General features: G+C 52.0%; 2 protein-coding genes across 2 annotated transcripts; both read right to left on the bottom strand.

Annotated features, from left to right (window-relative positions):
• Positions 1-24,517: 24,517 nt before the first annotated feature.
• POLE (DNA polymerase epsilon, catalytic subunit) lies at positions 24,518-55,363 on the bottom strand (the record flags this gene model as incomplete). The annotated part of the gene is given in 51 exon segments (XM_082007767.1): positions 24,518-24,631; positions 24,845-24,934; positions 25,060-25,185; positions 25,477-25,677; positions 25,895-26,088; positions 26,196-26,327; positions 26,445-26,625; positions 26,738-26,870; positions 27,414-27,539; positions 27,829-28,002; positions 28,474-28,678; positions 29,296-29,516; positions 29,666-29,889; positions 30,276-30,452; positions 31,293-31,399; positions 31,487-31,640; positions 33,925-34,065; positions 34,427-34,570; positions 35,789-35,998; positions 36,321-36,539; positions 36,624-36,746; positions 36,825-36,905; positions 37,103-37,205; positions 37,493-37,707; positions 38,433-38,628; positions 40,257-40,414; positions 40,934-41,078; positions 41,345-41,437; positions 41,834-41,982; positions 42,880-43,025; positions 44,181-44,327; positions 44,422-44,524; positions 44,914-45,042; positions 45,804-45,911; positions 46,798-47,010; positions 47,914-48,027; positions 48,672-48,804; positions 49,583-49,702; positions 50,243-50,328; positions 50,607-50,717; positions 51,115-51,222; positions 51,492-51,572; positions 51,913-52,054; positions 52,937-53,091; positions 53,636-53,728; positions 53,878-53,922; positions 54,003-54,083; positions 54,246-54,381; positions 54,882-54,912; positions 54,915-54,986; positions 55,234-55,363. Coding segments are annotated over 51 exon segments (7,020 nt in total).
• Positions 55,364-57,047: 1,684 nt separating this feature from the next.
• On the bottom strand, positions 57,048-69,525 carry CARD8 (caspase recruitment domain family member 8; the record flags this gene model as incomplete). Its single annotated transcript, XM_082007766.1, has 9 exons — positions 57,048-57,310; positions 60,154-60,298; positions 64,368-64,493; positions 65,099-65,355; positions 66,685-66,976; positions 67,937-68,005; positions 68,372-68,448; positions 68,700-68,738; positions 69,267-69,525. 9 exons carry the CDS (start codon positions 69,523-69,525, stop codon positions 57,048-57,050), a joined length of 1,527 nt encoding a protein of 508 aa, XP_081863892.1.
• Between the last annotated feature and the right edge of the window lie 596 nt (positions 69,526-70,121).

The following is a 70,121-nucleotide window of genomic DNA, read 5'->3' as shown; positions in this document are numbered from 1 at the left end:
ATGGACAGGTGAGTTGACTACAAAATACTCTTCCAGGGCACATATCAATATTTTTAATGTCTCTTGGACCTTCCTCATATTTAATTCCTGTGTAACCCTTTGCCCCATTTGTTTTCCTCTTTCTCTTCCATAGGTGACAGAATCTAAGCAGCATTGCCCATATTTGGAGAAATCATATGCGTTCAGGTTCCCACGGCATTAAGTAGAGGTCTTCCTGTTTAACTGCTTCGTGTTAACATTATCTGTAGAATCACAGTGGGATGAGAACTTGGCAACTAGAAAAAGCAGTGCAGTGGTTTGCCCACTTGAGCCAGGGATGACAAGGAAAGAACTGGGAACAGTTTTCTAGCTGCATCCCAGCCTGTTCCTCTGAGTTGGCTGATGAATGCTGCCTCTCGGCTTGAGGCGAGATCTGTGTCTGTGGATTGCACAGAATCATTAAGGTTTTGGGGACCTTTGATATTATTGAGTCCAACCCCTCCTGCTCAAGCAGGGTCACCCAGCGCAGGTTGGTTGCCCAGGACGTGTCCACTCAGGTTTTGAGTGGATTCTAAGGGTGGAGATACCACAACTTCTGTGGGCAGCCAGTTGCGGTGCTTGACCGCAGTTGCAGTCAAAAAGCTTTTTCTTGTGTTCACATTCAATTTCATGTTTTGTGATTTGTGCCCTTTGCCTCTTGTCCTGCCAAGAAGGCGCTGCTGAGGAAGAGCCCGGCTCCCTCTTCTTCATTCCCTCCCATCAGGTGTACATTGATAAGATCCCCCCTGAGCCTTCTCCAGGCTGAACAGTCCCAGCTCTCCCAGCCTCTCTGCATACAAAAAGTGCTCCAGTCCCTTCATCATTTTTGTGGCCCTTTGCTGGGCTCACCCCAGTGAGTCCCAGTCTTGTCCTGAGGAGCCCAGTCTGGACAGAACGCACAAACTGCCCTCAGCAGCCCTGAGCAGAGGGGAAGGATCACGTCCTTTGAGCTGCTGGCAAAACTCTTCCTAATGCAGGTCAGGATGTTGCTGGCTGCCTTCAGCTCGTGGGTGCAATGCTGGCTAATGCTGGCTAACTTCAAGCTTAGCTCTTGATTACCTTTCAGAGGCAGGCACGTTATTAGTTATAGTCTAGAAGGCTTCTTTCTTTCACAGAGTATAGCTTAAAAAAAAAAAGAAAATTGTGTCTGTACTAAATATTCACAAGTATGTGGTAGACAGTCCCAGATGCAGTGCTGTGGTTGGAAGTGTTTATGCTCACCTTTCCCCTTCCATGGCAATGTAGAGACCATGGCAAATCATTGCCTCATCTCATCTCCCTCATTGCCTTATATTCTACCCAATTCCCAAATGTATTTCCTGCAGAGATAATAATGAGAGAAGCCAGTTCTTTTCCTGCTCATAGAAATGTAGTCCTTTCATTTCCCTCCCACCCAGGGTCTCTAGTCACAGTAAAACTGCTGGAAATGAGTGAAGAATGAGACCAGGATCCAGAATGCTTTCTAATCTCAATCTCTTTTAGCCAACACATGAGTTGTAGATTCATAAAATACAAGGCCAGAAATGGCTCTTCACGATCCAGTCTGGCAGTTCTCTCTTAGTCCTGTATCTTGCCCCAGCAATTATGCTCTTCCAGAAAAGATTAAAACAGTTAATAATTCCAAAGTGTATTCTTGACTTCAAAGTTAAGTTGGTGAGGCATCAGCTTCAAGCCTTTTGTCATTTTTTCCCCCGATTACTCTGTTAGACTGAAGAGCTCATTCAGCCTGACCATTGCCCCCAGGAAGGAGTTTGTCTACTGTAATCAGACCACCTCTTGATCTTTTCTTCTGTTTGGACGAACTCATAATTCCTCACGGGGCATTTGCATTTGGGTTTTCTTGGGGTGCTGTTGAGTGTTGAGCTATCAGAATTTCCAGAAGTCACTCTGCAGTGATACTGATCAGCTCAAAGAGCACTACTTTGTGTGTGAAGCTAGGATTGTTTCTCCCCACATGCATCACTTTGTACCTCTCTGTACAGAGTTTCCTCTGCCATTTTATTGCTCCATGACTGAGTCTTGTAAGGTCTTTCTATGGTTCTTTGCTACCTGCCCTTCTCTTTGTGCCAGTAACCTTGTAGGATTTACAAGCTTTGTCAACTTGCTGCTCATCCCCCTTTCCATGTCATGTAACACTTTTTTTCTCTTTAACTGCTTGTTGGTTTTACTAGAAAAGCAGAAAACCTAATACTGGAATGATTGCATATTTTCATTTTTTAAATGAGACTTTGAAGCATGAGTACAAATATAGATTAAGGGTATCTATTTAGTCGGCTAGAGGTACTAAAACCCTGATTTCTAACGAAAAACTTGGAGTAGCCATTTACAAGGTTCCTTCCTTTTTGTGACTCTGTGTAAACTCAGTTCTTACTTGTTTGACTTATTTTTAGAACTGGAGACGACTGTGTTCACCATATGAGTAAAGCAAAGCATGGATTTGAAACGGTAAGCTATACAGAATATTCAGAAAGAGACAACAGCATCTGTTTAGTCCTAGATTCTTAAAGTGGCAAGCATAAAAATGCCTTCAGGTAATTTTTTTCCCCTTTTCACCTGCATCAGGACATTTTTGATTCCTGCTCATCCAACTTAGCCAAGGGATGAGTTTTACCGGGAGATGACACAAGCTTTTCTGACTGTCAAGCTATTAACTCTAGGGGTGAGCTTAGCCTCTCAGAGATGAGCCTGAAGGATGCCCTGCCTTGTCATCAAGGCTCCATCCTCCTCTACCTCAGATGCCCCTTCGTGCAGAACTCCATGAAGGGCCAACAGTGGATGCTGACACCTTGACACTGGCTTCAGTGTGAGTACTTGCCACTCCCCACCAGTGTCCTTTCTCTGTGCAGATGGCCTTGCAGGGATCCCCCTCTTCTTGAAACAGTGTCATGCTTTTCCTCACTATGGCATCGGAAGGTGGATTTACGACAGGATTGTTCCAGAGGGATTGGCAGTTGCTTTCTAAACCCACTGTTCTCCAAAGACCTTGTCAGGAGGGGAAGATTCCTTCTCTTTTTAGCCCACAGTCTAAAAGGCTGCTCTGACAGAGCTGGTTAGGCACACCCTTTAGGCAACAGGGTCTTCCCCAACACCCCTGTTCTCCTCTTCCTGGCCATTGCCCATCCTTGCAAATGTCCCAGTGCATTTCATCCCTTTTCTGGATACTGATAGCAGTTCTAAATTTGGTTCAAATCTCTGCCACACTATCACCTTCCTGGCCTTTTTCCCTCTCCAACACTTAGGATAGAGTCTTTTCTGAGGAGGCAAACTCATTCCTCTTGGGATTGTCCACGAAGGAAGTTGCCTGGTGGTATTAAAGGAACAGCTGCTTCTCCTGCTGTTCCTTGGGAGGTAAACAGTTGCATCAAATATGCAGGTTTCTGTGTGTTTCTGCATGATGGCATGCTGCCCCCATTTCAGGAGGCTTTTGGACCTCTCCACAACTGGCTGAACCTTTACACAAATGTTGTCTGTGGGCTTGCTTGAAATCTCAGATGGCCAGGGCATACTGCCTGCTTGCTCCTGTAGAACCGGTTTCAAAGGGCAAATCCCTTGCTCTGCCGGGGTTCACTGCATATACAATAGCCTGCAATTTCAGGTGCTACTAGTTGCCTGGTTACCTTCAGCCTGCACAGATAAACTCCCGTATTGAAACAGCCCTCACCTTCTTGAAAGCCCAAAACCTTCTTTCAGAAGAGGGGGTTTTTGACAGATTTGTTGGATTTTCAAGATAGGAAGGAGACTTCCTGATAACTCCTCAGGAGTTCAGCATTCAGTACAGAAGAACTGCTCTGAAAGAAGCAGACTTATTTGTCTCTAAAACCTGTATCACTTTTTTTTCCCCTCAGCTTACCTTTGTAGGATTCTCTACACATGCTCTTTCTGGCTTCTTTCCTCAGGTGCTCCAAACACTCTGTCGGTGGGATAAGGGTCATCCTCTGAAAGATGCTTTTTTTTCCCCCAGTTTGCGCTAATCACTGTCCCCAGAATGTCTCCACTCCTTGTACAGTGCTGAATTTCCCAAACGTTAGAGTCCTTGAAAGCTGGAGCTCCAGGTTAGCATGTTGGACCCTGAGAAATAACATGGTAGCTGGCAGACATGACTGTAACCTCATTTTGTGTTAACTAATGCGGGAGGACATGTCCTGAGCTCTTTCCAGGTGAACTGGAGCTATGATGAATGAATCAGCAACTCAGCAAATACCAACTCAGGTGAGAAGGACCTTCGCCAAAACAGGTGCTTGTACCTGAAATTTGCACTAGTCAGGGTGCTGTTACACTGAGAGGGATGTCCAGACACAAACTGTTGTGTTTATGAATACCAGACTAGATGTCATGAGCTCTGCATGAAATCATAGGCAGATGACCTGTCCCTTATGTGCATTTCTTTAGGAGATCAGAGCCAGGTGCTTCTGCGACATGCTTCCCACTTGGTTTGCTTTCCATTTGGTTTCTTTTGGTATTCAGGATGAGAAGAAAGATTGGGTTTAGGAAAAAACAAGTATCAGTAGCTCCTGTACTTTCTCAGGATTCTTCTGATCATTCCTCCAGAGCTGTTGTTCAGTTTATCAGCAGTGTATGACTTTGGATCCAAATCCACCTGGTGTTTTAGAATGCATCTCAAAAAGGGAAGGTTCTCATTAAACATAAAGGAAATCTGTCTACTTAGTACATGTGGGATTGACTTTACAACATTGGCACTGGGTTCAGAAGGAGGAGCGTGGAAGTGCTGCAGTCACATGGCTGTTAAATAGACTGCATTTTCAGCTCTCATCCAAATGCCTTCTAGGCCTACGATTTTGACAGTACGCTGTCCGGTCAGAATGATTGGAGTTGAACCTGTGCATCTTTCCACTTACCAAGTGCACCAGTAGGAGTCAAAGGCAGACAGGAAGAAAGAGAACTAAGAGATGCTCAGCCTGCCACTGCAGATAATTTTCCTAACTTAGTTAATCCTCTGAGACTAAACTGCAAAGATCTCAGGCCATCTGAAGTTTGGAATTTTGTGTGAAACTTAGCTTAGTGCAAGAGAAACACCTTCAGGGAGTAGATCTATTCTTCTATTATCTTCTCTCTATGACAAAGTTGTTGTACTCTCTTTTAAAGAAGCTTATGATTTTGTTGTTTGTGGCTCTTTGTATTGCTGATAACCTTCCTAGTGGGTTTTCCTGGCTCACCTCTTGCTTCTGGCACTTTCACTTTTGTCCCGTCCCTGTTACTCTGTTTCCTATGACTATGTCTTAAGCAGGGCTAATGTCTAGGGGCCTGTATTGTCCAATGGCCATTATTTTCCATAGCACCTCTGTTCATGTTTTTTAAAATCTCTGTCTATGCCATAGCTGCTGCTGTTCTTTCACTATCTGATATGTTAAAATCTACTCAATGAATTACAGCGTTATGTTAGGCTTATGAATGTCCTGAGGAGGGAGGAGTAGAAATATATTGGTGAATAAAGTCCTCATGGTAGCAGGAAAAAAAAATAATCACAGTACAAGAAAGTAGACCTTGCCTTTTAGTTCTTAAAGCAAGGAAGCAAACAAAAATCTCCTGTACAATAGAATTTTACGTTGTGTAACAGTTCTTGGTTTCCTTTTCCTTTCAGAATCCCTCCAAAGAAAATGAGTGGGAGTTTAGTCCAGCATCCCTTACCGTGGGCTGTAACCAAGTGAGTTTCTGTAAGTAAGGAATTCCTGGATTGTTTCGTTCCAATTGGTCATGTTAAATCAAAAGCTGCAAGGATTACACTCGTGTTAGCTTTCCTTTAAAAATCATGTTTCGTATTTTCCAGCATGTGAGATTAGGAATTAGAACCACCGCAAAGTGGTAGGTCACCAATGATTTTGGCTGAGACTCTCTTCCCACATAACGAATTCCCACCCATAGAACTAGGCTACATAAGAGTCTTTCAGAGCTGGACTGTGAGATGGGAGCTTCTCTCCAAATTAGTCTGCATTGTGGTTGCTTTGAAACCTCCCAGGAGTCATGTCAGTTAGAGTCTGGACACACCTCTCAGTTCCAGTGTCTGCTGGTGGATATGCAGTAGAGAGAGCGAGCTTGTGTTTTTGTTCTTGCTGCTGTTTCTTACAGGGCGACCTGTGGAATCTAACCTTGAACAAAGAACAGCAACAGCTCAGGCTGAGGGTGCAATGCAGCTGCTGCAGCAAATGGCAAACAAAGGAAATGTGGAATCAGAAGGAAGAGGTCTCTCAAAGTTCTGGAGAAGGTACTAATACTGCAGCTATGAGCAGACGCAGTCCTGGCTATGTCCGAGCCTGTGTCAGAGACTGTGCCAGATTCTCGCAGTTCAGGTGATTCTGCATTATCTTGAAGAATGGATACCACTTTTCTGTGGTTAAACCAAAGTCTCCCAAGGCAAAGGAACATTCAGGGATGTCCTTTGGTCTTGTGGTAAAGTGCAGCATTCCCAATAAATGTTCCTCTTCTGAGCTGCCTTTGAAAAAAAAAAAACCCTCACAGGAGGGTTAGTGACCTCAGTGACCTCAGTCACAGTCCTCATACAATACGGCTTTTATCAGCTGAGGAGTGCCATCTCCAGCCCCATTTTTAAAGGACTGAAACACTTCCCCTTCTAACAGAGCCTTCCTGGGACATTCAGTCCTGTCAAGGTAAGTATCATGTTTATTTGGCTGCTTGGCAACTTGGGTCTTTGTAACTTTGACTCCCAAAGACACAATTTTAAACTGAAATTAAAGTAAACATGCAAACAGTTGCTGGGCATTGCTGACTAAACGCGTGCTCTAAAGCTGTGGAAGCTGTATCCCACAAGAGTGGTCTGTTCACTGCACAGCACAAGTTGAGCATCAGCAGTAACTGTTTGTTTGATAGATGAGTTAGTTTTGGAAGAAATAAAACTCCTTATTAATCATAATGTATGCCAGTCCCTTTAACTATTGAGACTAGACCATTACGGCACAAGTTATTCATTATGTTTCCTCTATTTTTTCCAGTCTTCTTCTGTATTATTTTGTGCTGGGGTTGTATCTTTCTGGTGGACAGAAATTATCTTGTTATTACAATTCTCAGAGAAGTATTTTAAGTATAATGTGCTCTTTTTGTTGTTGTTGTTGTTTCCCCAGCATAATCTTTTCGCCACTACAGCATCTCTTTGGTGGAAAGAACTGACCTGGAAGTACTAATAGTTGTGGGAAGGTAAACTTGTAGCATGAATGTCAGGTTGTATTGTTTCTTTTGTAATTCGGCTTTTCACATTGGTTGTCTCAGCTATTAAATACTTTACATGAAATTATACTTTGTTTACATACTGAAGATGTTGGGTTAGAATGTCTTTTTCTTTGCAACCTAGAGCTTTTAGAAAAAGAGCAACAAGCTTTAAGATTTTGATCTTTGAATGTCATAAATTGGGAATTTTACATTTAAAAATCATTATATGAGATTCTAATAAAATAAGCATCAACTTGGAACTGCGTGTTATTTTAATCAGTCTTACCCTTACAAAAAACACTTTTTCCCTCCAATAAGAAATATTAGATGGACTCCTGTCCTATGCTTCACAGCATTAAAAATGTCAAAATTGATGAAAATATTTTGGATTAGATTTTACCACACATCAACTTGTGTAATTTTTTATGCCTTTGACATGTAGTGGGATGAGGCTGGGAGCTAAGATTTCAGATGTGCCTAGGACATGCTCAGGCAGCTTTTTGCCATCACACTAGGGCATTTACAATAAACCATAATTCTTCATCTGTCTCCTGAGCTGAGACACTGTGTAGCCATGTGCATACACAATGCTAGTCTAACACATAACACCGAGTTGTTGTTACTTTACCAGTAGCAACACGCGGCCGTTTAACTGCGTCGCAGGGGTAACCTGTCTGGCAGAATGAGACGATACTCTAAATGAGTCAGACAATGCAACACATGGTCTGTTTGGCTTCTTTCCACCCTGATCCACTGGTTGTCCACCCTACATACCGATGTATTCATTCCTGGACTCCCATCAGCAGTGAAACAATGCTTTCCCTCCAAGAAGAAATGGAGTTGAGAAACTAGTTCCATTTATCCTGTTCTCCTTAGTCCTGTCCCACAAACACTGGTAAAGGCTGAGTGCACCAGGATTCAACCCCTTCTACTGGGGGACTGTACAATGACATGGACAGTGGTAAGGACCAGGAAATGGGTAAAGAGTTGACCAGCTGGATAACAAGCCATAAATAAGGGAAAATATCCATGAATTGACTCTCTCTTTAGCACTGGTTATGCCAATAAAGATGATGATCCACTTTCATGATCTCACATGCAGCTGCATAAAAAAGGGCCTTTATCTTGCAAGAGCTGGGACTGTTCAGCCAGAAGAGAATGCTCAGGGGGCATTTTATCAATGTGTGAAAATACCTGAAGGGAGAATGCGGAGAGGACAGATCCTGGCTCATTTCACTCCAGTGGCAGGACCAGCAGCCTTGGACACAAACTGGAACACAGGAGCTTCCCTCTGCATGTCAGGAAACACTTCTTCCCTGTGAGGGTGACTGAGCCCTGGCCCAGGTTGCCAAGGAGGATTTGGAGTCTCCCACCTTGGAGATACTCAAGTGCCATCTGGATGTTGTCCTGGGCAGCTGGCTGTAGGTGGCCCTGCATGAGCAGAGGCTTCGATCCCTTGACCTCCAGAGGTCTCTTCCAATCTTAACCACAGCGTGATTCTATGAATATTTCCAGAGGGAGTTTCCTTCCCTTTTTAAACTGTCTGTATCTCAACCCACAAGTTTTTTCTTGCTTTTGCCCTTCTGATTCTCTCCCCCATCTCGCTGAGGGCAGGGTGAGCAGCTGGGTGGGGGCTCACCTGCCAGCCAGTGGCAACCCACCTACTCCTCCACGGGGCTGCAACCTGCAGAGGACCCAGGCAGGAGCACAGGCAGTGTGAGACACCGCTGAGCATGGACCCTGACACCTGCACCCCTTGTTGCCTGGCTGGTGGGACTGAGTGTGACCTGCAGCAGTAACGAGTGAGAGGAGAGGAGTCTGGGTCAAGCTGAGCGTGGGTAAGGGGAGGAAAGAAGTTAAATTGATCTACTTCAAATGAGTGTGGTTCATATCTACCTCTGCTGGGGAACCTGAAGCTGACACACATGAAGGAGCACTGTCATCCCTCAGGCCAAGCATGTTCTGGGCAGCCTGGCACTGGTTATGTTTCTGCTCAGGCACCAAGGCCTAAGCTGTACCTTGTGAGATCTCTCCTACCGACCCCCACCAGAGCAGAACACAACATAGCCTGGTAACATCCCGTGAGGGCTTCAAGTCTGTCCAGTGCCTTTCCTATAAACTCAACGTGCAGCCAGAGTCAGGAGGAATTACCACCTAGGGTTACCAAAAGCCATGCCATGCATAAAAAAAATCAAAATTCAACATTTTCATCTGACTGTAAACTGTACCTGTAAACCAGACTGACACAGCTGGACATGCAATCAAGAAACACAGACAGATAAGTACACATGAACACAGGACGATGGACAGAGAGATGATTATAGACCTGAATTACTGACAAGAATCAGTAAAGGAAATCTGGCCAAGAAATAGACAAACATAAGGTAGGACAGATATCAGAAAGAGAAAAAATGCTTGATGAATTGTTAGTAGAAAGACACCCAGGCAGCTGGCATATGATGGTGTCAGTGATGAGGTCGGTGGAGGAGGAATACTTTGCTTGGCTGAATACTTGGCTGAAGCTACAGCATGAACACGAAGACATTTTGTTTTCTCAATCTGGAAAATGCCATTGCAGAATTATGGGCAATATTTGCAAGATGTGCATCCATTTTGGAAAATTGTTGCAGGTGACAAAATGGTTTAATTAAATCTAAACAAAAATAATTTTTATTTTAACTGGGATAGGCATTCTTTTAACTTCAAGAAAGTATCTTGTTCTTTAAACAAGTGGCCACCTTCTAAAAGGAAAGGGAAAGGTACTTCAAAAAGAAGCAGAAACAAGCAAGCTGGGCTATTGTTCAGGGCAACTCTTCCCTCTCTTCCCCTTGGCATTCTATAAATGCTGGAAAAAGCCAGACACTTCCAGAGGTACCTGGACTCATGGCACTGATGCCATATTGTTGGCACTGGTGACCATGGGCCTTGATGCTCCTAGCTGTTGGAGTCAGCTGTTGATCAGGCACGAGAGCTCATTGGTGAGAGAAGTTGGAACTGGAAAAGCCTTCTCTGTTTTTCCTCTTCAACACAAGACATTTTTGTGCTACTTACCCACCCCCCAAAAGGGGGAGGGAGGAATCTCATTTGCCCTGGTGCTGTTCGTCCTGCTTCTGGCTTTGGTGGTCATTCGTGTATATTCAGTGGAGCATCCTGCCTCTCTGCAGTTCCTTGTGCTTATTTTGTTCTTTATTTTGCAACTTCTGGCACTCGTATACCTCCTGTGTGCAGCTCTACATTGCCCTGTCTGCCCCTGTAGAGGCCTCATTGCTCAAACACTTGTGTAAAAAAGCTGATAGAGAGTCTTGAGTATATATATATTGTATAGTCTGTGTAGTACTTGACAAGAACTTCAGTGAGAGCATGTCCAGGCAGACAGCCTTTCTCCTTGCAGAAGGCCAGGCACTGCACAGGGTAGGTGCTCTCAGATTCCTCTTACCAGCAAGAGGAGTGGGAGAGCACCAGCCCTGAGCAGGCACCGCTTGCCACAGGCAGAGGCTGACTGTGAGTTACCTGCTCAGACACAGGACGGTGCAGTGGGTTTGTCTGAGATGATGCTTGTTTAAGCACTTGAACCTGAGGAGGGAAATGTGATTTGGAACTGTGGCAGGGTGGAGGAACAGAAAGCCCTAAAAATGAGAAAAGGAATTAATGCCTGAGAAAACTGAGGAGTAAGAAATACATTGGGGGTCGTTCACTTTGTCCCCCCACCTCTGGGACAGTTGGGTCCCCTTCTGGGATCTGTCTCATGACTATGTGCCAAATGTATACATATAAGTAACCCATCCCAAGTACATCTGCTGCTCTATCATTGATACGTTTACTTTATTAGAGATAAGTTTGTATTAACCTGTAACACTACATCTATACACGGTGCTCCTGTTGTTAACTGTTGGTAATTATTTGTAACAGCTTGACAGAGGTACAGATTTGCTTTTTTAATCCCGGGCATACTTGTGAGTGGGGATTTTGTGGCATTGGCGGCAATCTGTAATACAGCAGAGAGGCTCCCAGGACGACGCCCCCATGCCCGCATGTCTCAGGGGATGCGAGGGATCCCCCGTCGTGGCCTGGCCCCGCCCCCGCCGGCCGGGGAGCCTTTGGGGTCTGGCCCCCGGCCGAAGAGGACAGCAGGAAGGCGCTGGGTTTCTTCTGCCTGGGGAAGGGGCGGCCGAGGAGGGTGCGACGCCATGCCCCAGCGCCTGGAGGGGATGCGACCCCCCCCTCGGGGCAGCCCCAGGGCTTTGTGCGTGACGCCGCTGTCACCTACTGTGAGGGCAGCGCAGGCACAGAGCCCCGGGGCAGACAAAGGGGGGTCCTGCCCTGCCCCTCGCCAGGCTGCCCCGCCAAAGTCGGGGGATCGCCGCCAGGACAGAGCCGGCCCCAGCCCAGCCCTGGGGCTCTGCCGATGCCCTTGCAGGGCACCAGTGCACCCTGCCAGGACAACGGCGATCCGAAGGACACCGGGCGGCTGCCGCAGGGCGGCCGGGGCATCAGGGCAGGAGGGCAGCGCTCCGCAGCTGCGTCCCCTCTGCCCTCCCCGGCCTGCTTGGGGCGAACGGAGCCGAGCGTAGCCGAGCCGTGCTGACCGCGCCCAGGCCGGCCAAGCCGAGCCCCACCCCACTGCAGCCCTCCTGCCAGCCCAGGCCCCACATCTCGCCGCCCCTCCTCGCACTTTCCCCGTCCCCTCCCCGGGGGCTGCTACCCGGGCTCTCAGGTCCCTGAGGCAGAGGCCAAAAGACCGCGGGCGATGCCCGGGAGGAGTCTCGGGTGGATTCCCGGAGGAGAGAGCTTCCTGCGAAGGAGGAAAAACCATCTCGGGTAGCTTCCTTGGCGACGCCTAGGGCTGCTCCCAGGCTGTGACTGAAGCGAGCAGTCGATCGCCGCGGCCAGCGGCCCCGAAGCCGGAGCGCAGGCCCGGGCGCACGGGGGTCCTGCGGCAGGGCCCGCCCAGGCCGCCGGGAGACAGCCGGCAGCCGGCAGCTCTCGCGAGAGGCGCTGACGGGCGCCCGGGCGTTGCCGGGGCAACGGCGGGAGCTTTAAACGCGGTGTAACGGAAAGGAGCCGTCGGTTGCCGACGGGCGTCGCCCCGGCCCGGCCCGCGGCGGAGCCGCAGGTCTGGGCGCACCAGGCCGCGGCCACCCCCCCAGCTGTAAAAGGCCGCCGGGGGAGCGCTAGCGACCAGGAGTGCCGCGGCCGGAGCGCCAAACAAGCGCGGCCGTCTGGGTGGCGTCTTGCGCGCAAGGGCGCCGGCACCCCAGCAGCTCAGGAGGTGAGTTCAGCCGCTGGTCATCACCCTCGCAGGAGCAGCTTAGCTATGGTAGCCACGCGGCAGAAAGCCGTGTCTTCTGCGCTCACCAGAACGAATATGGCAACCCAGACGGAAACGTGCAGCCATCCAGGTCTCAGGCTGCAGAGAGTGCCAGAGCCTCTCACTGGTAATGGATGACAGCAGTGAGAACAGCTGTGTGAGGTGTGACCAGGGGACGATCTGCTCAGAGATCACTGAGATCACTTGTCCTGGTGGCAGAGCTACGAGAGGAGGTAGAAAGGTTAAGGAGCATCAAGGAGTCTGAGAAAGAGATGGACTATGCCCTGCGCTCCCTGATAAAACCCCCTTTCCGGGGTTTTATCTGTCAGTAGGCAGATTTGTGCTTTCTGTGCCATTTCAGGTGGGATGTGAAGCTGTACAGTTCTCAGAAAAAGTTACTTGTGCTTTCAATGTACGTAAAAAGTCCTGTCCTAGCAGTGGAAGCATTCTGGAATATATAGAAACTCATGAGTTAGTTTGGTATTTCCAACTGTACATTCCATAGGTGGTAAAAATTACCTTAATGTTCTTGTTCCCATTGTCCCAACAATCTGTATAGTAGTTTTGCTGAGGGGCCTTTTACAACTAGTGACTACTGAATGAGTGGCCCCACTGTCAATTAAAAAATTTTTGGTCTCGTTCCCCAGCTTAACTGGAACCAGGGCATCGGCTGGGGAGACTTTAATGTTTTCCCCCAGTCCTCTTCATTCATTGTCTGAATTTTCTAACATAATATGACTAGCATTTCCTGTGTGACCTTGTTCCTCTGCTCCCTTTCGGTTTGGGCATTCGTTCTTCCAGTGCCCTTCCTGTCTAAAGGCTGCACACTGATTCGGTCCTAGAGAGGTTTGGTTTTGTGGGCCTCTCCCTCTCCCTTTCTCTTGACATCATTTCTATTTATTGCCGCTGCCAGCAAAGATGCTTGCAACCTCATTCTGCTCTCTTTTTCCTTCTCTCTCATCCTGATTGTTATACACTTTATATGCTATTTCTATCAATTGTGGAATCGACATTTCCCCAGTCCCCTCAACTTTCTCCTTATGTCCTGAGTTGCTGCCCAATGCACAGCATATTGAGCATCCTCTGATTTGGCTCATTGTCCGGATCCAAGCCCATCCATTTTTCTAGCTACTTCACATAACCTCTTGTAAAAGGCCAATGGGTTTTCATTGGAGTCCTGTCTCACCTTGGCCCTGGTTTCAGCCAGGATGGGGTTAATTTTATTCCTAGTAGCAGGAACAGTGCTGTGTTTTAGATTTGGGATGAAAAGAATGTTGGTAAGTAATGATGTTTTTAGTTGTTGCTAAGTAGTCAAGGACTGTCCAGCTTCTTGTGCTGCCTTGCCACCGAGAAGGTGAGGGGGGAGTGTGCACAGGAAGCTGGGAGGGGACACATTTTTTGATTTCGGTACTCTGTGTCAGACCCCATATAATATTACTTGTTTGTATTGCTTCAGCTGGGCTGGCCTGCCCCCTATTAGGATTTCACTCTGGATCTTTTCTAGTAGGCAAATAATCTCCGGGGTCCTCCTGTCTATTTCTTTTCTCACAGTCTTTCCTGTTTTATTGTCATTCTTTTCCCTTTGCTGTAAAGAAAGTATTCAGTAACGCTTGTACAACTCCCCAACTAGGACTGTGAGTCAGCATTATAGTCTCTAAAAGTTGGTGCATTCCTTCATGATTTTCTCTATATAAACCAGCAGATTGTTTCCAGTTTAACAGGTCAGAGGTAGTGAACAAGACATATACAAAACTGGCAATCCTTCCAGTCCCACCACTTATCTATATAAAGGTGGAAGATGGGGCTGTTGGGACTAACAATTGTACATTCTCCTGTTCTTCTCCCTCTGCAATTTTTGTATTATCACAGCCTATGCTACAATTGCTCTTTCTTTTTTTTTTATCAGAAGTTGTAAAATAACAACTGACCTAATCATGTATACATTTTTCTGAATATCAGGATTTCTGTACAGAGTCGTAAAAGCATCAACATACAAAATTTCATACCATTTTCCCAAGTCGATGACAAAACAACATTAACAGCAGTATAATATTAAATTGTAAAAAACCATTTTCCATCCATCATTCACCATCATCCAATTTGTAATTTAGCCACCATTGATTACAATATCTTTTCATTTTATCTTTAGTCATTGGATTGACCCCAAATTTATTGAAATTCTTCAAAATACACCCCAAAGGGCTACAGGGAGGAATCACGGATTGGTTCAAGCCCATTTTGCTAGTTGTTACCTCTACCTGGCTCTCGCACTTGGCAAGGCACCCCCTGGTACCAAGCTTCAACATGTCAAGAATGTACCCCTGTGTGCCCTCAGCTCTGACCCCACTGGTCAATTAAGGCACCCCTTGCTGGCATCTACGGGGGACTTACTTATGTATATGTGACTTTTTACCTTTTTATACCTTTTCTGTGAAAATAATTAAATTTTAATACTCACCAATCCAAGGATTCACCCTCCTTTCATCCTTATGCAAATACCTCTTTGCACCTCGTTGTACCTTTGAGTCGCTTGTTGCCCTGACCTCAGAGGAGATCCGGAGGAGTCCCCGATCAACAGGTCGGTGTGCGCTGGAGTCCTGTGTGATCCAATCCTCTGCTGTCGGGGTCAGCAAGACGATCTGGGCAAGGCCTTATGACTGTCCCATCTGGGGTGCCAGAACTGTTGTGCCAAATACGGGTTCTTCCACCCGGTGTGCAGAGAGCTGAAAAAACTCATAGCTGAGATATTTGCATTTATTGCAAATCTGTGCAGAGCTGGTTGCTAGGTGGTAGGTCCACAAAGCTCGCACCTCTCTGTTAACCCCTGGAGAATATTTATACACTTCGAGCAACAGTTAATCAGTATTTTTAAAAGTTGGGCAGTCACCCTTGTTCCTACTGATTCTCACCAGCCTCATCTCCACTTACAATCACAGCATCCTTATTTTTTACTGCACATGCCCAGTGAGGAAGGGGCTTTTGTGAGGAGGGGGCTTTCCCAGCCCAGGGATAGGTTTCTATTATGCCAATTATATGTTAATTTTATGTTAATTAGAAAAGTGTACTCAAGGTTCAGTAATTGTGTTCCTTTTGTGATTATCTTGTTCCTTCCCTTAAGGTTGCATCTTGTTAACTGCTCACAGAGACTAAACAATACCCCTGGCTTCATTCCTCACATACCTCCAACAGAAGCAGGAACAGCCACCAGAAAAAAACCCAAGATCAAGGGGGTTCTGTATCCTTCCCCTGCCAGGCTGAAGGCAGTAGCTTAGGCAGGGAGTGAACGGAGGCAAGTCCATGCACGGGGCGGCAGGCGAACCCCCTTCTTGCCCACCTTGCCTCCCCCGGTGCCTCTGCACAACAGGTATGAGGCTCTGGATGTGGAAGAACAGTCCATGGATGAAGTGGATGATGGTCCGGATACGCTGGCGGTGCTGCCAAGGTCAGAAAGGCCAACTGCTCGCATCACGACCACCCCCACCAGGAAGAAAAGAGGGGTTATAGTTGCAGGTGACTCCCTTCTGAGGGGAACAGAGGGTCCAATATGCTGGACCGACCCTTCTCTTAGGGAAGGCTGCTGCCTCCCTGGGGCACAGGTTAAGGACATCACTAGGAAACTTCCTAGCCTGGTGCGGCCCGCAGACTATTACCCACTACTGCTCTTCCATGTGGGCGGAGATGAAGCTGCAAGTCACAGTCCAAGGGCGATCAAGAGAGACTTCAGGGCCTTGGGACGGTTGGTAAGGGAGTCTGGAGCACAGGTTATTTTTTTCCTCCCTCCTTCCAGTTGTGGGCAGCGACATAGGGAGGAACAGACAGGCCCAGTCTATTAATGCATGGCTCCGAGACTGCTGCTACCGCCACAATTTCATCTTTTTGACAATGGGATGGCCTACACGGCACCTGGCTTGCTGCCATCAGCTAGGGGATTAACCATTCTCAAAGGGGAAAGAGGGTCTTTGCTCACAAGCTGGTGGGGCTTATCGGCAGAGCTTTAAACTAGACTCAAAGCGGGAGGGGGATAATATCAGGCTTACCCATGACAAGCTGTGGGATAAGACAGTGAGGTTAGAGGGACGGGGTGCTAGTGAGGCCCCTCAGCCTGTTGCACCAGAGAAAGACCTCAAAGGAACTAAAGGGGGTTCCTCTAAGAGGGTGACACGGCAGACAGCCCAGCTGAAGTGGCTCTACACCAGTGCATGCAGCATGGGCAACAAACAGGAGTTGGAAACCACCGTGCTGCTTGAAACCTATGATCTGGTTGCCATTACTGAAACTTGGTGGGACGGATCCCATGACTGGAGTGCGGCGATCGATGGCTACAGGCTGTTCAGAAGAGACAGGCAAGGAAGGAAGGGCAGAGAAAGGGATAGATTGTGAAGGGCTGTCTCTGAACAATAGCCACCAGCAGGTTGAAAGCTTATGGGTAAGAATCAGAGACCGAGGAAACAAAGGGAACCTTGTGGTTGGTGTCTGCTACAGGCCACCTGATCAAGGAGAGTCTACTGGTGAAGCCTTCACACTCCAGCTACAGGAGGCATCGTGCTCACAGGCTCTCATCCTGCCGGGGGACTTCAACCACCCCAACATCTGCTGGGAAAGCAGCATGGCGAGCTGTAGGCAATCCAGGAGACTCCTGGAGTGTGTGAAGGATAACTTCCTCTGCCACGTAGTAAACACCCTACCAGAGCGGATGCCATACTGGACCTGATGGTCACCAACGCATGTGATGCTAATTGGTGACGTAAAGGTTGGAGGCAGCCTGGGCAGCAGTGATCATGGACGGGTGGAGTTCGCAGTCCTGAGAGATGTGGGGCGGGCGAAGAGTAAAGTCAGGACCCTGAATGTTAGGAAAGCAAATTTCCAGCTCTTCAGGGAGTTGGTCAATAGGACCCCCTGGGAAACTGCCCTCAGGGACAAGGGAGCAGAGCTCTGGCAGATCTTTAAGGATGCTTTCCACAGGGTGTGAGAGCTCTCGATCCCCAGGTATAGAAATCAGGAGAGGAAGGCAAGAGACCAGCATGGCTGAGTCAAGACCTGCTGTCCAAACTAAAGGGCAAGAAGGAAATGCAGAGGTGGTGGAAGCAGGGACAGGTATCCTGGGATGAGTACAGGGATGCTGCCCAGTTGTGCAGGGATGAGGTGAGGAGGGCCAAGGCACAGCTGGAGCTGAACTTGGCAAGGGACACAAAGAATAATAAGAAGGGCTTCTACAGGTATATCAGACAGAAAAGGAAGGTCAAAGAAAGCGTACCCCCCTTGATGAGCAAGGCTGACAGACTGGTAACAACAGATGAGGAGAAGGCTGAGGTACTCAACAACTTCTTTGCCTCAGTCTTCACCTCTCTTTCCACACCTCTTGAGGGGATGGACTGCAAGGCAGGGACTGGAGGAGCAAAGTCCCTCCCACGATAAGAGAAGATCACGTTTGAGACCACCTGAGGAACCTGAACATGCTCAAGTCTATGGAACCTGACGAGATGCATCCCAGAGTCTTGAGGGAATTGGCTGATGTAGCTGTCAAGCCACTCTCCATGACGTTTGAAAAGTCACGGCAGTCAAGTGAAGTCCCTGGAGACTGGAAAAAGGGAAACATTGCACCCATTTTAAAAAAAAAGCTAGAAAGGAGGACCCTGGGAACTACCAACCCATCAGCCTCACCTCTGTGCCTGGGAAGATCATGGAACAGGTCCTCCTAGAAGCTATGCTACAGCACATGGGAGACAGGGAGGGGATTCAAGGCAGACAGCATGGCTTCGCCAAGGGCAAGTCCTGCCTGACCAACCTAGTGGCCTTCTACGATGGAGTGACCACATCAGTGGACAAGGGAAGAACAAACAATGTCATCTATCTGGACTTCTGTAAGGCCTTTGACACAGTCCCCCCTGACATCTTTCTCTCTAAATTGGAGAGAGATGGATTTGATGGGTGGACTGCTGGGTGGATGAGGAATTGGTTGGGTGGTCGCATCCAGAGGTTAGCAGTCAATGGCTCAATGTCCAGATGGAGACCAGTGACGAGCGGTGTCCTTCAGGGGTCTGTATTGGGACCGGTACTCTTTAGTATCTTCATCGGTGACATAGAGGGATCGAGTGCACCCTCAGCAAGTTGGCAGATGACACCAAGCTGAGTGGTGCGGTTGACATGCCTGAGGGATGGGATGCCATCCAGAGGGACCTGGACAAGCTCAAGGAATGGGCCTGTGTGAACCTCATGAGGTTCAACAAGGCCAAGTGCAGGGTCCTGCCCCTGGATTGAGGCAACCCCCGGTACCAGCACAGGCTGGGGGGTGAAGGGATGGAGAGCAGCCCTGCCGAGAAGGTCTTGGGGGTCCTGGTGGGTGAAAAGCTGGACATGAGCCGGCAACGTGCGCTCACAGCCCAGAAGCCAACAGTGTCCTGGGCTGCCCCCAAAGCTGCATGGCCAGCAGGGCGAGGGAGGGGATTCTGCCCCTCTGCCCTGCTCTGGGGAGACCCCCCTGCAGTGCTGCGTCCAGCTCTGGAGCCCTCGGCACAAGGAGAGACATGGACCTGCTGGAGCAGAGCCAGAGGAGGCGCCAGCAATGCTCCGAGGGCTGGAACAGCTCTGCTGGGAGGACAGGCTGGGAGAGCTGGGAGGGTTCAGCCTGGAGCAGAGAAGGGTCCGGGGAGACCTTACTGCAGCCGGTCAGGACTTAAAGGGAGCTTCTAAGAAAGATAGGACAGACTTTTCAGCAGGGCCTGTTGCAGTAGGACAAGGAGTAATGGTTTTAAACTAAAAGAGGGTAGATTTACACTAGATCTAAGGAAGTAATTTTTTACAATGAGGGTGGTGTGACACTGGCCCAGGTGGCCCAGAGAGGTGGTCAACGCCCCATCCCTGGAAACATCCCAGGTCAGGTTGGATGTTGCTCTGAGTGACCTGATGTCATTCAAGATGTCCCTGCTCATGGCAGAGAGGCTAGACTAGATGACCTTGAAAGGTCCATTTCAGCCAAAAGATTGTCTGATTCTAAAGAATATACCAAATAACTGATGCACAATGCAATTGCTCACCTCCCGCTGACAGATGCCCAGCCAGTTCTGGAGCAGCAGCCCTCACCCAGCTTTCCCCATAGTTTATATACTGAGCATAATATCATATCGTATGGAATATCCCTTTGGCAAGTTTGGGTCAGCTGTCCTGGCTGTAACACCTGGCGGTGCCTAAAGGTGTGGACAAAAGATTCTGGGATATGCCTGGAAGGAGTCTTGGGTGTGTTGTGGAGGATAAATCTTTCTCCAATGGAGAAAAATATATTTCATAGCATACATGGAGGAGTCGGGAGTTGCTACCGGGTATATAAAGGCCCAAAAGCCATGGTCAAAAGACTCCGGGAGATGCCTGAGAGGAGTCCTGGAGGAAAAATATTTCTAGAAAGGAGAAAAAACAATTCAGGTACCTTTCCTGGAGGTGTGTGTGGTTGATACCCAGGATCTCAGCTTCCTAAAGCTGTGGCCAAAAGACTCAGGGGTGTGCCTGGAAGGAGCCTTGGGTGGATCCTGGAGGATAAATCATTCCCTAAGGGAGAAAAATCATCTTGGGCAGATTCCTTGGAGGAGTCTGGGGCTGGAACCTGGGATCTCAGGTCACTGAAGCAGAGGTGAAAAGACTCCGTCATGTGCTGAGGAGAATTGTCAGGTGGATCCTGGATGAAAAATTTTTCTCCAAAGTACTAAAAATCTTTACGGGTAGATTCCTTGGAGTCTGGGGCTGTTACCAGGGATCTCAGGTCCCTAGTGCAGAGCTGAAAAGACTCTGGGAGATGCCTGGGAGGAGTCTCGGGTGGATCCCAGAGGATAAATCTATCATCTCCAACGGAGAAAAATCATCTTGGGTAGCTTCCTTGGAGGAGTCTTGGGATGTGACCAGGGATCAGTGGCCTCTAACGTAGAGGTCAAAAGACTCCTGGAGATGCCAGAGAGGAGTCTCGGGTGGATCGGGGAGGATAAACCTTTCTCCAATGGAGAAGAATCAACTCGGGTAGCTTCCTTGAGGAGTCTGGTGCTGCTACCAGGGATCTCTGGGTGAGGTCAAAAGGCTCCTGGAGATGCCTGAGAGGAGTCTCAGGTGGGTCCCGGAGGATTAATCTTTCTCCAAAGGAGAAAAATCATCTCGGGCAACTTCCTTGGAGGAGTGTGGGGCTGCTACCAGGGATCTCTGGGTGAGGTCAAAAGGCTCCTGGAGATGCCTGAGAGGAGTCTCAGGTGGGTCCCGGAGGATTAATCTTTCTCCAAAGGAGAAAAATCATCTCGGGCAACTTCCTTGGAGGAGTGTGGGGCTGCCACCCGGGATCTCAGGTCCCTGAAGCAGCGGTGAAAAGACTCTGGAAGGTGCCTGGGAGGAGTCTTGGGTGTATCGAGGAGGATAAATCTTTCTCCAAATGAGAAAACTCATCTTGAGTAGCTTCCTTGTAGGAGTCTGGTGCTGCTACATGGGACCTCAGGTCCCTGAAGCAGAGGTGAAAAGACTCTGGGAGTTGCCTGGGAGGAGTCTCAGTTCAATCCCGGAGGATTTTCTCCATCTCCAATGGAGAAAAATCATCTTGGGTAGGTTCCTTGGAGGAGTCTGGGGCTGCCCCCTGGGATCTCAGGTCCTTGAAGCAGAGGTGAAAAGATTCTGGGAGATGCCTGAGAGGAGTGTCTGGTGGATCCTGGAGGAAATATCTTTCTATGAAGGTGAAAAAATATCTTGTGGAGCTTCCTTTGAGTTGTATGGGGCTGCCACCCGACAGATCAGGTTTCTAGACCTGAGACCAAAAGACTACGGGCTATGCCTGGGAGGAATCTCTGGTGGGTCCTGGAGAAAAATTGTTTCTCCGATGGAGAAAAACCATCTTGCATATCTTCCTTGGAGGAGTCTGATTTTGGTTCATGGGTTCTCAGATCCCTAAAGCAGAGGTCAAAAGATTTAGCGAGATTCCTGGGAGGAGTCTTGGATGGATCCTGGAGGAGACACCTTTCTTCAAAGGAAGCCTATTTGCTCAGTCTTGGAGGAGGACTTCGTGGCTACCTGGGATGACAGAGCCCTGCCAGAGGTTTATAACCATCATCACAGGTGTTGATGCTGGGAAGCCGCTGAGATGCCTCCAAGGAGGGGAGGGATGGGGTTGGACAGTGCTGGTGTGCCCTGGAAACGTGGCAGCCCTGGGGGGCTGGGTGGCAAGTCTTGGTCATGTGCTCACGGAACAGCTTATCACCAGTTCCGGGGTCAGGAAGGAGATTTTTTCCCCCAGATAGACGGTCCCGGGTTTTTTTTTTCCACCTTCCTCTGCAGCACTGAGCACAGCCCCTTGCCAGGGCTCCTTGGGGCCATTTCTGGCCATTGTTTCCCTGCTGTTGCAGTTCCCAGCTGTGCCCTCCATCCCTTTGGCTCTCTTCCCTGTGCCTGGCTGGCAAGGGCACCTCAAGGAGTTCCACGCATTGAGTCACCTGGGGATCTTCTGCCCTGTGCAAAACGTGGCCTGCTTGGAAAAGCTGCAGGCGTGATGCTCCATCAGGAAGGAGCTGCCACTTGCTGCCCAGCCGTGCAGGCAATAAAAGCGGTGTTGGTCTCCTCTGCCAGAGCTGCTCTTTGTGTCTTGTCTGTGCTGGTCATAGTGTAAGAGCTTCATCCTGCAGCTGCGCTGCCAGGAGCTGCCTGTACCCTCCTGCCTGTGGGGCCGTCGCCCCTTGGAGAGCCTGCAGCTGTGTTTCCCAGCCAGATTTGGGGGGTCTCCCTCAGCAGTGTCAGCCCACAGCCTGTTCAGCTGCTGTCTCCTGGGCATTGGGTCAGGCTGTTGTACCAGGCAAAGGGGTGCCTTGGGTGCCTGGTGCTCCACACCTGTCCATCTCCAGTGGCCCACTCCGGGGAGTCTGGCAGCCTCTGCCATGCCAGCAACCTGGGTTTCCCTGGGCCTGTCCCCACGGGCAGGGGTGGGACAGGAGCCTATTGCCAGAGCCCAGCACCTCTCCGGATCCCCACTTGCCAGTGGGCAGCCCAGTGCCCTGCCAGATCCTGGTCCCAGCAGCAGCATGCAGAGGCAGGGCTGTGCCCAGGTGTTCTGGAGGGGCTGCAAGGAGGGAGGGGAGCACCTCTGTCCCCCGCAGCATGTCCAGCAACCAGCCCTGTCCCCCAGGGAGCGGCAGGGTCTGCCATGGCCGTGCTGACATCCAGCCCGGAGGGGTGGTCAGTGCTGACAGCAGTAGGAGGAGGTACTCTCCGCCAGCTCACCCTGGGGATGCCCAAGGGCTGTGCCTCTGCCTGCTCCCATGGGACCCGCTCACAGACCTGTTGGCCAAGTGTTTCTGCCCTCGGGCCCTGCTGGTGGCTCCACAGCCTCTCACAGAGCCAGTCCCACACACTCCCTTGCCCTCAGGCAGCCAGGAGCTCTCCACTTCTTCTGGGACCTGCTCTCCTCCTGCTGCCCTGTGGGAGCCAGGTTCTGGCTGCCGAACTTGGCCAACATGAGCTCTGCGCTCATCTCACCCACCACCCACATGGTCCTGCACCCCGGTTCTCCCCTTCCTCCTCCCCCCCGCCAGACATGGAGGGGTTCCAGCCATCCTACCTCTGCTCTCAGGGCAGCAGCTCCATCCCCAGGAGCAGATCAGCCCCATCCATCCCTGCTCCATCTCCAAGGGCAGAGGACCTGATGGCCGTGCCCAGCCAGGCCCCGCACACAGCCCGGCTGCGGTGGTGGGAACCCCAGCAGGGATGCGCGGCCACATCCGTCCTCCTGCCCGGGCTCTGTCCCCCTGCCTGCAGCCCCTCAGCCCCTTCCCACAGCCCCAGCCTCTGCCTGCAGTCCCTTTGTTGTAAGCTGCTGCAAAACAGCCATTAGTAAAAACGAATATATACATATATATTTTTATTCATAAATAATATATATGCAATAGGAGTCACTACAAATTTCCCCCAGGAAAGCAAATACTCCAATGCTACAAGAGCAAAGGGACGTACATGACAAGATGTCATTCAGGGAAACCCCACGGGGCAGCAAGTCCAGATGTAGGACCGGCTGCATGTGCGCGCTGCCCACCCGTGCTGTGGGGTGGCACTGGAAGGACACTCATGAGCAGCGGGGCTCATCGGTGATGGAAAAGTCTCCTGTGGGAGATGCTCCATGCCCCAAATCTGGAGCCAGGCGGGTGTCCCCAGCCAGGGCCCACTCGGTCCGGGGAGCTCCTGCGGGGGAGCGTATTTAGGGTCGGCAGCCAGGTGCCTTTTCCACCCTTTTTGGTGCAGATGCGCGGGTGGGCGTGGGACATCAGTCCCGGGACAGCCGTTGCTGACTCCTCTTTCCCGGGAAGGGCAGGTCGTTATGGCCGTGTCTCTGTCCTGCGCCCATCAGGGTTTCTTTGTCCTGCCAGCTGCTGCCCAGCGAGGAGGGTTCGGCTGAGCTTAGCAGGGATGTCCCGGGACCTGCCTAAGGAGACCTCATGCGTGGTCCCGCGGCTCGCCTTGGTGGGGGTCCGGCTTAGCCTGGCCAAGCCAAGCCAAGCCAGTCAAGCCAAGCCCAGCCCAGCCCATCAGGGCACAGTGGCGTGGGTGGGCAGCGCTGCCTGCGGGCACAGCCCCTCCAGCCACAGATTTCTGCCCTCAGTGCCCCGCACCGGGCGCTGCAGCTCCTTGTCCTGCTCTGCTTGGAGGCTATTGTCACTCCAAGGGCAGACACAGGCCCTGCTTCTCCCCTCCCCAAAAACTACACCTTCTTTCTACAAGCCATTTATTTATAGAAATTCAACATTAAAACCACTCCCAGTCGCCAGCACAAACCTCTGGAGCACAGCTCCAGCCCCTGGTGCCCCCAGATCCGTACACCAGGCAGCTGGGGGTAGGAGAGCCCAGGCCCTTGCACAGCTCCTGCCTGCCCCCCTTGCCGCAGGAGGGGTGCGCAGCTTCTCCCGGGTCTGGCCCAGGGCAAGAGGGTCCCACGACTGCTCTCCCATAGACATGAGACCACAGCCCCGGTGCCCCCACCAGTACAGTGCAGGCAGGAGGAGCATCCCCACCTCACTGCCGGAGCTGGGGGTTAGTGCGCAGCAGCCACTCAATGGTTTCCAGCAGGTAGGCCATGTTGTAGTGGCGGGCGATGTTCTGGAAGACGTTGATGTGCTCCATGAAGGTCTGGGGAGAAGGAAGGGAGGGAAGGACACTGCCCAGCACCCCTGGGCAGTGGGGGGTTCCAGGGAGGTGGCCAGACAGGGCAGAGGACAGCACAGCAGGTCCCAGGGGACAAGCAGTTACAGAAGAGGCAGAGAAGGAACAGGGCACTGCAGGGCTCCTTGCTGTTCCTCTGGGAGCTGCTGGCATGGGCTGGGCAAGAGGGTGTGGGTATACCTGGGAGGAGATGGTGAGGGCAAAGTCTCCAGCACAGCTGCAGTGCACGGGCATGTGCGTCTCCTTCACACCATGACACTTCTTGCATACCTGGAGGCCAAGAAGTTTTAGGTGGGCCAGGAGATGAGGCCAACCCCCTCTGCCAGGGGCAGACTGAATGTGTCTGGCCTCAGCCAGCCAGGGGGACAGATAGAGCAGGGGAGCCCCACACTCACCAAGTCCTGCAGCATGAAGGCCATCAGCTTCTTCTGCAGGGCTTCCACCAGTGCTGTTTCAATGGCATCGGAGTCATACTGTGCCTGGCAGTTAGAGCAGACCCAGCTGGGCAGGACCGACCCATCCTAGGGGCAAAGAGGAGGGAGGTGAGCACCACCAGGCCCCAAGCACTGTGATGGGTATAACCAGTTTCTGGAGAGGACTGAGCATCAGCCAAAGCCAAGGGATGCTCAGACCTGTCACAAGCAGCTAGAAAAGGTGGTGAACAGAAAAAGGCCTTTAGGGGAGGTTGATCACCAGCAGCAAAGCAGAGCTGCAAAGCAAAGGGGAGAAGGGAAAAGATGGGTAATGTGATTGACTGCCCTCCAGCATTGCCATGCTGGGGGCCTCTAGTGTCCCCAGGAACAAAGCTGCACCTGGGAAAGCGCAGGGTCCTTGCACAGGTCCAGGTCCCTGCAGAAGTTGCAGTTCCTGCAGATGACTTCAGGGAGGACATAGGAGCGGCAAGGGTCCCGAAACTGGGCTTCTTCCGAGAACTCGCCCACATCAATGAGGCGCAGCAGGTCCCGGCGCAGTTTGTTCACCTGGTTGGTTATGTTGGCATCTAGGGAGAGGACCTACAATAAGAGCCAGGTGAGCCTACCAGCAGAGAATAAAAGTGTCCTCACCAGGTCAGTTCATATCCTTGTGACCTTTTAGGGATACAGAGCAAGACAAACTGGTTGCAGATCATTCCTGGAGGAAAGCGGTGGCAAATCTGAGTCATGAACAAGGACCAGAATTGGAGCCATGACTGCAAACCTTCAGAAAAGGGGCCTGGCCCACCCCACTGACCTTGCAAACGTATTTGATGAACTCCAGAGCCGGGTTGTTGAGCAGCAAGTAGGAGCCAGGCAGCACTGGGAACATATCTGAAGGCTCAGCGGTATTACGAGAACCGGCCATCTTCTTCTGGATCTTCTGGGTGATGGTGAAGAAGCTCTGGGTGAGCTCGTTAGCCACATAATCCTGCGAGAAGGTGATCATGCCTAGAGAGACAGAGCAGAGAGCACTTGAGCTGTACAGTGGTATATGGGGACCGCAAGGTGGGTGGCTCTCCTCCTGCACCAGTGCTACCCCATGGTTCAGCACTCACCAGGCATGGGCCCCATCTCCCCCAGAGCCTCCTGGGACACCTGGCTAGTGCTCTTCCTCTTGACAGGGGTGCTCCCGGGAGCATTGCACCGCAGCTCCTCCTTCATGCTATGGTACACGGCCACAATGTAGGCTGGAGAGACATGGGCAAGGCTCTAGCTCCAGCCTGTGCCAGCAGCCACCCCACTGCAGGCTCTCCCTGGCACCGAGGAGGCACAAGCAACCTCATCCCCTCCCTGAGACAGCTCACCCGACACGATCATCAGGAAGTAGCTCTGGCAGGAGGCAGCCTGGGGCAGGAACTGTGCGATATTCCAGCTGTTCTCAAGCAGCTCCTCCACATTTGACTCCCCTTCCTCCTCTTCTTCCCCCACCGCCTCCTCTTCCTCACTATCCTCCTCCTCCAACACTTGCTTCTTGCTGGTGTCCTCCTGGAGGAGCCAGTGATATTGCAGCAGTTCCTCATGCCCAGTCAACACCTCCCTGCTCAGCTCAACCCCCAGCACCCTACACCTGGGGGACTGAGCGCTTCACGTCTCTTACCTCCCCGTAGTGGACACGAGAATCCACTTTTCCCTTGATACCTCCATAATTTGCTGGATCCATCCAAAGCAGGAACTCCCAGCAGCGGGAGAAAGAGATGGTCAGAGAGTGGAAGATCTCCTTGGAGTGGATGCTGGAGGGAAGAGACTGCAGTCACCCACAGCATCAGCATCATCCCTAGTTCAGAGCCTTCTCCATGGGACATTGCAGAGAGGTGGTGATGCTGGCAAGGAGAGAGAGGACTTCCCCTCTCCCATCCAACCACTGGCAGGGACCCCAGGGGAAGCCATGCCCAAAGAGTCTTGACTCCCTGTGTGTGTTTCGAGGTGCCTGTACCATGGCTGGAATGCTGAGAGGATCCAGAGAGGATGAGGTGCTGGGCACCTCAAGTTCTCTTGAAGGTCTTTGCTGGATTAAAGCCTATAAGCATTCTTGGAATATTACCTAAAGAGGGCAGCCAAGGGACAGATCCCTATTCCACACATGACAGCAAAACTGGGCAGTCTTGTCCCTTCAGTAGCTTTGCCAAAAAAATTAAAAAAAAAAAAAAAATTCAGTGCTGAGGCCCATCAACAGGCAAAAAAAATCAGCATCCTCCTTCCTGACCCTGAGCCCTCCCTCAGCTCCATCATCTGGCAACCTCATCTCCAGGCCCAGCTTGGCAAGTGCGCCTCACCTGTTGATGATGTACTCCATGTAGCTGATGGCATCCTCAATGCGCCGTTTCTTGGTGCACAGAATGATCCGGTTGAAGTTGGCATAAACCACCGAGGAGCCCAGACGCTTGAACTCAGCCACCAGCCTGCAGGCAGGGCACAGGAGCAGGAGTCAGCAGGCAGGGAGGCAAAGCCTGAGTTGCAGATGGAACCCGTGGAGGATGTGCTGATCCAGCACAGTCAGGAGTCAAGCATGTTGGTGATACCATGCAAGGGAGCTCACCCAAACAGTGTGGGAGGTCCCAACCTACCGCCCACCTCTGTGGAGGCTGCGGCAGAGAGGAGTGACTGTGGGTGCCAACAGCAACCTGGTCACTAACACTACTCCTGTCCCTTCCCCATTCACCAGTCTGGCACACTCCAGGTCTCACTTACTGCAGGAAAAGCTTCTTCATCATGTTGTGGAGCGTGCGGTGCAGTGCTGGGTCATAGAGCAGGGAGGAAGGAGAGCGGAGCCAACGGTAGAAGTGAATGACCTGGTTGTCTGCATAGACGTTGTGATACTGTGTGATCTCCTTCACCCAGCTCACCACCATGCTCTTCAGGATCCTGCCAGGGAGCAGAGACCATCATGACCCCACCAGCCACAAGCGACCCCTTACAGATAGGTACATGTTTTTGGATATGCTTGAGAATTCAGAGTGGAAACTCTGCCAGAGCAGCAATGTGTGAGCCCTTGGCACATGAGCCACAGGGTAGATATATGCCTCTATAACCTGGTGGAGCATGAAGAAAGGAGAAACAGGAAAGGCCAAAATCTTCGCTAACGTCCTCATGCATCCCCTAGTTGGCTGCGACACTAGGCAGGTCTGAGCCCAGGGACTTCAAAAGTCTGTTGGAGAAGATGCCTGCCCTACCCTTGAGACCTGAATTTGTATTTAGTGCATCCCACAAGCCCCATTGCTGGCACAAGTCTGGGAAAGGCTAAAGCCAAGAGGGAATGAGAGGCAGGACCCCTGAGAGGACCTGCCCAGGATGAAGACCAGATGCTCCACCTCCTGCTGGCTCCTAGAACCATACCTGAAAGTGTTGGAGCAGAGTGCAGTTTCGTCATAGCTGGCCGGGATGTTGGCAGCTTGGTTCCCTGTCACCATATCTTCTAGGGACGCCTGCTGAATCACGTCAAAGCTGATGCTCATGCTGGAGCCTCCTTCCATGTCGTTTATGTGGTGGGACTGCAACACCGTGTTTACAGCCAGGCTCTGGATGTCCAGCTCCAGACACACTAAGAGCAAACAACCTCTCAGCAGGCAGGCAGGGCAAAGGACCAACAAGGACACGCTCCCTGCCCCTCTGCCAGAAGTGCTTTTCACAGTTATAAGTGATCTATAGGTGTGGCCGCACCAAGTGGGGAGATGCTTTCACAGGCGTGACTGTCTTGACCAGCACTTGTCTTCCAAAAAGACTGGGACCTAATAATCCTTTGGGGACCACCAATTTTTTCTGGAAGCTGCAGCAGAGGAGCTCAGAAGAACTGACTGCCACTCAAGCTGCTTTTGCCTCTGAGAAAGACCTGTCATAGGGTCACCAGAGATGACCAGCTGAGCTAGTCTGTCCTTGGAATGACACATTGCAGATGGTCTTCGGAGTGCTGCTGTCAGTGGCCATGAATGGGGAAAGAACCTGCATTCAGGTGCTTGCACACATTGCAGGCGAGACCTCCCTGCCCCAGATGCCCCTTGCATGCACCTTGCCCAGACAACTATTGAAACGCAAAAGCTGCTGGTGACTACTGTCAACACAGAGACTCTTTGGAGACCGCATCCAACCCTCTACAGGGCTTGCAGAGCAGGATCCAGCTGTGCCCCCAACCAGCACTACCACCCTACTCCCTCTCCTCACCTGTGGAGTAGCAGCCGGGGTTGTTTATCTCCACGGAGGCTCTCTCATCAAACTCCATGACTAGGCGGTTGTCATCAGCCTCCTTACCCCCCAGGTCTGGGCGGGCCGTGGGCGAGAGCCACAGCAAGTGGTTGTGACGACGGAGGTGGCGTGAGAAGAACAGGTCAGAGCCAAAGGTGGAGATGTCATCGGGGAGGTTCCCAACGGGGATGTGGTAGTATCTGGAGCACAGAGAGGTGAACAGTCATTGGGGTGAGCGCAGCTGCAGGGAAGACAGGGACCCCTGCCTGTCCCCTCAAGGGACAAGGCAGCCTCCTGTGGTCCCATCAAGGGTACGGCAGCCCCAGGGGAATGCAGCTGCCCTGGGCACCTGCTCATCTCGAAAGCCTGGGAGAGGCAGGTATCCAGATTGAGGTAGTGGCGGATCATGCGGCGGGCAGCATGGCGCTGCCAGTCCAGGACCGAGTAGCTGATGTCATCTACCAGCCGGATGGGGACCAGTGGGAACTCCTCGATGACGGGGATCCCACTTGCCAGCCGTTTCAGGTCCCAGTTAGACTGCACAGCAACCAGTGTGGGGCCTCGGCGCTCATCCTGCACAAAGGAGGACATGTCCTGGTGCACCTCTCCAGTGAGTGCTTCTGCTCAGCGGGGAGCCAGCAGTACTGGATGCCCTGTCCCCAGAACAGGGATGGCACACCCCAGCACATCTGAAGCACCCATCTCCATGCAACCAGCTCTCCAGCAGAGATGGAGCAAGCTACTGAGGTAGCCTCACTGCTGGTACTGCCTTAGGCAAGCCACCCCAAGCAAGACAAGCCCTTGAGCAACACCACTTCTACCCTTGACCTTCAGGCCAGCAGCTATGTGCAGGCATTGTTGGAACTCGTGCACCCAGTGCCTTCCACAGCATCCTTCCCTTCCCACGTGCCTGCATGGACAAGGTCCCAGAGGGGACCTTTCTTGAACCTTCATCTCACCTTGTAGCCCAGCAGCAGCCGTTGGATGGCTCTATAGACAGCCTTGGGGTCGGTCTCAGCACGCACTTCAAAGATGTGCTTGTCTGGGGGTAGCAGCTCTTCACCTGCCTTTTCCAGCAGTGCACTGCGCTCCGCCGAGAAGAGGGTGGCAAGATTTGGCATCTGATTGCTGCGTACCTGCACCCAAGGGGGACTGGGTTGGAGCCAGGGGGAGAGGGACCCTGGGCTGTGCAGTCCTGTGGGCCTCTCTCCTCCGTGCATCATGAGATGTCTTCCACCAAGCCCTGACAAAATGCAGCAGGAATGCACAAAGAAACCTCCTGCTGCCTGATCTCCATCATAGAATCATAGAATGGTTTGGGTTGGAAGGGACCTTTCGAGGCCATCTAGTCCAACCCCTTCCATATGCAGGGACATTTTCAACCAGATCAAGTTGCTCAGAGCCCCGTCCAGTTTCCAGGGATGGGGCATCTACCACCTCTCTGGGCAACTTGTGCCAGTGCTTCACCACCCTCATTGTAAAAAATTTCTTCCTTATATCTAACGTAAATGTACCCTCTCTTTTAGTTTAAAACCATCACCCCTTGTCCAACAGACCCTGCTAAAAAGTCTGTCCCCATTTTTCCTATCAGCCCCTCTCAGCCCTGGCAGCTGCAGGAAGGTCTCCCCGGAGCCTTCTCTGCTCCAGGCTGAGCCCCCCCAGCTCTCCCAGCCTGTCCTCCCAGCAGAGCTGTTCCAGCCCTCGGAGCATTGCTGGGGCCTCCTCTGGCCCCGCTCCAGCAGGTCCATGTCTCTCCTGTGCCGAGGGCTCCAGAGCTGGACGCAGCACTGCAGGGGGGTCTCCCCAGAGCGGGGCAGAGGGGGCAGAATCCCCTCCCTCACCCTGCTGGCCACGTGGCTTTGGGGGCAGCCCAGGACACGGTTGGCTTCTGGGCTGCGAGCGCACATTGCCAGCTCATGTCCCGCTTTTCATCTAGCTGTACCCCCAATCCCCAAGCCTCCAGAGTTCCACCTTACCTTGTCCAGCACAAAGACAGCAGCTTTGCGCTGCGAGGGGATGAAGAGGCCCAGGATCGCCTTGCTGCCCTGGGAGCTGTGGTAGAGGTAGATATGGCGAATACTTCCTAGGGACACAGAGCACAGAGCATCAATGGTACCCATGGGTGCGGTGTCCTGGGTGCCCCATGAGCCCCTCTCACAGGGTGCCTCACCTGGTTCCAGGTAAGTGAACTGGGCCAGTGAGCGCATCTCCAGGTGCTCAATGTCAAAGGTTTCGGCCTCTCGCCCTGCCAGGTGCCTGACGAGCTGCCTGCTGACCATGCACACACAGCCCAGGTGGATCAGGGCACGGAGGAGCAGCGGCACCTGTAATGGAGAGAGATGTGGTAGAACAACATTCAGCTACCAAACTCTCACGGGTTTCATATCTAGAACAACTCAGCTTAAAAACCACAGGTAGGACACCCGAGGTGCCTCTGGAATGAGTTAGGTATTATCACCTTTGCTGGTGCTGCAGATACAGAACAGGTATCTTAATTCTTAACTCACCTGTGTTTCTATCTAGCCCCAGACCCCACCATCAAGGACAGCAGCAGGTACTTTGGAGGATGTGTGGAGCGATATCTGGGCAATCTTGCAGCTCTGCAACTTGTGGTTTGGCATTCCCTTGACAAAGGCTTCATGTGAACCACCAGATAATCAGCACAGTGGAAGACGCACCACTGATTCACCTTGTTTTATTAACCTCACAGCTGTAAACTCCATCGCTGCAGAAGACTCCTCCTGAATGACTTGATGTGGGACCTAGTCCCAAACCAGCAAGAAGCAATAAACATTCCTTCCCTAATCACGCTTTCCTCATGTCAGTTTTGACTTTATAGACATCCCATTCTCAGATCTCCTAGCAAGTTGAAGCATTCCCGGGTCCCTAAGTCCCACCCCTGCAAGGAAGCCCTTCCCTCCCTTGCATCCTCCTTATCATTCTCCTGTGCTAGTCCTGCTACATTTTTTGGAGACTGTGCTCAGAATTCACTGCAGATGTTTCAAGATCAAGATCTTTCCTTGTCCATGACTATGTCCAGCTGGGTTCTCTGTATCTCTGAGGACAGAAACTGCACAACCCTCTGGGCAACTCCGCTCAACCACCCTTGCAGAAGTTTTTTCTCAAGTTTAACAGAATTTCCTATGTTTCAGTTTGTGGCCACTGCCTCCTGTCCTGTCCCTGGGCACCACTGAGAAGAGCCCAGCTCCTCTCCTTTACTCCTCCCGTCAAGAAGGTCCCCTGAGCCTCTTCTCCAGGCTGAAGAGTCCCAGCTCACTCAGCCTCCCCTTGCATGACAGACACTGCAACCCCTTGATCATCTCACTTCCTTTTATATCCTTAGAACATCTCCATGCCACTTGTTTTACTTCAGTTGCTAATTTTAATTTCCTCTTAGCTAGCTGCTTCTTGATTTTACCTAGTCCCACTTACTAAACACTATGGTAGTGGAGAGGATGCAGGTTTGCTCCTGGAAGATCTCCTACAGATATGATGAATTTGTGTACATGCTAGTCACTTTGGCAGAGTAATTTGAAGTAAGTTTTGGGTACTGCTTACTAAGCTAGGAGTTGTGTCTTGCCTTGTGGGACCTTTATCCAAATTTTCTAAAAGCGGAAATTTAAGGTGACTTTAAATGGTTTCTTTCATCATACCCCACTGTAACACTTTCCAGGCTACACCAGTAACTTGCGTAGCTGAAGTTTCCCAACTTTACTATGCTCTTTTTGCCCTTGCAGGCTCTTGTAGCTCACAAAGCATTTTTATCTGATGGCACCACTGCTCACATCAAGCTTGTCCTACGTAGGCAAAGACTTTTGATCCATAACAAATTTATGTCATATTTTAGTCGCAAATTCACTTGCCTTTATGCTTTCTTTAACATATAGCTCCACTCTAACAATGGTGAAACCTATTCTGCCACTTCCATACAGGTCAGGTCCTGACATTACAATGTCTTCTTGATTAAATTCCTGTCACCAGGTTTTTCAGAGCTGCTGAACAAACCAGTGTTCTCATTAGAAGCTGGCATCCTAGTTTCCCATCTTCATTTTCAGGCTTTCAGTTTTAATAGCACTGGTAAATTTAACTTTGGCTTGATTGCTTTGTACTGAACTTTGTGTAGGTTGTTCTTGCTCTTCCCAAAATTTCAAGCTGTATTCTATTCTTCTTTCTAAAGCTTTTATGACCTCATTTTAGATGACAAGGCACCCAGACCTATGTACAACTCCACAGATGTTGGGTTTTCCCCCATCTTTACTCGAAATACCCCTTATCTTTTCTGTTTCAAACACCAGCAGGATGGTTCTGATTTCGTTTAGAGGAAGATCACCCTTTCTGCTTAAATGCCTCCTTTCCCCAAAGTTTCCTAATGCAAATAAACCAAACCCACTTCCCCTGACCTGCCTTAGACCACATACTGAGAGTCAGTATGTCTGCCTATATGAACGTGGGTATAATCCCCAGTACTCCGCTGTACAGGGTCTTTATTTCTGGTGTCTCACCAAGTTGTTGAATATTGATGTGCCAGGTGTCCTTCTGTGCCACTGGCACTCAGACTAACAAGCCACCACTCAGCAATCCTTAAAAACGAGCATGCGGAGGAGTTACCTGCGTCTCATACACTCCCTCGATGTCTGGAGCAGAGAGGTCTGCATTGATTTCATTGATGTGCTCTTGGTACATGTCTTCAGGGACGGAGTATTCATACAGGTTGTAGACCAAGTTTGAGCGGGGCAGGATCCTGTTCACCTGCAGAAGCAAGGGACACGCTTCGTGGTGCATGTCACAGCATGTGGCACCGCTCCAGGAGCTGGGGCACTTCCAAGGGCTGCAAGGAGCTGGGGTCTGAGCCAGCCCAGCTCCCAGGGCTCCTCCCTAAGGAAATCAGTGGTTTATGCTCATGCACATTACAAATTCCCATAACAGAGAACCTGCTTTCTGAGCAGGTTGGGATTAGCAGAGGGACTGGGGACTGGATGAGGTACATCTGCAGAGTGGGAGAGCAAGGCCCTGCAAGGAAAATGCTTGTAATACCTGCTTGCAGCAGAGGTGAAGCACCTTATCTCAACACAAGCAGGTGTTTCCCCTTCCAGAAGGGGCAGGTCCTCACCCTCCTGTAGGCTGCTCCCTCCTCCAGCTTTGGGACACGCTGGTTGACATAGAAGACACGCGGGATGCTCAGCCTGATGCAGTGCAGGTCACTCCCAATCACCGCCCACAGCCTGAACAGCCCAGGCTGGCTGGTCTCCGCGATCTGCAGGACACAAGGCTGCAAAGTTAGCCTTAGCAGAGCAATCCAGCATGTTATCAATGCTTATGTCTAAGCTGCGGAGCACTTTGTGGATTTATACGGCCAGTTGGTGGCCACAGAGAGAGCAGAAGGCTTAAAGAGTCATTGGTCTCAGCACTGGAGGCCCCATGTCCTGCTACTGTCCCAAGGCACCATGAAGAAAACTCTCCGGCTAAGGCTGACCAACCAACTCGAGCTGACCCTTTATGGCTGCCAAGTCACTCTGATATCCTGAACCAGCCGTCCCATCTCGAGCTTGTGCTTGCACAAGGGTTGCCTACAGCTCTGAAGGCCTTTCTGGAAGATGAAGAGGGTAACAAGGGGCTGGGCTCAGATGGCCATGTGTAACAAGGATTTGTGAGAACGCCTGGATGGCACCATCTATACGTTTGTACGTTGGCTGCTTCCAGGCATCACTGGAATCCTGTGTCCATCACAGGCACACCATGCCCAGTGCTGGGCTCCCCAGTACAAGAGACATATGGACATAGTGGAGAGGGTCCAACAATGGGCCACAAGGATGAAGGGACTGGAGCATTTTTCACATGAGGAAAGGCTGGAAGAGCTGGGACTGTCCAGCCTGGAGCAGAGGAAGCTCAGGGGGATCTCAATGTATATAAATATCTGAAGGGAAGTGCAAAAAGGAGAGCCTCGCTCTTCCCAGTGGTAGCACCAGAGGCTCTGGGCACAAACTAGAACACAGGAGGTTCCCTCTGCATGGCAGGAAACACTTTTTCCCTGTGAGGGTGGCTGAGCCCTGTCACAGGTTGCCCAGGGAGGTTGTGGAGTCTCCCACCTTGGACATACTCAAAACCCATCTGGGCACTGTCCTGTGCAACCGGCTCTAGGGGGTCCTGCTTGAGCAGGAGGTTGGACCAGATGGACCCCAGAGCTGCCTCCAACCTCAACCAGTGTTTTTGTGGTTCTGTGACTACTGCAGTGCTGCTCATGATACACACACGTCCCAGATTCACCACCAAGAATGACCATGTGGGCTTCTGTTCCCATACAGACATGGGTGAGCCTGAGGCTCTGCAGCCTCACCTGGCCTCCCTGGGGTTAACACCAGAGTGGCACCAGGGTCAGTGGTCCCTGAACTTCACCATTTGACCGCAGATTGTGTAAATGTGAGGCTTATGCCCCAGGCTGCCCTCTGTGGCAGGTCCCGTCCTCCCCTGGTACCTGCACAATCTGCCAGGGCAAGTCCAGGATGCTGCGCGCTGTCCTGCGCAGGTAGCTGCTCAGCCCTTTGGAGAGGGCATCGCGGACCACTCCTCCACCCGCTGTCACCCCGCCATCCTCCAGACGCCGCCTCTTCTGCCGCTCCCGCCGCTGCCGAGCCTGCAGCTCCCACTTCTTCTGATGGTAGCGCAGCCAGACCAGCCGCTCTTCCTGAGTGTGGTGATAGCGTGCGTGAGTAGAGCCAGAAAGCAGCACAGGCTTCCCAACCCCCCAACACCACGCCATATGCCTGAGCCCTCCAGCCCCTGGCCCCACATCATGTTCCTGCCCCAGCTGCGAAGCCACCTCTGCCCCCTTTTCTCCACCAGTGGTTACATTTCTCTATCTCCTGGTTATATTTCTCCTTTTAGCCCTGAGCTATGGGCGGGCAGATGGTTTCAGAAGACCCACACCTTGCTCCTGACAGCATCCAAGCTGCTTGGGTGGATGAGCACAGCCCCAGGGCATCTCCTGCCCAGTCTGCTTCACCTACCTTGGTGGTGCCCAGGGGTGGAGGTGGACCCAGGATCTCTCGCCAGGACTGGGATAGCTCCAGGTACTGGGACATCTGTTGGCTTTCCTCTGCTGCAGGGACTCGCTTCCGCTTATTTGCGATGGGAACCGGTGGCTGGAGGGTCTTGGCAGCCCCGAAGTCCTCTATGTCACCGACCTGTGAGCTGGGTGTCCCCTCTGGGGGCTGGTTGGAGAGGACCTGAGGGAGCAAGGACAGCAGGAGGATGTGGGTTGCAGAAGAGCCCCACCAGCACAGCCAGCACCTTCCCCTCACGCTGTTTACCTGTCTCTTGCCTTCCAAAGTGAAGAGCTCATTGATTTTTTTCTGTTTGTACACATCGTTCTTCTCCAGGAGTTTCTTGTGGAGCCAGTCTGGGTGCCGGACCCGCGGCACTGGGTTCTTCACCTGAAGAGCATCTCCGAATCACACCAAGTCCCCCAACCAAAGCCCTGCTCCTGCCTTCCCCTCTCTCCCTCCCCATACCTGCTGCAGGGCTGCAGGAATGGTGATGATTTTCTGGATGGTGCTGCCCAGTCTCTCGATATAGTAGTCCCAGTCCAGGATCTGTGAGGAAGGCAGAGCAGTGGGTAGTGAAGAAAGTTGAGCAGAAGACCACCGGATGCAGGGTCAAGCATTTCCCTGGTATCCCCACCCCCAGCAGCCCCCTTCGTGAGTGCAAGTAGCCGCTGCCCAGGTCACGCCTCCAAAGGGACAAGCCCTTGTCCCCGAGCTGGGGCCATTTGCGGGGACGCCCCACTCACTGCACGGATGTTGAAGTCCTGCAGCGAGGGGCTCTTCAGCCATTTTCGCAGGTAGTGTTTGCGCACGCTGGGCTCAGCTTGGAAGATGGCGAGGGGAATGGCCCTGGGGAAGGCAGGGAAGGACTTATTACCCACCCAGAATAAGGTCCTGGCAAGACATGATCCCCTAACCCCAGCCTGTGGAGACCCTCCAGGCTTCTCCTCCCACCCCTGCGAGGCCACTGCACAGTGGTTGTATGGCATTACCCACCACTAGTCTTGCTCACAGTCTGAGCCAGCAGACAAGTGATCACTTGGCCACAGCAGCTTGCTCACCTTCTGCTACCCTGCCCTTCTCCTCTTGGTTGTCCCCACACTGCCAAAAGCCCTGGTCCCTCAAGATGGGGTTACCTCTCAGTGACTGGAGACCCTTCTGGTTTCTTGGAAATGATGAACCGGCAGCTCAGCCCTGCGTCTTTCACCATCTGGTCCCCCAGAAACTCTGCCAGGCGCTTGGCAGTGCTGATGGAGGTGGACTTCTGCTCCCCGTAGTCCTCCAGCTTGCGTGACATGGACCGGTTCTCCGAGATCAGCTCAAACAGTTCCAAATCAGGCATGTTGGCAGCCTGAAAGGGAGGAAAAAACCCCAAAGCTCACAAGAATCTAATGATCAAACCTTGCTACTGTCAGATATGGGGAGCACCTATACCCAGTTGGTGTGGATCTTCATGGGGAGCCTGGGAATTGCTCCCTGTTGCAGCTGCCAACGTGACCTACTGAAAAAAGAGAGCGTGGTTTTGAGGCTTGCCTCGGTTTATGCCATGGCTGGGCTGTGGCAGCAGTGTTTTGTGTTGTGCACACAAAGTACTTGGGCTCAACCAAGAACATGTTGTACAAGGTCATTGCAAAATAGAAGGACCCAGCCAGGCTCTCAGTCCCTCATCCCCCAGTTTCTTGCATTTTCTCTGCTTCCCCAGTTATTGTATAGCTGATGTCTCTGTGGTCCTCATAAAACACCCTGCAGGCAAGGGGCTCTGTCATTCTCTGCCTCAGCAAATGCCTTTAGCCAGTGTCCTTGGGGGATGAGGGCCACCAGACCAGGTCCATGAAGGACTGGGGAAGGACACTGCTCACCAACAGTTACAGCTGAATGAAGATCTCTTGCACTAAAAGACACTAAACAGCAGCCCTAGGTTACAAAAGCAGCAGAAATGAAATGGAATTGACCGTCAGAGGCACAGAAGACCACCTACTCTGTGCAAGCAAAGTCCACCCTCCCCACAGTGCCCAACCAGCTCTGACACTTCCCCAGCTCCACCTTGGGAGCACAGACATGCTGAGCTGCGCTTACCTTGCTGTAGAGCACATCCAGCCAGTAATCAGCCACCTTGGCCACAGAAGCGTATACCTCCTCCAGGGTGCTGCCTTTCAAAAAGGCTTCAAATACGGAAGACTGGAATATCTTCACCAGCTGCAGCTCTCCCCGGCGCTTCACCTCAAATCCCTTCAGCTCTGCTAGGGACCCATCCTCATTGAATACCGCGTACCTAGGAGACACAGAGTTGGCAAAACCTGGCCTGCACCAAGGGACACATCCTCCAGGATCACGCTAGTGTCCCTCCTGCCAGGGTGTTTCTCCCCATGTCACCACGCTATCTGGCACGTTCAGCGGAGCTGTAGGGCTCGGCACTACAGTGATCTCTGAATATCTACAGCTGCTCTACCAACCGTTACAATTTGGTCTGAAAAAGCACATCAGCTCATGCCCTGGCTCATCCATACCAATTGGAAGAATGATCTTAATTGCACACAAGTAAAGGCTGGGAGGTGAGAACCTGGGTGAGGAAATAGAGGAAGATATTAGGAAGAGGTTTAGAGATAAGGAAGCTGTCAGCTCAGATGCTGGCAAAGGAGTTCAGAGGAAACTGGATGTAGCCATGACATGACTATAGGAACACGCCTTCCTCTCTCCTTTTCTCTTGCCTTTTTTTTTTTCCCCCTCATTTCACAGCCTTGCCAATTATTTGTATGTCTCAAGAAAAACCTTATGGGAACATCAGCTAAGAGAAGAGAGGGGATACTCAAATCTTCATCTTGGGCTCAACCAAGAACATGTTGTACAAGGTCATTGCAAAATAGAAGGACCCAGCCAGGCTCTCAGTCCCTCATCCCCCAGTTTCTTGCATTTTCTCTGCTTCCCCAGTTATTGTATAGCTGATGTCTCTGTGGTCCTCATAAAACACCCTGCAGGCAAGGGGCTCTGTCATTCTCCCATCTGACCATGTTCCTGTGGGCACAGCCACTGACGTTGATGCCTGCAAGCCACCACAAGGCTATTTCAGTTGGAGAGTGACCAAGAAATAAATGCACTTGCTAACATCCCCAAACTACAAGAAACCAAGAGGCCCTGAGACAAGAGTCCTACTAGCAGAGCCCACTTGGTGCTTGGCATCGCTTCGAACTCTCTGCTTGCAAAGAAGCGCTGACAGGAGATTGTGGATGCTGGAGCTCGTCCAACAGGGCACTAAGCACAAAGAAGCAGAGAGCTGTACGGACAGAGGGTGCAGCGACAGCATTTCCTGGAGCCAGACCCAGGTCTGTGGGCACCCCTCTAGCTAGTGGTTGCTACTGCTCTAGCTCATGTTCCTATTTAGGAAGCTGTAGAAAAATCAGTGACGTTTGAATACAACTATCCTATAATGTGACGGTAATGGCAGGACGTGTTCCTTCTTCCAGATGGAGAAGGGGAAAGATCTAAGAGAAGCATTACTGGAGCTCTGTGACCTCCTGAGAGATGGGAAGGCAGGAACTGGTGAGTTTAAACATATTAGGTTGAATATCAGCAGTATTAGAAGTCCTCAGAAGGAAAGTAAGAAAGTCAAAGTTCTCCCACACACCTCAGAGCCAAACAGGGAGATCATGTCTGGTCACCAAGTTGGAGAAGTGTTGTTTTGCTGTTATCTTCTAAAATTTATTGCCATACTATGCATTACGCAAGTGCATAGCTGGATTCAAAGATGATCTGGCATAAGGAACTTGCCATTTAAAGCCAGCAACTCAAGTGTGCTGCCAGCTCCAGGGGCAAGGACCAACATGCCCCAACATGCATGAAGGGAAAGAGATCCTCAATCTGTTACCTGGGGGAGTGATAATATTTCAAGCTTTGAAATCTCACCTTTTCTTCAGCTTCTTGCCCTCCTCCTTGGAAGCTGGGAGGATCATGGCCAGGTATGGTCCATCCACTTCAAAAAAGATGCTGTTCTCCGAGTGTGTGACATAGGTGAGAGAGGCTGGGTCCTGCAGTTCCTGGTACTGATCATTCGTGAAGCCTTCCTACAGGCACAGGCCCAGGAGAACAGCTTCACTCAACAGCAGGGCTGGTTACACCAGGGGGTGACCCTTGAGAACACCCTGCCCAAAGGGATCACTGAGCACCCATCTGAAAGCTACAGCACAATTTAGGAATGAAAAATCAAAACATCTGACCTGCCTGTTGAAAGGAAAAATGCTTTGGACCCTAAAATTGTACTCTTTTGTCTTACAAAAGCTGGAACAAGCAGAGGATGGGTTTGGAGCTTGCTCTAGTCTGGACTCCCAACCTGTACAGGTGAGCACGCACCAATTCTGACTTCTTACACACCACCCTCTCTGCTGCAGGGATATCAGAGCTTCTCCCTCTGCTCAGATGCTCTCCAGGGTGAAGAGCAGCTGTGCAGGAAGCAGGGCCATCAGCCCCACCATCCTGCTCACTACACAGGGAGCAGAGATGGAAGAGAGGCCCTCCTCCCTTGGCAGTCCTCCACCTCCTTTTTCCCTGACTGCAGAGCTGGCCTGGATGGGTGCAAGACTCACCTTCACCAGGATGTTCAGCATGGCACCTGGGTAGGAGATTGTCACCTTCGGCTTCTTGGCATTGGTTGACTTGATGACAAAGTTCTCTGGGAAGCTGTTGGGAAGGACACACCAAATCCCATCGGTGTCCAGTTCCAGAGGTCTCCTGTGGAAGGAAGGAAGATCGCTTTCAGGAGGAGAGCAGATGATAGGTGAGGATCAGCTCCATGTCGCACACGAAGGCGGAGGCAGCCTGTTGCATCGACTTTCCAGTCCCTTCTGCAAAGCAAACCCTCATAATACAACAGAATAACCACAGTAGTGTCAGAAATCTGAATCTTCAACGTTAACTGCTGAAAACTCAGGTGTTTAACGTGCTCCCAGATGTGTCCCAGATGTAGACCTTTCTTCCCCAGCTCAGCACATACTCACCCAATCTGCTCAATTAGTTCCCTGGCCTGGGTGATGATATTCGCTCCCGTGAAGCAGACGATGCCAGCCATTTCCATGGAGTACCAGCGAGCTCTGTGAGCAGAGGAGTCAAAGTGAAGAGCATGAAGTGCTCTCTCCCAAACCCGGCTACGGAAAAGGCAGGAAGACCTCCAGAGTAAGAAGGGCAAGAAACACATCAACACTGGCCCTTTGTAGATTGTTCTCCTTGCCCTAGTTATGATGCTTCAGGAAAGCTAGAAACCTACTAACAGGTAAGATTCCCATCAGTTATGCCCAATACTTAAGGTCTGACAGGAGTTTCCAGGATGAGAAATCATTGGTAGAAGCAAGAGGAGAGTGTTACAGGCACCCACCTTCATCCTGGTGCTTCAGAAGCAGGTGAAGCAAGTGACAACCTCCCTAGGACAATCCCAGTTTCCAGAGGGTCTTCTCTGGAGGACGCCAGCATTGCCCAAGGGGGAGACTCACCCTTTCCGCATGACATAGCCATAGAAAGAGTTCAGGATGCACTTGTGGGCCAGCTGCAGGGAGTCATACAGGATTTCCATGTTCTTGCAGCGCTTCACTTCTGAGGCATCTCCCATCTCCACTGCTGCAGACAACTTCTTCTTCCACACCTGCAAGCCACAGGCAGAGCTGAGGTGATCCCACACATCACTACTGCTGGTATCCAGCTGGTTCCCCCTCAGTCCCAGTATAGCATTACAACTCAACAACACTATCTTTGCCAAAGATCAGTAGCGAGAGCTAAACATTCCTTTTTCTTTTGCAGCAGAGGAAGAGTTGGCCAGAGGCACTTTGCCACATGGCGGGAGAGACCTGCAGCACCAACTGTAACTCTGACAGTGACCATCAGAATGCAGCCAGCGCCGGCAGTGCTGCCCGCCTGCACCGGCTGTGCTGGGCCACACGTGTGCATGGAAAGCACTGCCAGCAGCAGCCGATGCCTGGCTCAACAGCAGAGAAAAAGCTTCTCAGCCAGCTCGGTGATTCATGACAGAAGAGGCAGCAGGGAGTAACCACAAAGCAAAAGGCTCGTTAGTTAACTCCGCCAGAGGTCAGGTGGGCCTCGTCATTGCCTTCACCACACTGCAGGAGTAATGTGCCCTGGTCTCTTCTAGCACGAACCTCAACTAGCAGAGAACAAGAATGTCCTCCTGGAATTAACCGTTCCTTAAACCTGAGGTCTAGACCTTGCTCATCAGCCTGCCTCTTTTCTCCAGGTAGGAAAAATACCCCAGACTGAACCTGGCCAGATCAGAGACTGAGAATTTGCTAAACCCAGTGAAAACTGGAGATGCAGCTTTGTTTCCGACAGCAGCACAGAGGCAGTAAATGTTGTGGCAGCAGTCATTGAAGATGTGGCAGTGAGAAGCCACAGCTATCAGGGGCTCCACCATCTTCTTGAATACAAAGGCTGAATAGAGCAATTCTTTAGGGCTCAGGTTTGCAGTGAGAGATGAGAGGTCCCCAGCCTTGGCAAGACAAGTTAAACCAAAAATTGAGCTCAGTACCTTGTGGAGCCCCTTGAACTCATAGCGGCGGTCCCTGAATGCTCGCACCGTGTCCACATAGAAAGAGTTCTCTCGCTGGCAGACCGTGGTGACTCGTTCCTCCACCTTGGTGACGTGGATCTTTTTGTATGCCTTGCGGCAGTAATCTAGTCAAGGGAAGAAGCAGAGGGAGCTTCTCAGGGATGGATGCCCCGCTACAGACAGAGGGATGGGCACAGTGTGGAAAGGAGACATCCAAGCGTCAGGCACGGGGGAGCAGGGAGACAGTCCTACTGCAAAGGGAAGAGAAGGAAGATACCAGCACAGAGAGAAGCAGCACTTTGTTGTGGAGATGTGGGTCAATGTCCCGGTTTTAGCCAGGATAAGAGCTGGTTTTCTTCACAGAAGCTATGTTTTGGATTTGGCATAAGAAAATGTTGATAATGTGCTGATGTTTTGAGTTGTTGCTAAGTAGTCAAGGACAGTCCAGCTTCTCATGCTGGCCGGCCAGCGAGCAGGCTGGGGGTGCATGGGGAGCTGGGAGGGGACACAGCCAGGACAGCTGACCCAGGCTGGCCAAAGGGATATTCCATACCATATGACATCATGCCCAGTATATAAACTGGACTTAGCCAGGGGGGTGGGAATTGCTGCTCGGGGACGGGCTATCGATCACCGGGTGGTGAGCAATCGCTGTATTGGGCATCACTTGTTCTTGTACATTCCTTTGTCGGTATTATTCTTGTTGTTATCATTGGTGTTTCCTTCTCTCTTGCTGTCCTATTAAATTGTTTTTATCTCAACCCACAAGTTTTTTCCCAATTCTCTCCCCTGTCCCACTGGGGTAAGGGGGAGTGAGTGAACGGTTGCGTGGTGCTTAGTTGGGGCTAAACCACGACAGTCAAATAAACTTATCGTTGATGCATGTACAGCTCATCTACAAACCCAGGCTTTGCCCTCAGCCAGCTGGATGGTTCTGCTGAACAGCATCACTCCAGGTGATGGGATAACCTTATGTTTCTCTTTCATTAAGGGGCTTTAATTAGCAGCCTTCCAAAACATGGAGCCATTCCTGTTTCTTCTCAAATCCATGGCGCTCAACAGACAAAAGGAGAAACACTGACCGGTGCTTGGCCCCTCTTCGGGAAGCACACAGGGCCCTGCTGGGATCCTGGAGAAGGTGTGCCAAAGCAGACCCAGTCTGAACTAACCCCACAGCCATAATTAATGGTGAGCACCGCTCACAGTCTAGGTTGTAAAATACTGTTCCAGATCGTGACATTGTTTTTTTTTGTTTTTTTGTTTTTTTTTTTTTTTTTTACCTGCCAGCCGCTTTTTCTCGTACTTGGCCTGCTCTTCCCGGGAGAGCTCGTGGAAGGCGCGGGGCGCTCCCTCAGGGGACAGGGGAGGGAACTTCTCCGACTCGAGCTGCTGCTGGATGCGGTGATACTCACTGCGGCTGGCAGGCACTGCGGAGGAGGACAGCTTTCAGTTTCCCAGGGGAGAAGCAGGAATTCCTCTCCACCTCTGTGGGTTGGACTGCACAGTCCTTACTGTACTTACTGAACTCTCCTCTCCATTGCCAAGTCATCCGGCGCTGACAGTTGGCACCCGGCTTGTTGAAGTCACAGGCAGCACACGTGGCCTCATCCACCATGGCTGAGGGCTGGATGCAAGTAAGAGACACACAGGTGCTAGAGGGGACAGCTCTCCAAATGACAACTCATGCCAGAATAGGCACTGGGTGGCAGAAGGGCATAGGTGTGAAGAGCAGAGATGGTACTCAGTGAGTTCTCCTTTCCAGAGCCTTTCGCGAACACAAAACCCACAAAAACAATAGCTGTTTTTTTGGGGAAGAGTCCTAGCTAAAACTGTAGCTCAACCTCTGCAGACCTGGCATCCACAGCAGCTTGACAGAATTTCACACCCAGCCTTTATGCAATCCACCTGTCCTGAGCTGAAAGTTCAGCCCTTGCTGTTAAGGGGATCCAATCAGAGGAACCACCAAGGTCATCTGAAAGACAAGTTAGGAGAGATGAGGCTGATGTTACCCACCTGCAACCTGTTGGTCAGAATGATGTTGGGGTACATGGCTCCCACATCTAGATGGTAGATAAGGGGACACTCAATTCTGTTTGGAACATCCTTCAAGGAATTCAGTTTGACCTTGATTTCATCACAAACCTGTGGTGAGACAAAAAGAAGTGAAACTCAGACAGAGAGTTAATGGGTCCAATACTTGTTGAATTTGGTCCTTTACTCCTGCATAGGGACACCTGCCACTGACTCTGGAGATGGATTTAAAGGACGAAAGGAGCAGCATCAGGGACTTTAGGTTCTGTTTTGGACCTCCAAAGCAGGCTTTATCTGTAGGGTAAGTGAAAGGTGAGAGCAGCTACTTCCTAAAGGCTCCTCGATCAAGGACCTTTTCAGTGCAAATGGGTTAATGGAGACAACAGCAATGACCAGAAGTCCCCGGTCACTAACTGATGATGCCCTCCAAGAAACTCCAGACTCAGCTTTGCAGTGAGGTGACCTGCCCTTTGTTAGCCGATAAGAAGCAGGCAACAAAAGGAGCAGGAGTATTTGGGATATCTGAGGGGGTCTGTCTTCTCACTAAATCCCTCCTCAGTTCTCTCAGAACTTCGCTTCTGGTTGAACCTGCAAACGGGAAAGCAGGAACCACATCCCTCAGCTGGGGCAGAGACCCCAGATCCCCAGACTGGGCTCCAGCCGCTAGGCAGGGGGATCCCGGCTGGGCCTGCAGGACATGGCAGCAGCTTATAGCGTCTCAACGCCGTCCGCTCTGCAGGTGCCCACAGGTGGGCTTCTTGGTCTCTCTCCATAAAGCAGAAACCGAACACAAACAGGCACTTTAAAGCTGCAGCCCCATGCTGGCAGCTCAGCCCTCCCTGCCAAGCGCAGCCATGCCACAGGTGACGTACCTCCTGGAAGTTGGTGACTTGATCCAACGGCAAGCCCTCCTCCTCCTCAATAGCGTGCCGCAGCGTCTTCTCCACGTGCTGCACCAGGAAGTCAAAGGCAGCAGGATTCTGCAGGGGCATGGGGACGGCACTGAGACCGCGGGCAGCCATCCCTGGCTACAGGCTGGCAGCTCCTGCCCTGCTGCCCGTGTCCCTGCATGCCTTGGGGAGCTCTAATCACAGCCCTGCAGCACAGGGCACCATATTGAGGCAGGGGCAGGGTCCAGACCACTGACACCAAGTCAAAAAAGCAAAAGCAACCAAGGGAAGAGACAAGGGCAGCTAACGAGCAGCCGGTTGAATTTGTGTTTGGTAGTTCAGGACCTCTCATGATCACATGCTGGCTTCCAGATCCTTTTATAGGCCCAGGGCATGCTCCCCCATGATCATTCACGAGATAGCCACCCAAATGTCCCGCACTAAGTGCCATGCATCGTGTGGTAGAGAGTGAAGCCGCCTCTGAGAACCTCTGAGTCCGTGAGCACAAGGCAGGTGCGAAGCAGGGCGAGGGGGAGGTGATGGAGATAGCAGCGTAAACCAGAGAGAGGTGAAAGACGCCCAGGAAGGGTTTAGAAGCAGCTTAGTTTGGGTGGGAGAAAGGCAGAGGGAGGACAGGACTCCAAGGGGACAGAGGCATATCTTCCAAGAACCACTGGCTCAAAAACAAACCAAAACCCCACGTCACCACCCTCCCTTGCTGTCAACAAGGCCTGGCTTGCTTCAGTACGTGACACATGTGACACCTGCGCTCCCAGTGAAGCGCAGGTGGCCACCTGGAGGCCTCCTCCTGCCCCTTCCCAGCCCAGCTCCATGCAGCTTCAGGTGCTCAAGGTCTCCTGAAGTATGGCAGGTACTGCTCAAGCCCAGCAGGGACACACAGATGTTAAGACCAGTGGAGGGTTATCCCTCACCACCACGCTCTGCGAGGACAGGGGTTGGCTGCATGGCCCCTTACCATTTTGAAGCGGCAAGGGATGTCACTGCGGAAGACCCCAGATTCCAACGCTTCCACATGGCCTCCCACATATGTCTCTGAGTCCAGCACGTGGCCATCTTCTGTAAGTTTGTTGAATTCTTGCTCCTGCTTGTTGGGGAAGATGATGTTGGCATGATAGGCCTGAACCATCAGCAGTGCCTCACACAGTGTCCCAGATCCTTTTCTTAACACCTGCAGGACAGACATCAAAGCCGGTTTTAAACTCAAAAAGTAGATTTATATTAGATATAATGAGGAAATTCTTTTCTGTGAGGGTGATGAGACACTGGAACAGGTTGCCCAGAGAAGCTGTGGATGCCCCATCCCTGGAAGCATTCATGGTCAGGCTGGATGCAGCTTTGAACAACCTGATCTAGTCGAAGATGTCGCTGCCCACAGCAGTGGGGGGTTGCACTAGATGATCTTTGACATCCCTTCCAACCCAGACCATCCTTTGATTCAGCAAGAAGTGCTGTACCAGCGCTGGTGGGACCAGCCTGGCCTTACAGCCATATCAGTCTTCAGCTGGTGACACGTGTGACTGTGCAGCGGGCAGAGCTGCAGCCCCCGACAAGGATGATGGGAGCAAGTGAGAAACCAACACTGACTCCTTTGTGTCGGCCAGGAAGAGAGCGGGCTATGGGCAACGCAGAGACCTCCTGACCTCTGCTGCCATCATCTCCTGACACTACTCCACTGTTGAGTGCCTTTATGAGCTAAATGAGGTGGAGACAGAGAGACATTTCCTACATGCTTAGCACAGCTTCCTAACCATCCTCTCCATACAGCTGACCGCCATCAGGAGGCCCAGCTTTGCACGACTACGACTGCAGGTAAACTTGGCTGAGCACGGAGCATCAGCCATACTTTCTTGGTCCAGCCCTGTATTGCCAGCCCTCAGGTCTCTTGTTCTTAGACATCTCTCTTCAAAACACCCCAGGGCTGTGGAGAGGAGAAGCCTCCAAATCCACCCTCCCTCCCTGACATGGAAGGGAAAGTGCCTGCGCAGCAGGAATCAGGTCAGAGCACCCCTGTAGCGTGGGACACTTGCCTTTTCGCTTGTCAAAGAAATCATCATTTCAGGAGTGCACCCACCTCATCAGGCTCCATGGGAATGATGGTGCACAAGGCAAAAATGAAGGGATGCACGTACTTCATATACATGTAATAGGTAGCAACTGCATCAGACACTGAATAGGTGGCCAGGGTCTGTCGAGGAAGGGCGAGAGGCAAATTAATCCAAATCACATGTGATAGAGTAGCTCAGTGACAATAATCTTTCATTACTTCCTGCTGGACAGGCTTGTATCAAGGTGTATTTCTCCATATCCTAGGTTGTAAAGAATAATCTGTTTGCTTCCAAGAACATCCTACTCTATCTCTAATTACACAACAATATATCAGCTTTGAATGAGAAGAAATGGGGAGGATGAGCTCACAGCACAGATTTTGTCCTGTTTGGGAATCAGGAGGCTGCTCCAGGCCCTCAGCAGAAATCCCCTGCTCACAACACCTGGAGATTTCTTGTCTCTCCAGCGAGTCACGGCTCTTTGTGGTGTTTCTGATTTACGTGGTGCCTGACACCTCACATTGATGTAAATAAATACAGAAAATACACAGTGCAATGCCAGTGCTAGAACCACTTCAAAGAAATCCTGTTCTTTCTCCCCACAAGCTCAAGTGCTTCTAAGGCATCAGCAATTTGGTGAGACAGGTTGAGTTAATTTCTCAAAACCCACTGTGTTAAGCAAAAACATTTTGTAACGCTTTAAGTTAAAGATTCAATCATATTGCAGCTGCTTTAGGCTTCTTTTCCCATTGCTCAGAGGAGCTACAGCATAGGGAGGGAATACCTGAGGCTCCTCCGTAGCCATCCGGCACATCTCTTCGGGGTCCAGCTCCACTGGGTCATAACCCAGTTTTGCTTTAGCTGCTGCTTTCAGGTTGTGACTTCCCACTGGGAGGTAACTGTCCCTCTTCACCCACCTGGACAAAATCAAGAAAACAGTTTGTGCAGGGAAACCAGCTATGCTCTTTAAAAAGGGGCTCAGGCTTGCAAACAGCACCTTGCTTGCAAAGGGGAACTCTCACTGAGGACAGCGGAGAGCCGAGCATACAAGTGCAGTGGTGCAAGAGGCTGCCCAGCTTTAGATATCCTGCATCTCTACCAATACACTTAAATCCCAACCAGGACAAACACCACTACCCTTACCATCACCACTGCTCAGAACTACCACCTTCCAACTCCCTCAGTGGCTTTAAGATAAACATTTAGCCATCAGAGGAGACGCCACCAGGACGGCAAGGACAGCCAGCCCCTCTCCAAAGCCCAGACACTGCTCCAGTGGAGGAAACACACGTAAAAACCCCAACTTCTCTCTCTCTCCCGGGCACGCACAATGTGTCCTTTCCTCTTCTGACTGTGCCAGGAGGCTGTTGGGTTAGGATACGGTCCCTTCCCCACTCCAATGGCCTGATCTTATCCCACTCTTTCCCTGTTCCCCCAAATCAGACCTCAAACACCCCAGGACAGCCGCCAGCAGGCTACAGGGAGAGAGACAGCCCTGACAGCCCTTCACAGGGAAGGCTTGGCAGCTTCTGCGATACACAAAGAAATGGACTACGATGCCAGCCTAGGAAGGTGTGACACAGGAAAGCTTCCAACTGACAGAAGGACAACAGTATTCAAATACAACCATAGGTATTTTATATAAATCCAAGAGATAAAGACGCCGTTACATGGCAGAGGGGCAGTACTTGGTACCTTAGACAGTCCATGTGGATGCACTGGGATGCTTTGTACTCTCCCTGGCTGTCCTTCTGAAACCCAATTTCCTGATACATATTAATTCCATGAGCTGCTGCTCTTGCTTCCACAAAGGGCCTGGGGAAAGAGGCAATATGAAGAGAAGGAACAGAACAGCCATTTCCCTTCATCTCTGACAACGGTTTCACAACTGCTTTGTTACAAACTACCTAAAGAATTTGTCTTGCAATTTATCTGTGATATCTGGCCATGGGGAAAACTTCCTGCAGGACAGAATTGCAGCATGACCCAGAGGCAAAGCTGCTTGCTTACATCCTGCACCAGGAGGTGGAGGCAGGCACATGGTCCCTCTACCCTTGCTTCCCGAAGGCTTGCCTGCACCCCTCTCCCCGATATCCTCCGGGTCTCTTTTGACTCTCTCCCTGCTCTCATCCATACACCAACATTGCCACGGGTTTAAAGCAGCTCAGCCAAGCAGACGGGACTCTGCAGAAGCTCATACCTCCAAGCCAATGATTTGGTGAGGTGCTCAAACTGGCCAGAGAGTCGGCATGGATCACACACTATCATCACTGTGTGAACGTCAAGGCTGGTACCTGACCCTGCCCCGCAGCTCAGGTGACACCTTACCAGCTTAGTTTTCATTCCTGATCTTACCAGTCAAAGAAGTCACCATTGTACGTGACAATGATGGTAGGTTTGGTCTCCTGGACATGTTCAAACCATCTCTGAATTAAATGAGCCTTGGATGAAACAGAAGAATAGAAAAGATACATATATAAAGTAACTTCATCTCTTCCACGGACAGGTGGTGGATACCATATTTACTCCACCCCTTCTCTCTCCTCCCCACCTAGCCCAAACCTGACCTCTCTTACCCTTATTACCAAGAAATGGAAGCATGACCAGCCCTGCCGGACCCACCACGTTCCCCAGCCAGGCAGCCTACCAAGCTATTAGCTCTCTTTGGCCAACAAGAGCCTCAGGCGGGTAAAAAGTCCACTGGGCAGAACTGACTTACTTCATCTGGTTCATTAAAGACACAAAATGGACCCTCATACTCCGGCTTGGGAGTAAACTCAAAGTCTTCAATATCCTCAGACACGATCTCCCTGTTTGTGATCAGGTAGCCCTAGGGAGGTGACAAGGAGGCAGTTAGGAGGACTTGGCTTGCAGGCAACCTGAAAATGCTGTTCAAACGATGGGACATGTTCTTCTTGAAAGCCAGAGCTTCTGTCAAGGGGGAGCAACTGTTTGGGAGTCATTTGAGGCCACAGAGAGACAACATGGGACAGCAGAGTTGTCCCTGTGCTCTCCAGGTTACTACGGCTCCCTCACAGGAGCATCAGCAACCTGAGCTGGATACCACAAAACGAAATACCTTATGCATCATTCTGACTTTAATTTCATTTCCACAGCCACACACCAAGCAAGGCAAGCCTGGAGCGAGCTGGGTTGGAGGCAAAATGCGGGCCTGCTCCCCAGCTTTGCCACTGGAGCATGGAGAAAACCACTCTGCTGTCCCTTACCTGCCCATCAATCATGTAGGAGATCATCATGATCTGGTCTGTCTCTGCATCAGGAAACTTCAAAGGGAGTTTGGTAGTTTCAATGTCAAAGGCAAGAACGACAGGATCCTGAACAGGACCAAATCCATTAGAAAATATTCTAAAGCTGACTTGAAATTAAAAGAGCAATTCCCATTAAGCCCAGTGTTAGCCCAGCAAGCGAACCAGACCCTCCCCAGTAATCATTTTACTACTTTATCAACCCAAAAATCATTACCCAAGGCCAGAAACAAAGCTTTTTTGTGCACCACAGTGTGACACCAGCTGTGCATCAGAAATGGGGCAGACACAGCAGCCATGCACCTGGACAGACTGACGCCTGCCTGACCAACGCTCACCGGTCTCTCCACGAGGTCATCTCGGCGGGTGATTTCGGGGGGGTAGGTGCTGCCCCGGTATCGCACGTTGTACCAGTGGGCCTGTCAAGAGAGGAGGGCGGGCAGTGCCTTACTGCAGGGCCAGGTCCTTGCATCCCTTCTGTTCAGCTGCTGGGGACAGAGCTGTGCTAACTAAATGCAGCCCAGGAGAAAGGCTCAAAGGAGATGGAAAGAAGAAAAAAGACTGTGCATCAATCATTTAACTTTTCAACGTGTCATTAACTAAGGAGAAGGCCTAGCACTATGGGACTAAGCTCTACACATGAACTCGTCACTGACACCTTTGCAAAATTCCTGGAGAGAGTGTTTCTGCCCTGCCTGCACTTCAGGAGTACAGCAGCAGGAAAGCGAGGCTCTTCCAGCCTCCCTGTTCCTTACTCACCACGTGGATCTTCAGGTCAATGGAGAGGCGAACGTGGTAGGGTACGTCGTACTCCCGCATATCCACAATGTTGTCCATCTGGCTGGCAACCTTTCTGGAGGCCCCTTCCTCATCCGTGCTCAGGCTGCCTCCGCTCAGAGCGCTGCAAGGAGCGGAGTGAATAGCCACCATCTGCGCCGGTTGGGCTGCGAGGGACAGCCACGCCGCACCGGTGACACCCGGCAGCAGAAATCGGTGCCGGGAGAGGAGAGAATGGGAAACGCTTCCCCGCTACGCAACCCCCGTCTGCCTGCAGAGGCGTCCCCAGGACGGACAGCACGCAGTCCCGCTGCTCCCATCTAAATTCACCTTCTCTCACGTTTGTGTGCTGTGTCTGCTCAGAGCTACAGGCAGGCAAAACCCACACGTGCCTGTATAACGAATGGTTCTTACAGCACTGGATTGGTAAGTACGGTAACGAGTCCAAGCATAACGAGGTAACCTGGGAACACTTTTTAACAGGGATGGGACACCTTCCAGGTGAGCAGGGAGGTGAAATCAGACTTTAGGGACAGGAAACCAAAAAGAGGGGCAAATTTTTCATGTGTATCTTCTGGTTAACTTTAAAAACAAAGGTGTTTGTTAGGTTTTTTTTTTCTTGTCTGCAACTGTGTTTCCAATCTTGTAAACAATTGCCTGTTTTTTTATTCAGTTAAAAAATGTTTGGTTTTTTGCCCCCTTTAGTCACAGCTAAAAGGTTGCCCAGTGCCTCTCAGTATCTTTTCTCAGGGGACAGGGAATCTATTTGACTGGCAGGCAGAGGTACCACCACAGCACATCACATCCCAGAGGCTCTGGGGCCTCTTGATTCCAGTGATTCAAGCGCTGGGCTGGAAGAACCACCTCAGAGATGTGTGGCAGAGAGGCACAGCTGGGGTCAGACCCCAGGCAGGACAACACCTCTCTGAGGACAGCTCAGAAATAAGCAAGGGAGCCTAAATACTAACACAAGGGACCGACCGGCTGCCCGAAGGAGAGCTCCCACCTTGACAGCATGGCTGTGTAGACGTCGCTCGCCTGGTCTCGCTCTCTGTTTTTCCTCACAGCAGGAGAAATCTCCTTCCGCACCTTCACCAAGTCATCCACCGTGTTGAAGGACAGCTTGATGTAGTTCCTCTTCAGGCCCACCAAGTGGTTTGGCTGCAAAGCAGCAAGACAACATCAGCTCAGGGCGGGATGAGTGCTGAGGGATGGCCACCGTAAGACAGGGTGGGGAAGGCAGACTAGACTGATGCAGGTGGAAGAATTAGCCAAAAAAGAGGTGCCAACAGGTGGGAGAGTTAAGCACTAAGAATGAATAAACTCTGGTGGACGCGTCAGGGAATAGCGCAGGCAGGACCACGAGTGGGATTCACCCAAGAAGGAACAGGAAGAGCGGGTCAAGCATGAGCAGCATCCCCACAGCACCCTCTCTTCCTCCAATCATTCTTTAATTCCTGCAATTAAATATCTTGAACACACTGGAAAACAACTTGACATGCTCAAGGAGACGAATGTAATTACTACCGATAAGCAATTAGCCATAACTAACCCGTTCCTGATGGGCACCACAAGGAACACTAGGAGACTGAAGTCAAGCGCACTGTATCCCTTCACTATTCAGTCCCTTACTACTTCACTAGAGCTGTGCAAGGTCAAAAAAAAAAATGCTACTCAAGAGCACAGAGGGCAGAGGAATACAGACCAGGTCCAAGTCTTCTTTGGGGACAGTTTCCAGCTTTGCAACCTTCCCTTGGAATTTCTTGGAGAGGAAGGAGGACACTTCTCGCTCGCAGCCCTGCCAAGAGACCCTGGGGCTGAGCAGCATGGCTCTGTCCTTCAGAAGAAGACCATCCCAAAGCAGGATGCCCAGGAGGTCTCTAGCTCCCCAGGGACCTGCTGTCCCCTTCCCTGGGGACCTCAGCCCTCCCAGGGTCCCCACCTCACCTTCTGGGTGGCAATGTAGAAGTAGGGCTTGTAGGGCAGGGCCACCTAGGAGAAAGCAGACAGGGGACAGCAGTGGGACCCCCCTCATGGGACCCTGCACCCCACCCAGCCTCCCAGGGACTCACCTTGAAGCGGCTCCCATCCTCCTGGATGAAGTAGTAGTCCACAGCGCTCACCGACCGCCGGTCCTCATCCAGCACCTCCGTCTGCCCACGGGCGACATGGTCTCAGCGAGGTCCCTTCGTGAGACCCCCTACCGAAGGCCTCACCCTGGGGCACCCCTCCCCCAGCCCTACCGGGGATCTCTCCGTGGGGCCCCCCCGCGCCCCATCGGTTGGCTGCTCGCCCTCCACCCCGCCGGTCCGTACCGGGTGCATGTTGATGAGCCAGCCCGTCCGCTCGCCGGGCTCCGCGGGCCGCTCGAAGCCGAACAGCGCGTCCAGCCGGTCCGTGCGCTGCGACCGCTCCAGACGCTTGAAAGCGGACAGCGCGGGACCATCATCCCTGCCAGACGCCGCGCCGTCAGCACCCGTCGCCGATCGCCCCCACCGCACCCCCTCGGGGGGGTCGCCGCCGCCCCGCAGCACCATGCCCGGCCCGATCCGCCGCCGCGGAAAGAATTTCCCGCGCTGTGCTCAATTCCCGCGAGAGAGAAGCTCCCTCCCGCTCCGCCCCGCGGCGAGAGAACCAGTTAGAGAGCGACCCCGCCTCCCCCGCGGGCACCTCCCACCAATGCTGGGTGGAGCGCCTTGGCACGCCCCGCCCCCTCCCCGCCCCGATACCCCGCGCTGCCGGTTGCGCGCCCGGCCGGCGGCCCGGCGGGAGCCGTCTCCTCGCCTGCGGGGGCAAAGCGGCCGCAGCGGGTCTGCAGTGAAGACCTGGTGCCGCCTCCCGGCTGCAAGGCTGAGTGCCCTTGGCCGGCTGAGGTGTGACTGAGGATTCTCCTACAGCCCGACGGGTGGAAGAGCAGTCCAGCGCACCGTGCGCGTGCGCAGGGACGTGACGGCGTGGCCGCCTCCAGCACCCCCGCCGGGACCCCCTGCCCGGCAGCTGGAGCTCAGCGACGCGGGGGCCCTGCCCAGGCTGGGGGACGCGACTGCCGCCCTCCCCTTTGCAGGTTCAACCAGCAACGAAGCTGAACACGTCCCAGAGGCACGCGCAAGGACGCACAGACAGAGGACGCACAGACAGCCACGGGCAAGGCACTGCCATCATCAGCACCCATGCACAGGACCTGCATCACACACCAGCCCCATCCCCTCCTCCTCTGCGGTGGCAGAGGCACACTCGTGGGTCCTCCAAGCACCCTTGCCTGGACCCCAGCCTGCAGACCCACCCCATGGATCCTTGACTCACTGACTGGTCCAGCTTGAACTTTGCTGGTGAATGCACAGGCACACCCCACGCACACCCGGTTTGGCAGGGGGATACTCTCGTCCCCCACCAGACACACAGGCTGTGACACATGGTCCAGCTCCAGCTGCATGGAGCCCCTCATTTGCCTCCTCCCCGAAACTAGTTTTGGGGACAACATTTCCACCCCAATGGCTGGAAGTTAAGGACCCCCACTCACTACAGTAGCTCTATTGGGACCCCACTCACTCCAGCAGGTGACACCAAATGACTTGGTCCTTGCAGCACGTGCACACAGGGGATAGACAGTGAGATGATGCAGAGAAATAGTTAATAAAACATTTAATAAGAAAATATATAAAAGATGGGACAGACTGTGGTGTCCAGGCACAGGGCTCAGCCAAACTGGTCCCAGTTTATACCTGAGTGGCCCCTTTTATACCCCTTTCTGCCTCCCCCCACTTTGTTCTTCTCAACTCCCCATCCCCACAGGTCCATTCCCACACCTCTCCCAGCCTGTGTCCAAGGTCCCCCTGGTTCACATGCTCAGCAGTTGCAAAGCCCAGGATGATCCTCTTGGAAGGGCCAGCCCCAGTGTGGTTTCTGGATAGCCCGTGAATTAGTGCGAGCGGTGATGTCGGGTCCCTTTCATTGCCTCCTCTGTCACATGCTGGTCTTGTTCCCAGCTTCCTCTTTTTCCTATTATCCCTGGTTGCATTGAAGGTCCTCGACCCTTAAGGGAGCACACACATACTCTTATAGAGCGTTTCAGCAGCAACGTGTTCTCCAGGTGTTCAAGAGAAGGAATAAATATAAAGGAATACTTAAGACAGCAGTCTCATTTCCACCCCACAAAGCCACAGAGGGTGTGGTAGAGACCATTTCACTTAACGCTCCCTGGAAGTTCCTTTGAGCATCCAGAAGTTGCTGTCTCCACTTAGGCAGGTCTGAACTTCACCTAAGCTTGACCCAAAAAATCTCTTCTTAGTTACTGGACACCAAAGTAGACTGCCCTGACTGGTGTGTTCAACAGCGGAAGAATGCCGTCAGCAAAGACATCCACACGATCCAGAAAGGAACTGACTTCATGGATGCGAAGAATGTGATTTAAGAATAATCTGCTGGCTTTCTTCTGAACATAAAGTGGCTGTTATTGAGTTAGACTTTCCCTGAAGATGCATGAACCTGTATCTCTTCTCTTTGCTATTTTTTATGGCTTCTTTTGCGGGGCTTCTTCACCCGATGCTGCTGGGGTCAGGATGCTTGTTTGCTCCTTCAGTGACTTTTGATCATTTGGGTAAACTAGGCTGGAGGGGAGGGTTTGATGTTCATATGGGTTCACATCAACATCTATGGCGTGCTGTGGCTTGTGCATGAGAACAAGCCTTTGCAGATAGCTCTGCATGGTAAAGCAGCTCCCCTCTTCCAGCGTGAGAGGTGCCCATGGACACTGAGGATGGGGAGGCTGAGCTGGAGGTACCTGTTGTGATGGGAGCTCCTCTGCTAGCAGCTGTCTGGAGCTTCTGGAGAGGCAGAGGACCCGTCTCAGGGAGGCAGACAGGTCTGAGGTATTGGCACTGAATTGGGAACCAAGGTTGTTCCAGCAGCTTCTCACCACTGGCCGGTGTGACACTGCTGGCAACTGAGTCAGCCAAGCAAGGCAGGCCTGCAACAAGTGGTTCATGAAGGCTTATTGCTGCTTTGCACTGTGGATTTTGCATTGAAAGGTCAGGATTCAGGCACTGATAAACCTGACTGCCCTTCTGCTGCTCCTGTAAGCTGAACAATGGGAGCAAAAGCAGTCTGCTTTCCCAGGCCTAGCTGGACTTCTCCAGGTCTGCGATGAGATACGGGTCTTTTATCCGGAGGATCTGGTAGAGCTGCTCCTGCGCCTCCAGCCCTTTCTTCTCAGCTAGCTCCAGCAAAACTCGATTCTTCCTTTGGCTTGTGGCTTGACCTTGCACCTCCTCTTCTTCATCGCTGTTGATGATGTTTGCATGCCGTAAGTGTAGCAGAATGGTGGAGAGCTGCCTCATCCTGGAGCAAAGCTCCGTCTTGTGCTTCTTCATGAAGGCTGTGCCTAGCAGACACCAAGCTCATGTTACCGTGCTGCGCACGGCCAGGCAGCTGCAGATGAGTGCCATGCTGTGGTACGTGGCATCCTAAGCCAGCAGACACTGTGGCTGTACACCCTGTACCACAGCCACATGTCTCTGTCCCTCCACCAAGAAGGATGGGTACCTGCTGCACCGGCAGTGGGAGCACTGGAGGCAGGGCAGGGAATGGGGCAGGAACATGAGCCAGAACTAGGGGAGGTCACATTGGTGGCAGCCCCTATCTGGTTCCAGCAGCTGTCCCCTCTGGGATCTCTACAGTGTCTGGCCACGAAGTTACCATCTTGCCCCCAGCCCTGCAAGGTGAGGAGCTCCTAACGCAGAGCACAGGTCACTCAAAGCTCTGAAATGTTGCAGGGTTGTAAGTACTTTGTAAAGAAACAGAGCCTGGAAAGGCAGCCGATGCCAGTGGCGTGCTGAGCAAGCCCTGGGTCAGTGCAGCAGGCAGTGCTGCCCAGCTTCTCCTCCCAAGTCTCCACCCAGACCTCTTATACGAGGCTGAAGTGGGCATCCAGATGAGCATCTCCTTGTAGAATGACGGGATGTTTTGGGTTGGAAGAGACCTTTAAAGATCACCTAGTCCAACCCCCTACCCTGGGCAGGGACATCTTTCACCAGATCAGGCTGCTCAAAGCCCCATCCAGCCTGACCTTGAACACTTCCAATGATGGGGCATCCACATCTTCTCTGGGCAACCTGTTCCAGTGTCTAACCACCCTCAGCATAAAAAATTTCTTCCTTATGTCCAATCTAAACCTGCCGTCTTTCAAATTACAACCACTGCCCCTTGTCCTATTCTTGCTCTTACCTGCCACCCTACTCTCCTGGTGCTCTCAGGCAGGTTGTCGGCCAGTGTGGTGACTCAACGTGCATGGCAAGGAAAAAGAATAATGCTGAAATGTCCAAATTTGTGTCTATCTGATCCAGGCCTATCTGCCTCAACCTGTGGCTTAGCTGCCTGGGTGTCCTGTTGGATCTGGCCTTTCATTAGTAAGACAAGTTGCAAGAGGTAATGATGAAGTGTTGTGGCCCTGGAGAAATTAGACTGAGATAATACCTGCAAAACCACTGGTCAGCATGTTGTTGTTATTGTATTTGAAGCAAGTGGAAAGCAAAGCCCCTTGGTCAGAAACTCCCGGAGCTGCTGTAAAGGTGGCCCAGCCATCCCCGCAGCCAACACCTGGTCACAGGCTCTTTCCAGGGGTGTCACTCCCATGCAAAATGCTCCCATTTGGCACAGGGGCCATGAGCCCCCGAGCCGTCTGCATGGGGTGCAGCAGCTGTACCACTTACTAGAACTCAAATGAAATATTATTTATGGACCGTGAACTGTATGAGCTGCAGCTCATTCTCTGTAACAACAGCATGTCTGCCCCCAGAGAAGGCAAACCAGTTCCGAGGGTCACCTACACGACGCCACTTTACTCCCCAGCATGGCACAGAGCATGCTGCCAGCAATGTGGGAATAAAAGTTTGAGATTGCAGCTTTCAAGGCCTTTTGTCCAGAAACCATCATATGGATGGGAAAAGAGGCTGGTTGCTACTTTAAACCAGAGGATGGTGAGCTCCAAAGAAATAGATTCAGGCTCTAGAAATGCAGCTCTGAAACACTGTACTGACCTGACAGGGTCTTGGAGACACAGGCAGGAAAATTAATATCACCTGAAAGAGAGAGACATCACTGATATGATGGTGCCTAATCTTCCATGACATCTTCCTGAGGTGCCTGATCCTCCACGAAGGCATTAGCCATTCCTCCTGCTGTTCCTGCCCATCTGTGGAGAACTCAGTAAAAGCTCTTGGGCTCTGCACGGCTGTAGCTGCTACTTTTAGGAAGTGCTGGATTAGACCAACAGAGGAGGGGTCCCAAGCCACGCTGAACAGTATCATACCCTGCGCCTGCGAGATGCTGCTGCCCGCAGCTGCCTTGCCAAGCTTTCCCACCAGGGACCCCACGGGTGGGGATTGCTACGTGAAGTTAATGGCATGTGCAGTGGCTGCTGAGCCGACCTGGCAGCAGCTGGGCAGAGAGCTGTGGAGATAAGGAACCTGCTGCTCTGGAACTGGGTGTGCTTCTGTTCTCCCAGAGGACACATGGACACGAGTCTTGGCACCCACCATCAGGTGCTGTCCCGACTAAAGTTCTGCATGGGACTCAAGTCAGTAAAAACAGCCCTAAAGCAGAATAGTTGTAAGCAACAGTCTCTTGATGCCACAAGAGAGCAGTCTCCACAGCATCAGCATGCTTGCTGCGTGCTGTGAGCAGAGATGCATGGTGAAGGTAAGCTCTGGTCCATCTGGCCTTGCCCTGATCCTGTGTGCTCTGGGTGCTGTTTCACACACTGGTGTGACACCCAGCAAATCTGGAATAGCGCTGGCTGGAACATGTAGTTTTTTAAGATGTTGATTTTTACTGAAATTTTGGTATTCTCCTGATCTCCTCTGCATCGCACAGTGGTTGCACTAGCATGTCCGTGGGTGTTCATTGCATTAATGGACTTTTAAAAATAAAGTCAGATTTCTATGCAAACAGTTGCCAAGAGAACAGAGAGACACTGATAGTGCTGTCCTGCTCTCTTAACACCCAGCATCTGAAAGTCCACATTAAATCTGAAGCTCTGGTCCACTGAAATTGGGGTGTCCTTTCAGGTCCCTATTCTTCTGTGGCCAACTGCTGCATAGGCAGGATTTGCTTTCCTTGCAGGATGCCTGGATGACCGTGGACACAAAATGCATGAGGTCTGCTTCGGTGGTGCACCTCTACTTTTGCTAAGACGAATGAGCCCCTAGATGGACCTGCTGTTCCTACCTGATCTCAGTGATGCTCTCCAGACAACAGTGTCATTGCGTGTGTCTGTCATAAGGAGCTCAATTTCCTCTGCCATGTTCCTGATGTAGATCTCGACAAAGAGCTGCTGTTCCTTCGGACTCTTGTAGTAAAATGGCAAGTGTGCCTGTAAAGGTAAGAAGCAAGTCAAGTCTCTCTCACTACGGGGAGCTGCGGTGAATTCACACACGTTATCCTGTGTTTCCCAGTCATACCAGCAAGAGGAAAAACAAGGGAAGATGCACATGTGAGAGCTTTGGTATGCTGCCAGTATCACAAATTTTGGTTGGAAGGGACCTCTGGAGTATCTTATCTGACCTACCCCTCAAAGATCACAGAATCACAGAATCATTAAGGTTGGAAACGACCTTCAAGATCATCAAGCCCCACCATTAACCCAACACCACTATGCCCCCTAAACCATGTCCCTAAGTGCCACATCCACATGTTTTTTTAATACTTCCAGAGATGGTGACTCCACCACCTCCCTGGGCAGCCTGTTCCAATGCTTGCCACTCTCTCAGTGAAGAAATTTTTCTTAATATCCAATCTAAACCTCCCCTGTTGCAACTTGAGGCCATTTCTTCTCGTCCTGTCACTAGTTACTTGGGAGAAGAGACCAACACCCACCTCACCACAACCCCTTTCAGGTAGTTGTAGAGAGCCACAAGGTCTCCCTTCAGCCTCCTCTTCTCCAGACTGAACAATCCCAGTTCTCTCAGCTGCTTCCCATAAGACTTGTGCTCCAAACGCCTCACCAGCCTTGTTGCCCTTCTCTGGACATGCTCTAGCACCTCAACAACCTTCTTGTAGTGAAGGGCCCAAAACTGAACACAGTGTTCGAGATGCGGCCTCACCAGTGCTGAGTACAGGGGCACGATCCCTTCCCTACTCCTGCTGGCCACACTGTTTCTGATACAGGCCAGGACGCTGTTGGCCTTCTTGGCCACCTGGGCACACTGCTGGCTCATGTGCAGCCAGCTGTTGACCAGCACCCCCAGGTCCTTTTCCACCGGGCAGCTCTCCAGCCACTCCTCCCCAAGCCTGTAGCATTGCATGGGGTTGTAACCGAAGTGCAGGACCCGGCACTTGGCCTTATTAAACCTCATACAGTTGACCTCAGCCCATCAATCCAGCCTGTCCAGATACCCCTGCAGAGCCCTCCTACCCTCCAGCAGATCAACACTCCCAGTGAACTTGGTATCGTCTGCAAACTTACTGAGGGTGCACTCGATCCCCTCATCCAGATCATCAATAAAGATATCGAACAAGACTGGCCCCAGAACCGAGCCCTGGGGAACACCGCTTGTGACTGGCCACCAACTGGATTGAACTCCATTCACCACAACTCTCTGGGCTTGGCCATCCAGCCAGTTCTTTACCCAGCAAAGAGTAAACCTGTCTAAGCCATGAGCCACCAGTTTCTCCAGGAGAATGCTGTGGGAGATGCTGTCAAAGGCTTTACTGAAGTCCAGGTAGACAACGTCCACAGCCTTTCCCTCATCCACTAGGCGGGTCACCTGGTCATAGAAGGAGATCAGGTTGGTCAAGCAGGACCTGCCTTTCATGAACTCGTGCTGGCTGGGCCTGATCCCTTGGTCGTCCTTCACATGCCCTGTGAGCACTCTCAAGAGCAACTGCTCCCTGATCTTCCCCGGCACGGAGGTCAGGCTGACAGGCCTGTAGTTCCCAGAATCCTCCTTACGGCCTTTCTTGTAGACGGGCGTCACATTGGCAAGCCTCCAGTCTTCTGGGACCTCCCCTGTTAAGCAGGACTGCTTATAAATGATGGAGAGTGGCTTGGCAAGCTCCTCCGCCAGCTCTCTCAGTACTCTTGGGTGGATCCCATCAGGCCCCATAGACTTGTGGGTGTCCAGGTGGCTTAACAGGTCCTTAACTGCTTCCTCCTGGATTATGGGGAATTTATTGTGCTCTCCAGCCCCGTCTTCCAGCTTAGAGGGCTGAATACCCTGCGGATACCTGGTCTGGCTATTAAAGACTGAGGCAAAGAAGGCATTAAGTACCTCAGCCTTGTCCTCATCCTTGGCGACAATGTTCCCTGCCATATCCAGTAAGGGATGGAGATTCTCCTTGCCTCTCTGTTGTTATTTGTAGAAACATTTTTTGTTATCCTTTACGACTGTGGCCAGATTGAGCTCTAGCTGGACTTTTGCCTTTCTAATTTTGTCTCTGCTTGACCTAACAAGATCCTTGTGCACTTCTTGAGTTGCCTTCCAGAGGTGATAAACTCTCCTCTTTTCCCTGAGTCCCAGCAAAATCTCCCTGTTCAGCCAGGCCGGTCGCCTTCCCCGCCAGCTCTTCTTACGGCACATGGGGACCGCCTGCTCCTGCACCTTTAAGATTTCCTTCTTGAAGACTGTCTAGCCTTCCTGGACCCTTTTGCCCTTCAGGACTGTCTCACAAGGGACTCTCAAGATGGACCAATGTCATGTCTAGATCTGCTCAGCTGGGGCTTTGTCTAGCTGAGTACTGAAAACCTTGAAAAGCAGAGATTCACCAGCTTCTCTGATGGCTGCATCTCCACCGAGTGATAAAATTCTTCCTAACATTCATCCTCAACTTCCCAGGTCGCAACTTAAGGCTTCTACTGCTTTTACCTGACACTGCTGAGAGAGTGGCTGTGTCATCTTTCAAACTGCTTTTCAAGACAGAGTGCCCAATTACTACCTGGTCATTCCAGGAAGTAGAAAAACCAAACCCTACCTCGTGATTCACAGGTCTGAGACTGTCTCCCAATTAAGCTGAAGGCCCTGGCTGTTTGAGGCTGCACTCAGCTCAGCAGCAGGGTTGTAGCTGCAAAGGGGATGATGAATAAACTGGAGGGGAGGGATGGCATTCAGAGGAACCTGGAAAGGCTGGAGAACTTTGCTGGTAGGAAGATCACGCCATTTGGCAAAAGCAAACGTAGAGTCCTGCATCTGAGACGGAATAGCCCCACACCAGACAAGAGCCGGGGCACTGGGTGGATACAGAAAGGGGCATCACAGGGAAGGACTTGGGAGTCCTGCTGGGCATGCAAGTTGAACAGGAGTCAGCAGTGTGCCCTGGCAGCAAAGCGGCTTCCCAGTACAAGAGAGACATAGACCTTAGCAAGACAAAGACATAGCAAGGCCAGCTCCAGGCTGGAGTGCACAATATGCAAGCAGAGGCAAAGGGAATTGGGTTTGTTCAACATGGAGAAGAAAAAGTCATGGGGAGAACTAATCACTGTATTTAATTATGTAAAGGGGGTCTAAAGAAATGACAGAGCCAGCCTCCTGGAGGTGCACAGCGATGAGACAAGAGGCAAAAGGCATAGGCTGCAGCAAGGGAAACTCCTATTAGACAATAGGGGGGAAAAAATCACGATGAGGGTGTTACAACACTGCACCAGAAACCCAGAGGGGCTGTGGTATCTCCATCCATGGAGATATTCAACCTTGACTGGACATGGCCTTAAGCACCTTGATGTAACTTTAAAACTCACATGCTTTGAGTAAGAGGTTGGACCAAAGACCCCCTGAAGTCCCATCCAACCTAAGTTTCTCTGATTCCCTTTTCATGATTATGGTGCAGTGCAGACCCATGAAAGGAGATTTTCATAACCAGCCATGAATGTGCCATTGAACTGTCATCAGCTGCTCTCAGGATGTCACAAACTCCTGTGTAAAACAAGTAGCCACAAGGACTAAATGGTCAAATCTTCCTAGATTTTCCCAGCCATTGCAATCTGATTGCCACAGGGCAATGGTGCTCAAAATCAGAAATCCTCAAACGGAGTTTCAATAGAGAAAGAAGACATGTCACATTATGGCACAGAGAGGAAGTCTTTCTCCAGTCCTGCTCCTAAGATGAAGGAAACTCCTTGCAGAGGAGATGAAGGACTTGGACCACACCTGAGGCAACATCTCTGCAATTCCTTCTTGATACGCAGCTAAGTCCAACAAACTCACACATTATGATTTATGCCGTAAGCAAAAACAAATGCAGCCCCTCTGGGGCTTTGGGGTATGCTCTGTGCTCTTTCTGGGGACATGTATCATGAAATACATTTGCCACTTGTAATCAGTACAGCTCTCTGCACCTCTGGCTCTGAGACCTAGTAAGACAGATTCTGGTAGCAGAATATGGCTGAAGACAAAGACTTACTGTATTTTCTGTTTCACTGCAAAATAAAAAGGAACAATCCCACTTACGTCAGGCGTTATCACCACGGAATTTGTGCTGGTCACCTGGTAAATGCAGCCAAAGAACAGAGGGTTGAATGGAGGAGGCTTGGGAATAAACTTTGAATTCCAATTCATTTCTTGCTTTTCAATGGCCTGTAAACATCAAGCATCGCTTTTGAGAGAGGGGAAGAAAAGAGCTGTGAACTGGAGGTAGCCCTTGGAAAGTCAAGACAAGAAGAGACTGTCCCACTCAGAACAGACTGTTGAGTGTTACAGGCAGTGCTGTGCTTCAGGGGCCAGGCAGATCCTGCCTGGTGCAGGCAGGAACCTACCATATGCAGGCAGGAAAATGGGCAGGATAATGCACTGTGACTCTGAAAGAGGGCAAGGGCTTGCCCGCAACAGGAGAATGGCTGGTATGCAGCCATCTGTCGCTGGGCCTGGCAGTGGCCAGCAAGCCCTACATCTGCTCCGCGTTGCAGAGCATCCTGTGCCACGGCTTTGCTCGTGCGAGGACATGCTGTCCCAGCCGAAAAGAGTGAGTGATTCTGGGAGGCATCTGTAAAAGAGGAGGGTGGGGGAGGCAGGAGCAAGGATGCTGTCCTGCGGTGGGAGATGGGGGCACAGGACTGTGTGTGAATCAGAGGCAGCTGGCAGAAAAACTGGGAGGCATCTCTGCTTATCAAATCCAGTCCCTGCTACTGCAGCCAGCCCCGATGCCGTCCTTTTTTAATCCAGTCAAGCTCTCTCCATCTTACCTGCTTCACTGAGTTGTCATCTGGGATCAGGTAGAGGTGAAGAGTGGTATTTGCAGCACTGAGCTGCTGGAAGATCAGCACCAAGGAGTGCATAGGGAGTGAATTTAAGGTTGAACGTAACTTCCTCCAAAGCACCCCAAGCAGTGAGAAGCTGGGATTCTCCAGGACAGCAGAGAAAGCGATCAGTCTGGTCGGTCTCTCCAGGGTCATCTTCCCAGATTTAAAATGGGCAATGGAGCACAGGCTGGTATTTGTGACTTCTGCAAGAGATAGCAAAAGCAACAAGGTTCTGTTTAGTCTTCCTGGCACCCTCTCAGGCTGCTTTCTTCTCTTTAAGTCTTTAGCAGCAGAAAGGACACATGTCCACACTCGATGACATGCTCTGCTTTAGGTCCCGTGTGTGCCCCAGGCTTTTGGAGCTCGGGGAGTTGCAGGCCTTTGGCAGTCAGAAGACTGCGGATCTGAAGATGGCAGCTTGGCACTGTGGGAATAGTCAGACTGCACCCGTGCAGCATCCTACTTACACACGCCACACCACCGTGTAGCGGGGAGGCAGACGGCCGCTGTGTGACGAGTCACTCTAGTTTTTGGTCACAAGAGCAGCCTGAACATCCCGAGGTGACATCCCTAGGCATGACCAAGTCGGAGAGCTCTGCTGATGCCTATATCACCCGAATTATCTCTGGAGCACACTTTGCCATTAACCTGACAGATTAATACAATTACAGCATTGTGCTTAGCACAGCTGTGTCAGTGAAGGGTGCGTAGAGCCATTTTTCAGCTGACATGGCTGTGCTTGCCAGGCCCTGGGTGGGAGATGGAGCCACGAGAAACTCCTTCTGCTGTGGGCTCCATTCAGGAAGAGGGCACCGATCTGCCAGGAAGAGCCCCTCGGCCAGCACAGCCAGTGCCTGTGTCAGGGCCCCCCAGCACGGGGGACTCAACTCCCGCCCGCGCTGCAGCCCCGCTGCGGGTGCTGACACGCCTTCTCCGCTCATTAGCAGTGGCTCATTAAGAGCACTGCAGAGCAGAGGACCCACACCCAAGCCTGGCGGCTCCTCATGTTGCCTGGTTGAAAATGGACAATTTCATTCCACTTATTCTTCTGCCCTGGCCAACTCCGACCTATTGCATCCCACCCCGGGGCGGTCCAGCCTGTGGGTGGGTGCAGCCGACAGCTCCTGTCCCGGTAAACAGAGTGGTGACAGCCGTTGCCACCCACAGCTGCCATAGGTGCAAAGAGCTGAGAAACTCTCTGGGGAGCCTGGGGGCTGATCTGCAGCTGGGCTGGGGTAGTGCCCGGGGGTCATCATGGCAACAGGGGGGAGAAGGTGGGCAAGGAGGGGTTGGTGGTGCGGAGCGGGAGCTGCGGAAGGGACAACAGTGAAGGCTTGGTAGAAAGTGAAAGAAGGATGAAGGACGCCAAAGCAAAGCAGAGGAATACAAGGGAGTACAGGGAACATCGTCGGGAAGGGAGAACTTGGCCCTGTCTGGAGAGAGGTCTCCAAGGAGCCAGAGACGTCCCTGAGCGGGGACAGGCCGAGGGATGGTGGCTTTGGAGACCCAGGTCCCTGTGGCTGCTGTACCTTCCAGGCAGATGACGTGAGGGAGACGCACTGCCTGCACAACCCCGGGCTGCACCTCGATGTGGAAGAGGGGTCCGGCGGGCACCCACATTTCCTGGTCAGCCTCGCTCAGGTGCCTGGTCCAGGTGGCGTATCTGTAGGTGATGGTCACTGCTGACTTCACCTCGAAGCCGAGGCCTGTGATGGAGCACTGGAAGATGCCTGCGCCAGGGAAGTGAGCTCTGCAGGTGGGAGGGATGACAGACTTATGGGACGGGGCTTTTGGAAGGTGCTCCCGCTTCACCTGACAGCTCTTACCGGTACACGGTGCGGTACTTCAAAAAGTCTTGGGTTATCTCCGGCGTCACTTCTGGAAGATCCTGCAACACAAGTGTGGCCCGCTGGGGCGTTGCGCACTGGGCACTGCTAGCAGGAGGCGTGCTGGGGTTTACGGTGAAGCATGATGCAGCTTGGCACGGCAGCCTGGGGCCTTGCAAGCAGCAGCAGGGGATCAGCAGCTGCTGCCTGGTGCCCAGAAACGCATCATCATCCTCACTCCCATCAGTGAGGAGGGCAGAAAAATCATTCACTGGCAACTCCTCTGTCCTGAGATCCAAAACAAACACTGGCCATGTCGGAGGCTCATGGCCCCTTTAAAGCAGATCCCCGTAGCAGTGCCCAAGAGGAATCCTGCAAGGAGGACTGAACACTTGGTCCCGCTTGGGTAGATGCCACTGGGGTGGGGAAGGCATCTGCTAGTCCATGCATCCCCCATGCATCAGTAGGAAAGACAATGGGTGGACATGCAAAGCAGCTCCCAGAGCTCCAAACCACGTGTTTCACCCACTGATTTTTGGGATGTATTTTGCAAATGGGAATTCCAGATAGGAAAGTTTCTGTTTCAAGAGGGAGAAAATACTGTTGGCTGATGACTTTCTTGTGAGTGAAGTCTGGGCTGTTCCTTCTCTGCCATGGTGTTTCAGCAGAGAGGACAGTGGCCACAGGCAGATGAAATGTTTAGCAGTGAGAGTAAATTTAGGATGCCAGAAAGTGGAATTTGTCTTCCCACGAACTTGCAAACTGGGGCAATGTGTGCTGAGTTAGCATAGCAAAAGGGACTGAACTCTTCTGGAGGATGAAGAATTGCTGTGTATAACAGGTTTTGAAGGCACACCCAGCCTCCCAGGTGACAGTCAGGGTCAGTCTGAGGCTCCCTGCTGTGCCAGTCCCTTTGGGTGTGACAGTGCCCTGCCAGGACCAGCAAAGCCCTTACCTCCCGCAGGCAGTGCCAGCAGTTTCCCTGCGGTGGTGGGCCCAGGTTCAGCCTGTCACTACAGCTCTCCTGCAGGGGGAACATAGAGGAAAGCACCCACAAGCTGTATTTCTCCCCTCCAGCCGTGCTTGCCTGCTGGCGGCAGGAGGAGAGGTCTTCTGAGAGCGTGAGCAACATCCCCAGCACCAGGTGTAGTGCTGGCCCTGTTCCCCACTCCTGCAGGGAGGAAACAGGCTGGTGCTCCTGCGACCGAGGGCAGCATTCACCAGCTCCTGCCACCCGGCACGGTGCTGCGTTGGCGATGGGCAGTGCCGCAACCCCATCTGCAGGGCTGGCTGTGAGCCCGCATGCTGCAGCTGTGCCTTCCTCCCCAGCCCTGCGGTGCTCCTCACTCAGGCACCCCAGCCTCGGGCATCGTGTCCCGCGAGACCTCACCTCTGCACTCCCCGAGGCCTCGTCTGTCAGAGATTTGCGAGGGCGTGCCACCAGCTTCTTTAGAGCTAAGTCTGCGACTGGAACAGGAAGACATTGTCATTTTTGCCTCATGTTTGGGAGAAGAAGCCATCCTCAAGCAGCTGTGACCCAGCCTTCCCAATCCCATTAGCCACACTGATCCCCTCATGTACCACCGCATGCTCCCACATCTACCACAACTTCCACATCCTCCTCCATGAACCATGGCCAGGACATGCTGCTCACCACGGCGCAGCTCCGCCAGCCCCGCTGCACCAGGTTGTCAGTGAGGGCCGGGGCATGACCTTACCTGAAAATGCAGGTTTGACAGCTACACCACCGCCTCGCACTGCAACAGCAACACAAAGCAGAGGAGAGCTCAGGAGCCAGGTCGTGTCCAGAGGAGTATCCCATCCTCTGCCCGTCCTCTCCCGCTTCTTCACCCCTTTGCAGGGTGTGTCTTCCTGCTGGTTTGTGCCCACTCGCACCAAGCTGCCGGGCACCGGGAATCCCACCCAGCTGCCCTTCCCCAGAAGGCAGCACGTGCTCCCGGCTTCCACTGCTCCACCCTTCCCCGCTGCCACGCAGAGAGCAGATTTCTTGCTCAACTTCCAGGAGCAGAGTCCTTCCTCTCCCTCCTGCCTTCCTCCTGCATAGGTGCATCTCTGGACCCTCTCTTCCCTGCCTTCCAGTGCAAGTGTGCTCTGGCAGCTCCCTGATGCACACACAGCCCCAGCCACCTTGCCCCTTCCTCCCTGCCTGTGGAGGCTCCTGCCTGCAGACCCCTCCTCAGGACACCCCCCAATCTGCATCCACTACCCCTCTCCCAACTCCAGACGGATCCTCACCCACTTTCCCTGGCCCACCCTGCACTTACATATTAGTGTATGGTACAAAGAGCAGTTGGGTGTGATTTCATAGTGTCGCAGGGTCAGGTCATCATCCATCTGTCTGCTATTGTAGTGCAACATTCCTCTTTCGGGGGTCAGGGAGGAGTCACACATGTTCAGCTTGACCTTAAGATCCCTCACACTGTCATCCAGAGACACTGGCACTGCAAAGGTTTTGCCCTGCCAAGTCTTAATGAAGACATAGAACTCTCTCGGGTTGTTGGCCGCACACTGCTGGTCCGCCATGGCATCTCTTTCAGCCATCCCAGAAGATCTGAGGCTCTGGCTCCGTCACTTCCCAAGAAACCGAAAGTGCCAGGTGACGTCAGGGTTGACTCACTGCCGAAGTCCCTTCACGCCTCAGCGGAGTGCTCTTCCTCCTGCCCACAGCCCCTGCCTGCATGGGCTTTCTCCCCTGGGCTGCTACATTCGCACAACCCCTCTCCCTTGTTACCTTTCCTGTTCCCGTCTCCCCAACCTGGCCCCTCTTCCAGGATTTCCTTCCCCGGGGAAGGCAGGGGAAAGCAGGGCAGGGCTGTCCAAGCAAGGGCAGAGCTTTTTCCTAAGGGAACAGTGCAGCAGAGGCTTGGATCCAGCCTGGAAAACAGGTCTGGGGGTGCTAGAAGGCCCCCCACTGGGTTATGGGGTCACCCCTGTGCCTGCTGCTCACCCTCTCCCATCACATCCCTGCCTTCCCTTTCCTGCCAGTCCTGAGAGTGCCCGGGCTGGGCAGGACGTGGCTCTGCCTGCCCCAGGCTGTGGGGGGGACCACCTCGTCCCTGTCGTGCCACAGGGCCGTGGCAGGGGGGTCTTAATTTGGGGGTGGTGGTAGGTGCAGGGCT

Source organism: Phaethon aethereus (assembly GCF_964289735.1).
Source record: "Phaethon aethereus genome assembly, chromosome: 17".
In the NCBI taxonomy this organism is placed as follows: Eukaryota; Metazoa; Chordata; class Aves; order Phaethontiformes; family Phaethontidae; genus Phaethon; species Phaethon aethereus.
This window is presented reverse-complemented; position numbering and strand designations above follow the sequence as displayed.